Source organism: Myxine glutinosa, chromosome 2 (assembly GCF_964187855.1).
Source record: "Myxine glutinosa chromosome 2, kmMyxGlut1.1, whole genome shotgun sequence".
NCBI classification, from domain to species: domain Eukaryota; kingdom Metazoa; phylum Chordata; class Myxini; order Myxiniformes; family Myxinidae; genus Myxine; species Myxine glutinosa.
The window spans coordinates 19023281-19095369 of NC_136262.1; the positions used below are offsets into that span (position 1 = coordinate 19023281).

Here is a 72089-nt window from a genome sequence, read left to right on the forward strand (position 1 = left end):
CGACAATGCTGTTTGTCATTAGACTGCATGCTGACCCCGAAAATCTTTCACTTTTGTGACCACCGTGCTGCAACTACATAATATCCTAACATGATGTATATAAATATATTTCAGTAAGTTTGTGAAACTCGTCAAGAATACAACTTGCACAAAAGAGAGAAAATGAGAAAAAACGAACAAAAAATTAGCTTTTCCTATCCAAAATATTGACCAATCACAGCGCGTGTCTTACGCGAAACCGCAATCGCCATCTCCTCTTAACCAATTATGCGTCTTGTTACATTTGCGCGATACTAAACAACATGGCGACCTACATGCCGTATGTGTCTTCCATGTCGTCTGAGGCAGATTCCGAAGGAAAATCTTCTGCATTTTGCTACATGCACACAGTAGACACGCATGGCAAGGTTCTTTCTTTCAGTGAGAAAAGTTTTTAAAAATTCAAAGAATGTGCCGAGCTGTGGAAAGAGTTGGATGGGAGCCCGGAAAGTGCGATTGCTGTGAATGCAGAAAGTCTGGAATTCGACCGGGATGGTGCTCGCATTAAATCACGCCATGGGTCAGGATCAAGTGAAGTTGAAAGTGGACATTCCACACGGTAGGCCTTCGTAAACAGTGTTTTAGATTGTGTATTTTGGTAGAGTCAATTTCGTTGTATAATGTCATGGTTTATTAGGTCTAATTTGTATTTTAAAACAAATAAATTAGGGGTCTATAGTCGGTCGCCGACCGTCGGAGCTAGTCTCGACCCTCCTCTTGTCAAGTCCAGCCAGGCTCAACTTCGGTTCGAGTCAGGCCAGGATACTTTCTGTATGATCTGACTCGGCTTTGAGTACAAAGAGTGGCCAGCAGTGGCTGAGTAGAAAGAAGGCAGCAAGATTTGTTACCAACGTAACACTCATCAAGGTCTATCACGTATCACTATCAGTATCAGCGTTGTCAACCTGTGTTATCTTCTCTGCTCATGATCGATGATCATCAGATCAACACGAGAACAGTGCGAACACTAAATCCTGATTGAAAGTAAAAAATTCAATCAAATTCAGTTGACAATTACACCGCCCACGGTCCACAAGTCTATTCTATTCTATTCTTTTCTATTCTATTCTGTTACTCATCAAAGCCTGTTCACCGTCCTGATGAGGAGCGGAAATTGTGGATGAAATGTCCTGCCGGAAGGACATAACATGTGTCAAATACTCATCAAATGTGGAAGCAATATGAGAGCTGGATAAATAAAATGTATCCCAGTTGAACGAAGCTTTATATTTATGACTAATTTGGCACAACATCAGCAATTTGCACACAAGCACAAGTCACTGTACACAGGTACAACTCAGGTCATGATAACCTTGCTGGATTGTACAGAAACCTACACTACCGATACAGATAAGAATTAGATCTAATCATGGACCCCGCATGTTTCAATACGTAAAGAAAACTGTTTCTTCTAAGTTGGCTATGCTCAATAGAATTCGCGACTGTGTTCCCCAAAGCAGTCTGCACACTCTTTTTGTATGCCTACAGATAAAATAAACAGCTGCTTTCTTAGGCATACTAGCATTACATTCTTTGCTATCCTGGCAAATGCAAGACACGTTTCCAATAAGACAATTTCTGCGAGATCAAACAAATACGAATATACATATTTGTATATTCGGGAAAAGATTGGGGAAATAGGCAATCTGTAGATTGCCTACAGACATGCATGGTGATCCTTTGATGCTCTTTATCAATTGCTAGATGCGTACATTTTGCTAGATAATGTAAAGGCCAGTGTACTTGTCAGAGCGCAAGATATATCAGAAAGCATGAATTTATGAACAGTAGAATGACAAACACTTTGTGAATATATGATCTTCATTTGGTCATATTTGTGGAAGATGTTATGTGGGGATGAGTATCATATCTCCACTATATAATGTACATCCCTGTAGTGATTTCACTATAAATCTCAATCTAATTTTCAACAACTACTACATAAAGTTTAATCAAGTGTCTCATTTCATAAGAAGTTGTTTTAATTTGTTCCGACAATTGTTACAACTCACCAAAATGCTTGCTAGTGATTGGCCAAGGGCATATTTATATTTGTTATTGATAAGTAATTCTGAAACAGGACAAAGATGGTTAGGTATGTGTAACAGCATCCATAATCCATGAAATTATGAAATATTCAATGTTTATCTTGTCAACTAAACATATTAATGTGTACATGTCATATGGTGCACAATTACCATATACATGTAATTTAATGATTGAACTGTGTTTGGTTATGAAATTTTGTTGTCTTAATTTCTATTCTTCTTTGACACAAAATAACATTGTTTTATCTGGAGATACATTCTAGTATTGGATGTGGTTTATGGTATGATGGACATTGCCTCCGAAACGTTTCAGTTTTGTTTTGATACATATTGGCACTTAAAAAGCTTTTAAAGCTTTTTGTCTCGTCTTTGACAGTTCATCAATTTCAAATAAGAGAGTAAAACAACAACAGAAATAAATGAAGAGGCTTGGTTTGCATGTGTCATGTTCACAAATAAAACATTTATTAATGAAAAAGAATGTGCATTTAAATTAATTAGCTGTTATTTCACAACAAATTGAATGAGACAAAGGGAAATGGAAAGTTTGTTCATTGTTGTAATGGAGTATGTTGCGAGAGGAAAGGAAATTAGAAATTCAGTGATTTTACAAGATGTGAAGAGTAGATTTGATGAAGTGGAATAGATGAATGGAATTGTTGATGAACCCGATGTCAGAGAAGAGAGAAAATTCATTTCAAGCAGAACATATAAAATGTAGCAGATAATAGACAAGAGAGAGGGGGGGGGGGGGGGGGGGAGGGAGAAAAAAATGACCATGTCACAGAATATTCAAACTGGTTTTGACAAAAAATAAAGAAAGTAATTGAATATTAAATGAAATAATACATGGAGCATCTCTTGGATAGTTAGCAAGCTGTAATATACAAAATATGCTATGGATTGGTGTTGTATTTTGTTAGTGCCATTATTCTTTTTTTTTTAATCCGCTGGTGGTTCTAGACCAAAAAAAGCCACTAAATCATAGTTGTCAATGCATCCTTCAGATAGGATGTAAACCAAACAGGGTAAATTAATTTGCATAAAAAAACACCCACATGTAACATTTCTTTGACGAGTAATAGCACATATATGCCATGGATGGGAGCTCTATTTGCCATTATTCATTCAAAGAATCCACCAGTGATTATAGAAAAGAAAATACAGTAAATCATAGTTATCCAAGCATCCTTTGGGTAGGATGTAAACTCAAATGTGTTCCTGGATCATAGAAAATAAATTGAGTCTTCAAGATTTCATACCAAATTCGTATATCACGTACTCGCGGAGAGGATTCCGTTGGAAGTCAGTCAGTAATAATCCTTATTATACAATCCCCCAACAGGACTCAAGAGGGCGACAAACAGAAGTTGTGAAATTTTAAATTACTATTACTAAATAATGTGCAAGTTTTATCCTTGACGACTTTGTGTGTTTATTCAATGTATTTTTCCTCATCTTTCTACAAAATTTCAAGTAGTTGCCAGATGGTGGTTGCAAAAGTCAAGAAATAGAGCTCTTTCTGCTCATTGCATTGCGGTCTACATGGAGTGGTGGCTTTACGAAATTACGGCATGAAACAGCGTGCTATTGCTCGGCAGTATGGCATCACTCAAGGTCGGGTGTCAAAGATCCTGAAACTAAATGCTCAGAGGGGTGTCCCTACTCCAATACCGAGGCCAGGACGTCCCCACAGAACCACAAGGAGGGATGATCGCCAGCTGCACCGGTTAGTCCGCAATGGCCGTACCAAGTCAGCTAATCGGCTTAGGGCTGAGTGGCAGCAACTGGCAAATGTGCCTGTATCCAGAAGGCTAGTCAACCAACGACTGGTTCAAGCAGGCTATCGTGCCAGGCGTCCCCTGAGAAAGCCATGCCTGACCAGACAACACCGCCAGCGCCAATTTCAGTGGGCCAGAGAGCACCGTCAATGGCAGCCAGGACACTGGAATCACGTGATCTTCAGTGACGAGTCTAGATTTCTGGTCTATCGTCAAGGTGGCCGCGTCCGAGTGCGCAGACAAGTGCATGAAGCCTACAACAAAGATTGTATAGTGCCAAGAGTCCAAGCTGGAGGTGGTGGGGTGACCGTTTTGGCTGCTTTTCATGCAGGGGGCAAAACTGACCTGGTTGTTCTGAATGGAAACCTGAACCAGTTCAAGTACAGGGCCATTCTGGAAGAAACATTGCTTCCATTTGCTCGTGCAGCCTTTAGAGGAAACTTTGTCTTCCAAGATGACAATGCACGGCCTCATTGTGCTCGCATGATCCAACACTTTCTTGCTGACCGTGGTGTAGAGCATATGGAGTGGCCTGCCATGTCCCCGGATATGAATCCGATAGAGAACTTGTGGGCAGAATTAACGCGTCAAATCGACCACTTGGACCAGCAGCCGACCTCTATGTGTGAATTGCAGCAGGCTATTGTCACTGCATGGCAAGCGATTCCTGTCCAAACCTTGGCAAATCTCGTGAACAGCATGCCTCAAAGTGTACGTGCTCTCCTGAATGCTCGTGGGGGTTACACGAAGTACTGAACTGTAATTTTCCTGTCCGTAATCCCAGTCGTAATTTAACTTTTGTTTTTGTTAAAAAAAATTTTGGCTAATGTGCAAAATAAAGAGATACTTCTGGAAAACGTACAGAAGTTTAACAGTACTGTCCATTAATTGAGTTCGATATCAGTTTACATCACTTTCAAGGATCAATTTATTTGTTTCGAAATGTCAAATGTGGTTTTTGTTTCTTTTAAAGGTCACATTAACAAAATCTAGAATAATTTCAACGTAATTCCAATGAAGTTTTGGTTCTAAGACATCTTGAAAAGCAAGTTCACCCCCGCACAAAAATATTCCATATTAAATGCCAAGTCTGTTTATGTTTTTATGTCATTGTATATTTTTGTGTGTGAAAATTTGCATAATAGCGTGCATATTACATCTTGTTTGCTTGCTATTATTTTGCTTTGCAATGGTTCCCCTGAAGAGTTTCTTTACGTTGACATTTTATAGTTATGTTTCAGCATTGTATCGTGTACTGGTCCTTTACATTTGCACATTCACTATACAGACAGCTGCACCATCATGGGGAGAACTTGACAGCTGCATCAGTAGTTGGATCGGGATGTCTGAGACCACCAGCTGGTTGAAATGCTGCTGCCCCGCCGCACTGCCTGCACGACATCGGCTGCACCATATGCCATGCAAGGTACATTAATGGTACAGTGTCAATTTTTTGATTTGCGAGAGGAAGGATGGATTACTGACAACACATGCACCAAATCGCCTTAGTTTACCTTGAATGTAAATGGAACAGAAGCAAAAAGAAATATCAAAAACGTACTCTAGCCTTGAGGCACAATGAGTATTTCTCCAATGGTAGAAGGGGAGTAGAGGTGGGGGTCTGGGAGGGGGTCCCACGTTGCCTGTCAAATTGCAGAAATCTCTGAATTAAAATGAGTGTCAGACAGAAGGTCTATTTTTCAACATTACACTCTTTACTGTGGCCAAGGGGGATGTCCAGATCACTTTACTCCACTAACAACCCCCCCCACCCCCCTGCTCCAGCCCAAGTAAAAAACAAAGACAAACTGTCAATTCACAGAAAGAAGTAACAGTTTAGTTATCTTGTCTGAAAACTATATATTTTGAGTTTGACTGGTGGAGGTATGGTTTCTGTGTGCAAGCTCATTCTGGTCTGACGGACAACTTATGTTCCAACAAAATGAATCACACAATCTTTTGGAGAAGACATTAAGCTGGCTCTGCCAGCTCTTATTGTGGTATTCGAGGTCGTGCTCTATATTTGTGCAATGCAAGACCTTTAGGATGCGTACCTTTCAAAATCACCGATGCGAGCACTTGGGTATTGTCCATTGCCATGGACATGAGACATATGAGACATGCGAGACATGAAACATATTGGACATGAAACTTCTCCAGAATACTCTATATACTGTATATATACAGACTTGGCATTTAATATGAAATATTTTTTTTTCCTTGACTTGGGTTTACTTTAACTCAGTATATCAATCTGGTGAGTTTCTTTTACACTTTGGTGATTTATTTGTTAAAAGAACCATGTCACTGATTGTCTGTCGCAGCAAGAAGTCAACAACAGGATTATATCACAGGTGGCGTGGCAAAATGTACGGACAGGTGCATTTGATGATTGGATTCACAGTCGGGTATACAAGGGTTGTTGCGTTCTGTATTAGTGGAAAACAACTACTGCACGTCTCCAAAAGTTATTGCCGCTTCCTCTGGAGATGGTCCGTCAACTCGACAATGCTGTTTGTCATGGAGTGGTGGCTTTACGAAATTACGGCATGAAACAGAGTGCTATTGCTCGGCAGTGTGGCATCACTCAAGGTCAGGTGTCAAAGATCCTGAAACGAAATGCTCAGAGGGGTGTCCCTACTCCAATACCGAGGCCAGGACGTCCCCGCAGAACCACAAGGAGGGATGATCGCCAGCTGCACCGGTTAGTCCGCAATGGCCGTACCAAGTCAGCTAATCGGCTTAGGGCTGAGTGGCAGCAACTGACAAATGTGCCTGTATCCAGAAGGCTAGTCAACCAACGACTGGTTGAAGCAGGCTATCGTGCCAGGCGTCCCTTGAGAAAGCCACGCCTGACCAGACAACACCGCCAGCGCCGATTGCAGTGGGTCAGAGAGCACCGTCAATGGCAGCCAGGTCACTGGAATCATGTGATCTTCAGTGACGAGTCTAGATTTCTGGTCTATCGTCAAGATAGCCACGTCCGAGTGCACAGACAAGTGCATGAAGCCTACAACAAAGATTGTATCGGGCCAAGAGTCCAAATTGGAGGTGGTGGGGTGACCGTTTGGGCTGCTTTTCATGCAGGGGGCAAAACTGACCTGGTTTTTCTGAATGGAAACCTGAACCAGTTCAAGTACAGGGCCATTCTGGAAGAAACATTGCTTCCATTTGCTCGTGCAGCCTTTCGAGGAAACTTTGTCTTCCAAGATGACAATGCACGGCCTCATCGTGCTCGCATGATCCAACACTTTCTTGCTGACCGTGGTGGAGAGCATATGGAGTGGCCTGCCATGTCCCCGGATATGAATCCGATAGAGAACTTGTGGGCAGTATTAACACGTCAAATCGACCACCTGGACCAGCAGCCGACCTCTGTGCATGAATTGCAGCACGCTATTGTCACTGCATGACGAGCGATTCCTGTCCAAACCTTGGCAAATCTCGTGAACAGCATGCCTCAACGTGTGCGTGCTCTCCTGAATGCTCGTTGGGGTTACACGAAGTACTGAACTGTAATTTTACTGTCTGTAATCCCAGTCGTAATTTAACTTTGGTTTTTGTTAAAAACGTTTTTGGCTAATGTGCAAAATAAAGAGATACTTCTGGAAAACGTACAGAAGTTTAACACAGTAATGCCCATGAATTGAGTTCGATATCAGTTTACATCACTTTCAAGGATCAATTTATTTGTTTCGAAATGTCAAATGTGGTTTTTGTTTCTTTTAAAGGTCACTAACAAAATCTAGAAGAATTTTAACATAATTCCAATGAACTTTTAGTTCTAAGACATCTTGAAAAGTAAGTTCACCCCCACAAAAAAAATATTCCATATTAAATGCCAAGTCTGTATATATATACATATATATATATATATATATATATATATATATATATATATATATATATATATATATATGTATGTATGTATATATATTGTTACGGTCCGCGGATAAGGATGTTGGTTTGCCGAGCGGATGGCACCGCGGCCTAACAGTTACCCCGATTAACCCAATTACCGAACGTTGGCCGGATCGCGCCACAGCTATTCCATATGGAAAAGACAATAGCGACACAGATGTGAAGAAGAAGAAGAAGGCGAAAAGAGTGGAAATACTACTAAATTTATTCCTACTATATACAGGCTCAAAATAACCAAGGAAGAAGGAAAGATAATAAAATAATATACAGAAGAATTAGAGACACAGTGCAAATTCCTTATACAAGCTTAATTAAATCCCCAGGGACAAAACAAACAGAACAAACTCACGTACACAAAAGGATGGAAAGGCAGGAGGTGGACGGCTGGAGGGAGAGGAAGGTCCAAGGGGGTCCTGCAGCACGATCGGCGCGGTTAGCAGCCGCCGTTCCTTCGCGACCCTGCTCAAAACCGCCGTTCAGGCCCCAAGCTGCGGTTGCTGCCGCTTCTGCTGCGGCTGTGGACGTCGCGTGCTTTGCCAGGACTCGTCTGACTCGTCTGGTCCAAACCCTCAACTCAACAACACTCTTGCACGTCTCCCTGTCCAACCACTCTTTCTCTCTTGGTCTAACCACTCTTTCTCTTTCTTGGTCCAACCACTCTTTCTCTCTCTTGGTCCAATCACTCCTCACCACCGACAACTCCCTTGCTTCTTGCGCGCGCGCCTTTATAACGCCTCCGGCGATCAAGCCGCCAGCCTTCAGGACACGCCCATCGGTGTGCTCACCTCGGCCCTGGTTGGTTGCGTGACCCGCTGGCTCCGCCCTTGATGACGACGGGCGGGCACGCCCGTCTTCCCCGACCCGAGCACATGTTCAATGGTGGTTTTGGAGGGGATGTAATTGGCAATCGAGGCTTGGCAATGACGAAAGGGGAAATGGAGGTTTTGGGAATGGAAATGAAGAATGAAGGGAATCTATCTATTTCACTTGGTGCAATGGAGTGTCATCTTAATGGGAGACAAGGCCTTACCCTAATACACATAATAAAGATATAACTATCGAACAGGGGTATTCTATGATTGGCTGACGTGTATGCTTTATGGACTAATTATGGGACGCCCTTTGACCTTTACACTACGGAGGTATTTACAAGGAATCATTACATTTTACAGAGGGTGATATTTACAACAATTTACTATACAATACAACACAATAAAAAAACACAATCCTCGTATCCGCAACACTGCACCCTCCTCCTCTTAGGCACGGCCCGGGCCGATTACTTTAGCTTTTAGTGTGGCACGTAGGTGTAGTTCCCTCTACTTTTAACCTGACCCTGAGTGCGATAGTTTTAAAACATAAATAAATATGTCCCGCTGCTCCATTGCACCCTACCTAACAGACTCACGCCCACAGCTAACCGAATTGCGGAATGGTCTTCAAACTATACACTGACGGTGGGGAGCATTATTTACAATGACTCTGCTTTTATTTACAAAACTAACCCAGGACCTGTGATTGTTCTTTTGGGGGGGGGGGGGGGAGGGAGAGACAGTCTGCATCAATGCACCATGAAAGCACCCAAAATGCACCAACACACCCTCAAGCACCAATCGGTGCACAGTCATCACTGTCAATGAATAAAAATAAAAACAACAACCCCTAACCCTGCAGGTGGTCTCTTGCTCTTCGGCTCCCTCTGCTGGCTACTACTCTCTTCCTGATGTTATCTTTCTTTCATTTTCTTACTGGCGGCCTATTGGTGGAAATAAAATGAAATGCACCCAACGTGTCCATTTTTATTTATTTATGGCCCACAGGGGCCGACTAGTGTGGTTCACCTGTGGGGCATCGGTGCCCTGTGGCCAAGGTCCGCCAGCAAGATTTCTGGCCTTCATGGCCGGTTCCAGCAGAGGGGCCATGCCCCAACCCATGGGGTCCATAAGTGGTGCTCGGCCACAGACATGTGGTCCATAATGTGGTGCATCGATGCAGACAGCTGGTTCTGGGAGTTCCGGGCGCACAATGGCGGACTCACGCACGCTCCCCTCGGCGCCCAGTGGCGCACAGGTCCTCATGTGGGAGACAAAGGGGGGGGAGAGACAGATGAGCGAGGGGTAAGGTCACAAGGGTACACATCAAACAAGGCAATGCAAGGTGAAGTGCGTACGGAGAGCGAAGTGAGAGCTCGTCCCTACCGTACGTCACCCCCCCTGTCACCTACACTACCCTTGCCCTTACCCCATATGTACAAAATCTACACATTTACAAATCCGTCGCTACAGTCACATCTTCCCCCTATACCAAATTCGTCTCCACAATCCCTCTAGCCAAAATTTGCCATCACCCAATTCATCATCAATCCTCATAAGGAGGAAGAGATGGAACATCAAGCACAATGTCACACCCACGTCATGATGCATCTCACAATCCAAACATTTGCACAATAAAAAATAATCAAAACAACCTGGCATGGTGTGGAGTTACGTCACCTCAGGTGAGTGGATGTAGATGGTGCGAGGAGACTTCAATCCTAACTATCCTCTAAATGACATTAACACACTTTGCACTACCCGGGGTCTTTCCCTGCAAAACCATTGGCAATCTTACTCTATGTGGTTTTAAAAACCAATTCCCATTGACCAAACTGTGGTGCTTCTCAATTTGGGGTCTCACTCCCCCGATTCATCTCCCTGTGCCCTTGCACAATTTCAGGACTGGGGCGTGTAGCTCTCCCAGCAGGTCTACCCACCTGCACACCTCCACCACTGCAGTTGCCACCCGAGCTTACCTAGCTCCTCACCCTAACCTATCTAACTGGGGAAGGCCCCTCCTGGCTCTGTCACCCCTCGGTGCCCTCTGGCACTGGGCTACCCGGGTCCGTCCTCCGGATCCTCGGGCCCCATCCACAACAACTCTCCCGGCTCCCAGAGCCCACCTGCGGCCTCACCTGGCCGACATCCTCACAGTGGTGGAGTGCCCAAACCAACTACACACACTAACAGGCTACATGCCCAGCCATTTCCACAACACTAATGCACCCATCCAATCACCATTCTTCCACCCGCACCACAAATGCCAATATCCAACCACAATTTACCTATACCCTCTACCTAACACTTACACAACCCTCCCCGGGTATTCGTGATGGGGGTCCATCCTTCCCCCATTCACACCTTCGCACCATCCACTCCACTCCATAGTTTTCACCATACTCACCCCACGACCATCCATTCCAATACTCCATACCATTTATTCCCTACACCTGTTTTTCATACACCTGTCGTTGCACACCTGTGCAATCACACCTGGTGCCACCTGCACCCTCCTTCCTTCCTGGACCATTTGGTCAACACAACACACATCACCATCACTCCCTCACACACTGCTCCATCCACCTGTTCAGTTGCACACCTGTGCAATCACACCTGTTCCTTATACACTTTTCACAATACACTTCTATACACCTCCAGCACTCACACGGCATCATCTAATCTACCTGTTGCCCTGCTAACTTAGTGCTCCCCGTCTTCCCTTTAAACTAAGCACATACCACGTCATTATCATCCACTCTAATCTACCTGCGTCCCCACTACAGGTATCAGTCACTACCTAACCTTAACGTTACCTAAGGTCATCTTCTCTACATCCCTACACTTTATCCAAACCCTCCCGGGCTAGTTTTCACTGCCATAAACCCCATAAGACTAGTGCTCCTTTGCCCCCGCATGTGAGAGATGGCAGAGTTGCCATCCCATCACATCGGGTATCTCTCACTACCAATTTTGCTCGTCCAAATTCAACAAATCAAAAATTTGCCAATCTCCCAATCGTCTGCCAATCATTACTGCCAATCATCAAATTTTGTTTTTCTAATTTCGGGGCCAAAACACTGTCCTCATCATCATCATCACAGTCCGCTTTATCTGAGCCTCGGTGCGTCGTCACATCATTAAAACTCGGCTTCGCAAAGCCGAGCAATGAATTCGGGTGGTTTGGTCGCCTGCAGGTTGAATCCGTCCGGCTTTCGGTTCAAGGGAGGTGGTTTGGTCGGGCCGAGATTCCACGCACCATCTCGGCGCGGTACCTTGCGGTCCCGGGCCCGATGGCTCAATCTCCCCCGGTCGGAACCCCGTCCCCGCGAGGGGGCACCGGGCCGCTTCCTCCCACTCGCCCTTGAACCGGACCGGTCGCCTCGCCCGACAAGGCCCGGACTCGACCGTGCAGGGCGGGGCCAAGCCCGAATCGGCAACGACGCTTCGAAGGGAAGCGACGCAGCATCGATCCGCGCCGGGCCTGGCATCCAACAAAGTGCACCGCGCCCCGAGTGCTCGCATCGGCTATCCGTCGCCCTAAACGCTAACCCGTCCAATGTCGATGCTTTACTCGCATGCCCACACGCACACGCGACCCTTTTGACCCTCACAAAACCCGGCGTTCCAACGCCGTCCGTACATTCCACCAACGCACTCCCTGTTACACACCACACCTCTCGCGCACACTCTCGCACCCACTCGCCGTTCGCACACTTTGGTCCACACCTCTCCTCCGTTACGTCCTCTGTAACACTCACCATGGGCGTGCACTCTTGCATCCACCCACTACCGCGCTCCGATGTGCTCCCTCGCACTCGCGCTACTACCAACTCAGGTGTGCTTTCTCGCACACCCTCGCCATTCATCCCATACGTGCATCCTCGCACCCGCTCCACCACCAACTCACTCCTCGTGTCGCACTCCGTACACCCCGACGTGCATTCTCGCTCGCACTCGGTATCACACTCGCGCTTCATAACACGCTCACCCCTTGACGCACACTTTTTTTTCACACGCGTGCCATTTCCACTCACACGGGACCCTTCACCAACGCCCGGGTGCCATATTGACCCCAATCGCGCGACAATTCTTTTGTCGCCAAACATCCTTCTACAAAATCTACCCGCACAATATACAGCACGACTCACCTGGGGGAGCCTTTTCTCCTCACGCACCTGCAAACTTCCATTTGGATTAGCAAGTACATCATCATGATTTGAGCAGGGACTTTGTATATATTCCATCTTTTCCTCCCGCCGCGAGTGGTTTTCTAAGTCCCTGGTCTCTTCAATTTCAATGCCCACTTCCACTTTTTCTTTACTCACCTCGACGACCGTTGGCTTTAATAAAATTCCCTCTACCTCATCGGTCGCCGGCTTTTCCAAACCCCGTGTCGCGATTTCTACCCCCGTCATTGTACCCACGCTTTTCTCCGCTTCGCTCAACCAGCGCTTCTCGACCCGCGTTACCTCCTCGTGCACCCCTGGGACCCTTTCGCCCAACCTGCAGTCTCTGTCCCTCTCCGCTTCCCTTACCTTATATTCGACTCTGTCCCTCGCCAGTCCCTCATTATCGGCCCTCATTTCGTTCGTTATTGCTTCAATTTGGTTTCCCAATCGCTCACTATCAGCCCTCGCTTCGTCCCTCATTCTGCTTTCCATCCCTTTCATTTGGTTTCTCATCCCCCTGTTCTCTTCCCTCTCCTCATCTGCCTTGACCATGAAGGCCTGCATCTGCTGCATGAATAGGCCCCAGTTCATTGGTGCAGCGGCCGCTGCTACGGTCACGGGCGCGGCAAAATTTGGTACCGCTTCAACCACGTGCGCGATGGTGCCATTTTGTGCGCCTGAAACCTCCTCAACCACATTGCCATTTTTCTCCTCCTCCCTTTCCTCCACATACATTTCCCCGACGTCCTGGGTCGATTCTACCCTGTCTATCTCTCCCACCGGCATCCCGTCGCCTTGACCAGCCATGGCGCGATTTCAAAATTCGGGTTTTGTAAAACAAAACAAATTTCAGTTGCTCGTAATTTTGAGCGCGTTAAGCGCGCTTCGGGTCCGTTCCTGCTCCCGACACCAATTGTTACTGCCAATTGTACAATTGGTGTTCCAAAATTTGGGCTAAATTAATTTAGTCCCAGGTCCGAATCCCACTCCTGGCACCAATTGTTACGGTCCGCGGATAAGGATGTTGGTTTGCTGAGCGGATGGCACCGCGGCCTAACAGTTACCCCGATTAACCCAATTCCCGAACGTTGGCCGGATCGCGCCACAGCTATTCAATATGGAAAAGACAAAAGCGACACGGATGTGAAGAAGAAGAAGAAGGCAAAAAGGGTGGAAATACTACTAAATTTATTCCTACTATATACAGGCACAAAATAACCAAGGAAGAAGGAAAGTTAATAAAATAATATACAGAAGAATTAGAGACACAGTGCAAATTCCTTATACAAGCTTAATTAAATCCCCAGGGACAAAACAAACAGAACAAACTCATGTACACAAAAGGATGGAAAGGCAGGAGGTGGATGGCTGGAGGGAGAGGAAGGTCCAAGGGGGTCCTGCAGCACGATCGGCGCGGTTAGCAGCCGCCGTTCCTTCGCGGCCCTGCTCAAAACCGCCGTTCAGGCCCCAAGCTGCGGTTGCTGCCGCTTCTGCTGCGGCTGTGGACATCGCGTGCTTTGCCAGGACTCGTCTGACTCGTCTGGTCCAAACCCTCAACTCAACAACACTCTTGCACGTCTCCCTGTCCAACCACTCTTTCTCTCTTGGTCCAACCACTCTTTCTCTTTCTTGGTCCAACCACTCTTTCTCTCTCTTGGTCCAATCACTCCTCACCACCGACAACTCCCTTGCTTCTTGCGCGCGCGCCTTTATAACGCCTCCGGCGATCAAGCCGCCGGCCTTCAGGACACGCCCATCGGTGTGCTCACCTCGGCCCTGGTTGGTCGCGCGACCCTCTGGCTCCACCCTTGATGACGGGCGGGCACGCCGGTGTTCCCCGACCCGAGCACATGTTCAATGGTGGTTTTGGAGGGGATGTAATTGGCAATCGAGGCTTGGCAATGACGAAAGGGGAAATGGAGGTTTTGGGAATGGGAATGAAGAATGAAGGGAATCTATCTATTTCACTTGGTGCAATGGAGTGTCATCTTAATGGGAGACAAGGCCTTACCCTAATACACATAATAAAGATATAACTATCGAAAAGGGGTATTCTATGATTGGCTGACGTGTATGCTTTATGGACTAATTATGGGATGCCCTTTGACCTTTACACTACGGAGGTATTTACAAGGAATCATTACATTTTACAGAGGGTGATATTTACAACAATTTACTATACAATACAACACAATAAAAAAAACACAATACTCGTATCCGCAACTATATATATATATATATATATATATATATATATATATATATATATATATATATATATATATATATTGTTACATATTTATGTGAATGTATGTGAATTACTATTCAGGTCTTTGCTTATCAATGTGGACTCGATTAAAGGTGGTTGTGATTAAAGGGTCAGGAGCCCTTCTGGGAAAAAGGAGACCGGAAACGGAAGAAGAAAAGACACGAGGTCCTGGAGAAGTGACGATTCTTCTTCTTCCTCGCCGAGCTCGGACGCGAGCGGTATCGATTGAGCAACGTAACAGAATCGGCGTTTAAAAGCCTGTCTGGCGAGAGGAGTTACCGGGATGTGTAACTACCCTTTGACACGTCAAGTCGCCGTGGGTTCGTGCACGGAACCAAGCAGCTGGCACAGTTCGCCTCACCGTCTACAAGGCCGAGTACGGGTCGCACCTTGGGCCGCGCGCGCTGGGCAAGCCGCGTGTTGCTTTGCCTGCTTTGCTGTACCCGCTTTGCTTGGCCAGGAGGTGCGCGCTGCAGCCGTTGTTCCCGGTACGGGACGTGCCCGGTGAAAGCACGTCAGGAAGGGTCCGTTCAACCGTCCACGTGCGGAGATCGAACTACCGGAGTACGGAGACATTGAGAGAGACATTGACCATGGAGGGAGTCGGGAGTGGGGCTCACGTGAGGAATGTATAAGATGGCCATCTTAGAGTTATTATAGATGAGTTTACATCTTTGTACTATTGATTGCTGATCGTGGATGGTTGTTGATTGCTCGGGGAATATATCATTGAATATTCCGGATCCTTGGTGTGGGGTTTCTTATTGATTGGAATTCAGATTTATGCGTTACGAAAGAGCATAAATAATAGATCTTTCTGGCGGAGTTCCTCTCACGGTCCGGGGGTCACCGAGACCAGGTAGTCACCGGGAGGACCACGTAACAATATATATATATATATATATATATATATATATATATATATATACATATATATTGTTACGGACACGGTTTTTGGATGTTATTTTACCGAGCGGTGGTGTATTTAACCGCGTCCGAACAGTTACTCCCCGATTAGAACCCGATTCCACCCGAACGTTGACTAATCGCGCTACAGATATTCAATTGGGAAACCTCTAAAGCGACCGAAAGAGAAGAAGAGAGAAGAAAGACAGAGTTTGGAGGAAGAACAGATTTATTATACACACACAAGCAATATTTTAGAGCGACCAATATTATTTACAGCAATAGATGGAAAAGAGCAGTCACACAGTGCATTGTTAACTTATTCTATTTCATTTACTTAATCCCCAAGACAAACGAGTAGGACAGGACGTTCACACTCACACGGTGGATATTGCAGGCAGGTAATGGCTCGAGGTTGATTGCTTGAGAGGAAGGCAAGGTCGGAGGCAGCAGCTTTCAACCCCTCGCGGTTTTGGCGGGAAAACCTCCGTCGCGTATCCGCGGCCGTCACGCGCTGGCTCGGCACACCTGCTCCTCTTCCTGGGGTGGAGCCGTCTCCCTCCGTTCAGCGCGTCTCTCCAACGACAGGGGATATTGCAGGCAGGTAGGTAGGGCTTGCGGTGGATTGCGCTCCTCTTCCAGGTCATCCCCCAGCGTATCTCTCAAGGCCTCTCTGTAAAGCAGTTCCTTACATTCGCTTTTATCACCTCCGGCGGAATTAAGCCGCCGGCTCCGAGGGCACGCCTACCGGGTCACTCACCGCGGTGTTGATTGGCTGTTAGGGCCGGTTCACTCCTGCCCTCTTCTGACGAGGTGGAGACACGCCTTTCTTCTCCAACCTTACCTCGTGGCCAATGGTGGTTGAAGAGAAAAACCGACCAAAATGCGGAAGGCAAATGGAAGGGAGGTTTTGGGGAAATTGGAAGGGCCTACGCTTATTTTGTTTGATACAATGCAAAGTCAATCTAGTGGAAAACACATACTTAGCCTACATGGAATAAGGAAATACACTATTTAAAAGATATATCGTGACCTGCGTGTATGTTCTATGAAATTAATTAGGAGGACGGCTGCGACCATTATTTACATTACCAGGATGTTACCATACCAAAACCATACTCTTCACATCCGTTACCCTTCCTCCAAAATTGTTACACTCCTCAAAACCCGTTACACTTCTCAAAACCCGTTACACTTCTCAAAATCGTTACACTGCACCCTCCTTTCTTCAGGCACGTCCTCGGGCCTACTAGACTTAACTGAGTGTGACATGTAGGTGTAATTCCCTCTACAATTAACCTGACCCTGAGTGTGACAATTTTAAAACACAAATAAGTATGTCCCCCTATTGCATTGCATCCTGTCTAACAGACTCAAGCCCACAGCTAACCGAATTACGGAATTATTCTGAAACTATACATTTACGGTGGGGAGCATTATTTACAATGACGTGATTTCTTATTTACAACGCAACCCAGGACCTGTGTGTTTTTTTCTTTTCTTTTTAGGGAACAAGAGAAAGAAATTCCTGTTGGGAGGGAGGAGACAGCACGCATTGCATCGATGCACCAGTACCAATACCACCAAAGCACCCAAAAGCACCACAAGCACCACAAAGCACCACTCGGTGCGCAGTCACCATGGTTCATAATAAACACAACAAAACAACTGGTGGTGGTCTTCTCCTTGTCTGCTGGGCCGATGTTCTTCCTGACGTCTTCTGGCTTCATGCGGCCTATTTGGACATAATAAAAAGCACAACTTGTGTTCGTTTTTTATTATTATTTAGGGCCTCAGGGGCCAACTAAGGGTGGTCCACCTGTTTGGCATAGGTGCCACCTTACCGAGGTCCGCAAGCAAGATTCCCTGGCCACTATGGCCGGTCTCCAACAGAGGTGCTCTGCCCCAGAACCTGGGGTCCATCAAGTGGTACTTGGCCGCCGAACAGCGGTCCATAAAGTGGTACATCAACGCAATGCGTGCTGGTTCTGGGAATCTCGGGCGCACAATGGCCACCTCACGCACGCTCCCATCGGCACCCAATGGCGCACAGGTCATGTGGGAGACAAAAGAAAGACAATTGAGCGAGGGGTAAGGTCACAAGGGTACACGTCAATAAGGCAATGCAAGGTGAAATGCGTACGGAGGCCGAAGTGAGAAAGCTCGTCCCTACCGTACGTCACCCCCCTGTCACCTACCCTACCCTTGTTCCCACCCCATATGTACAAAAATCTACACATTTACAAATTCGTCACTACTGTCACGTCTTCCCCATATTTCCCCTATACCAAATTCGTCTCCACAATCCCTTTACTTCAAAATTTGCCATCACCAATTCATCATCAATCCTCCTAAGGAGGGAGAGATGGAATTACGCACAATGTCACACCCACGTCATGATGCGTCTCACAATCCAAACATTTGCATCATAAAAAATAATCAAAACATGGCATGGTGTGGAGTACCTGTCACCTCAGGTGAGTGGATGCAGATGGTGCGAGGAGATCCTTCATCCTACCTATCCTCTAAATGACTTTAACACACTTTACACTACCCGGGGTCTTTCCCTGCCAATCCATTGGCCAACTTACACTACGGGTTCTAATAACCAATTCCCATTGGCCAAACTGTGGTGCTCCTCAATTTTGGGGTCTCACTCCCCCGATTCATCTCCCGGTGCTCTAGCACAATTTCTGGGCTGCGACGTGTACCTCTCCCAACAGGTCTACCCACCTGCACACCTCCACCACTGTAGTTGCCACCCGAGCTTACCTAGCTCCTCACCCTAACCTAACTAACTGGGGACAGCCCCTCTCCTGGCTCTGTCACCCCTTGGTGCCCTCTGGCACTGGGCTACCCGGGTCCGTCCTCCGGATCCTCGGGCCCCATCCACACAACTACTACCGGCTCCCAGAGCCCACCTGCGGCCTCACCTGGCCGACATCCTTACAGTGGTGGAGTGCCCAAACCAACTACACACTAACAGGCTACACGCCCAGCCATTTCCACAACACCAACGCACCCATCCACATACCATTCTGTCACCCGCACCACAGATGCCAATATCCAACCACAATTTACCTGTACCCTCTACCTAACACTTACACTACCCGCCCCGGGTATCCGTGATGGGGGTCCACTCTTCCCCCATTCACACCTTCGCACCATCCACTCCACTCCACAATTTCCACCATACCCACTCCACGACCATCCATTGGCCAATACTCCATACCATTTATTCCATACACCTGTCTTTCATTCACCTGTCGTTGCACACCTGTGCAATCATACCTGGTGCCACCTGCACCCTCCTTTCTTCCTGGACCATTTGGTCAACACAACACGCAATCACCACTACTCCCTCATACACTGCTCCACACACCTGTTCAGTTGCACACCTGTGCAATCACACCTGTTCCATTCTCACCCGTTCAATCCTCACACACACGGCATCATCTCAGCTAACTACTCCCCTCTGAAACTTGCGCTTCCCAGTCGTCCCTTTAAACTATTGCGCTCCCACGTCATTATCATCCATACTAATCTACCTGCGTCCCCACTACAGGTATCAGTCACTAACTAACCTTAACGTTACCTAATGTCATCTTCTAGGGCCCTATCAATATAACCTAACCCACCCGGGCTAGTTTTCACTGCCATACACCCCATAAGCTATTGCTCCTTTGCCCCCCACCTGTGAGGGATGGTGGATTTGCCATCCCACCACATCGGGGGTCTCTCACTACCAATTTCGCTCGTCCAAATCCAACAATTCAAAAAATTTTCATTTACCGCCAATTCTATTCACTTTTCTAAATTTCGTTTTAAATCACTATCACTATCACCATCACCCGTCTACTTATTACATCCTCTCGGTGCGCCAATTCACATCTACAGCCCGGCTTCGTACAGCCGAGCACTGAACGCGGATTCTTTTGTGCTGGCGGCTGGATGCGTCCCGCATTCGGGGCCGGGGCGGGGGCTTACCCGGGCCGAGATCCCACGCATCACCTCGGCGTGGAGCCATCCAATGTCCCGATCTCGACCTGCCGGCACGTCTCAACAAAACGTGGTCGCCATAGCGACCCTTCCTATCCAGCCGCCCGCTCCGCCTAGTGGAGCCCGGCCGCGGCCGTTCAAAGCGAGGCCCAGCGTGGATCGCGCACGGCGGTTCTTTCGAAACCGCCGTGGTTCGGATCCCCGCTGGTTCTCGCGGCACGCGAAGCCCGGCACGCACCGAGGGCCCGAGTCGGCTATAAGTCGTTCTAACCTTTAACCCAGTTATCGTCGACGCTTCACCTGGATTCCTACAAGCATACGCTACCCCTTTCTTGCTCATACATGCAGCTGTTCCCATTCTCCTCGTACCTTTCCTGACACACCTCGGTACACCCATTCCACTCACAGCCTTGGTCACACACCTGACCACCGAACACTTTGGCACACATTCGTTGCTCGCACACCTCACCAATACACCGCTTCGCGCCCCCTCCTCGGTCACCTCCTCTGTGACAATCACAGGTGTGCCCTCATTCGCACACCCAACCACGTGCCTCACCACCAACTCCAGCGTGCATTCCCACTCACGCTCTACCATTCCAGGTGTGCATCCTTCCATCCCAGGTGTACATCCTCGCTCACCTGTCACAACCAACTCACTCTCCTTGTCACTCTCAATACTCTCACCTCCATTCTTGACAGCGCACTCACCCTTACTTTCGACGGCACACTCTTTCCTCATGCACCCGTCCGTTACACACCTTTCTCGCGCACACCCTCCCGTTACATCCTCTGTAACACTCACCACAGGCGTACACTTCCTCGTTACATCCTCTGTAACACTCACCACAGGTGTACACTCTCTCGTTACTTCCTCTGTAACACTCACCACAGGTGTACACTCTCTCGTTACTTCCTCCGTAACACTCACCACACCGCGCTTCCATGTACCCCCTCGCACACGCGCTCCGACCGGCTCACTCCTGACGGCACACTCACTCCTCGGCGTGCACTTTTTCCTCACACACCCCATGGTCGGACATTCTCGCACACCTCTTTTTTCGCACACCTGACCTGTCACACACTTCACCAACGGCCTTTCACGAACACCCGGATCCAAATCAATCCCCAAGCCGACTGAATCTCCCCTCACATCATATACATTGCCACTCACCTCCGTACTTTGTCTCCGCACCTCCTTTGCCACCTGCAAACTCTTTATTTGGTTAGTGAGCATCACATCATGATTTGAACACAGACCTTGTACACATTCCATCACTTCCTCCTGGATTTCTCTTTTAGTTTCTGTTCGTCCCTTCTTAATTTCACTCACCTCTTCTCCCACTTCCTCTAATTTTTGTTTAACCTCTTTTATTTCTCGGTGCGTCCCCTCAAGTTCGTCCTCTAAGGCTACCGTGACCGTCTCTATGTGCATCCTCACCTGCCGGTCCTTTGTCTCCATTATCTCTGTCACCTCCTCCACCCTCATTGTCAGTTCCTCCCGTACCATCTGACATTGCCTCTGCGTCGCTATTAATTCGTTTTTAATTTCCTTTTGTGTCGCCTTTAACCCTCCTAGTACCGCAGTGTTCTTTTGAACCTGCTCCACTAACTTAGTTTGTCCCTCTGTCAGCTGCTCCACCTCCTCCGTCAGATCTTCTATTCCCCCTTGTAACTTTGCCGTATTATTTCTCACCTCTTTCTCTATACGCTTTTCGCCTCGCTTTACCTCCTCGCGCAGCCCCGAAACCTCCTCACTTACCCCTCGTCGTATTTCCTCCATCTGGTTCCCCATCTGTTCGATTTCCCGGGCGGATTGTTCCCCTATTTCCCGCAATTTGTCCTCCATCCTATTTTCTAACCCCATTAACCCATTTTTCACCTCTTTTATCCCGTTGTCTAACCCCCCAAATTTCTTGTCTAACTCCTCAAAATTATTGTCTAACTTCCCAAATTTAGCTTCTAGCCGTTCCCCCATTTCCCCCATTTTTCCCCTCATTTCCCCCATTTGGCCCCCCATTTGGCCCTCTAATCGCTCACTCTGAGCATCCATTTTTGCTTCTAGCCCCATATTTGCCATTAGTATGGTTGCATTAATCTGCGCCATGAGGTCCCGCACATCAATTCCCGCTATTTGCGCAGCGGGCGCGGCTACCCCGCGCTCGTGCGAGCCTCCCCTTTGTGCGTCTGATACCACGTGCGCGAGAGCGCCATTTTGCGCGTCTGACACCCCCTCAACCGCCTCCTCATTGCTCTCCTCCTCCCTTTCTTCCACATACATTTCCCCTGGTTCCTGGGTTACCCCTAACCCGTCTATCTCCCCCACCGACATCCGATCGCCTTGATTGTCCATGGCGCGATCTCAAAATTCGGGTTTTATAAAACAACACAATTTCGGCAGCTCGTAATTTTGACCAAAATTTTTTTTTAAAATTTGGGCCTAACAAATTTAGTCCCGGGTCCGAATCCGACTCCTCGACACCAATTGTTACGGACACGGTTTTTGGATGTTATTTTACCGAGCGGTGGTGTATTTAACCGCGTCCGAACAGTTACTCCCCGATTAGAACCCGATTCCACCCGAACGTTGACTAATCGCGCTACAGATATTCAATTGGGAAACCTCTAAAGCGACCGAAAGAGAAGAAGAGAGAAGAAAGACAGAGTTTGGAGGAAGAACAGATTTATTATACACACACAAGCAATATTTTAGAGCGACCAATATTATTTACAGCAATAGATGGAAAAGAGCAGTCACACAGTGCATTGTTAACTTATTCTATTTCATTTACTTAATCCCCAAGACAAACGAGTAGGACAGGACGTTCACACTCACACGGTGGATATTGCAGGCAGGTAATGGCTCGAGGTTGATTGCTTGAGAGGAAGGCAAGGTCGGAGGCAGCAGCTTTCAACCCCTCGCGGTTTTGGCGGGAAAACCTCCGTCGCGTATCCGCGGCCGTCACGCGCTGGCTCGGCACACCTGCTCCTCTTCCTGGGGTGGAGCCGTCTCCCTCCGTTCAGCGCGTCTCTCCAACGACAGGGGATATTGCAGGCAGGTAGGTAGGGCTTGCGGTGGATTGCGCTCCTCTTCCAGGTCATCCCCCAGCGTATCTCTCAAGGCCTCTCTGTAAAGCAGTTCCTTACATTCGCTTTTATCACCTCCGGCGGAATTAAGCCGCCGGCTCCGAGGGCACGCCTACCGGGTCACTCACCGCGGTGTTGATTGGCTGTTAGGGCCGGTTCACTCCTGCCCTCTTCTGACGAGGTGGAGACACGCCTTTCTTCTCCAACCTTACCTCGTGGCCAATGGTGGTTGAAGAGAAAAACCGACCAAAATGCGGAAGGCAAATGGAAGGGAGGTTTTGGGGAAATTGGAAGGGCCTACGCTTATTTTGTTTGATACAATGCAAAGTCAATCTAGTGGAAAACACATACTTAGCCTACATGGAATAAGGAAATACACTATTTAAAAGATATATCGTGACCTGCGTGTATGTTCTATGAAATTAATTAGGAGGACGGCTGCGACCATTATTTACATTACCAGGATGTTACCATACCAAAACCATACTCTTCACATCCGTTACCCTTCCTCCAAAATTGTTACACTCCTCAAAACCCGTTACACTTCTCAAAACCCGTTACACTTCTCAAAATCGTTACAATATATATATACATATATATATATATATATATATATATATATATATATATATATATATATATATATATATATATATATATATACATATATATATAGAGATATATATATATATATATATATATATATATATACAGTCACGTGAAAAAGTAAGTACACCCCATGTAAAGTTTTGACTTTTTCAACATACAGCTATTTGATCTTCATTTCAACAATATTGATAGATAAAGGTGATATAATATAACAAATATCATGAAACATTTACATTTTGTAGTCCATTGTATAATTTAAATAAACATAAATGCAAATTTTGCATGTGGAAAAAGTAGGTACACCCCTACATTTATCACAACTTCACATACCTAAAATTAGAATCAGGTGCACCAGCTCAGGTGCAAATGATTAGAACATCGTTAGAGAGGATCTTGGAGGAACCTGTCTTATTTAAACCTCAGACATTTATTTGGTTTGCTCTTTGTTGTTGACGTGTGCGGCGTCACCATGCCTAGATCAAAAAAGCTCTCTGATGCCTTCAGAAAGAAGGTTATAGATGCCTACGAGTCTGGGAAGGGATTTAAAAAGATCTACAAACAATTTGAAATCAATCATTCGACTGTCCGGAAGATCATCTACAAGTGGAGAAGATTCCAAACAACTGCCAACTTATTCAGGCCAGGCCGCCCCAGCAAGTTCAGCCTGAGAGCAGACCGCAAGATGCTGAAAGAGGTCTCTAAGAACCCCAGAATGTCATCACGGGACGTACAGGTAGCGCTTGCCACTGTTGATGTCAAAGTGCACCAGTCAACCATAAGAAAGAGGTTGCACAAATTTGATCTACATGGGAGGTGTGCCAGGAGGAAACCTTTGCTGTCCAGAAAGAACATCAGGGCAAGACGAAAGTTTGCCAATGAGCACCGAGGCAAAGACAAGCACTTCTGCAACAATGTGCTCTGGACAGATGAGTCAAAGGTAGAACTATTTGGCCACAGTACCAGAAGACATGTTTGGTGAAAACCAAAGACAGCATTTGACCACAAGAACCTGATACCAACTGTAAAGCATGGTGGTGGAAATATTATGGTTTGGGGCAGCTTGCTCCATCAGGCCTGGGCAGCTCACCATCATAGAATCCACTATGAATTCTTCATTGTACCAGAGGGTGCTTGAGGATAATGTGAGGCCATTTGTTGGAGAGTTGAAGCTCAACCGAAGGTGGACATTGCAACATGACAATGACCCTAAACATACCAGGAAATCCACCAAGGAATGGCTGAAAAGAAAGAAATGGAGGGTTCTGGAATCGCCAAGTCAAAGCCCGGATCTAAATCCCATCGAGATGTTGTGGGGGGATTTGAAACGAGCTGTGCATGCAAGAAACCCCTCAAACATCGCACAGCTGAAAGAATTCTGCATGGAGGAGTGGGCAAAAATTTCTCCCAGTCGATGTCAGAGACTGGTAGACAGTTATAAGAAACGTCTACTTGAGGTTGTTTCTGCCAAAGGGGGCAATACCACCTACTAGAGCCAAGGGTGTCCTTACTTTTTCCACATGTGAAATTTGCATTTATGTTTATTTAAATTATACAATGGACTACAAAATGTAAATGTTTCATGATATTTGTTCTATTATATCACCTTTATCGATCAATATTGTTGTAATGAAGTTCAAATAGCTGTATGTTGAAATATGTTGAAAAAGTCAAAACTTTATATTGGGTGTACTTACTTTTTCACATGACTGTGTATATATATATATATATATATATATATATATACATATACATATACATATATATATAATATATATATATATGTATATATATATATATATATATATATATATACATATATATATATATATATATATATATATCTATGTATATATATATATATATATATATATATATATATATATATATATATATATATATATATATATATATATATATATATATATATATATATATATATATATATATATATCTATATATATATATATATCTATATATATATATATATATATATATATATATATATATAAATATACTAGCTTGGCTCGGCTCGCGCACGCGTCGTTACTAAGGAACGGGCTTATTTTAGCTGAGGATAATGACTGTACCTGAGTTGCTGTGTTGTCATGATTTTCACCAATCCTAATACAAACAATTATTTTGCACAAATGTATTTGTTGTGTTTGTGATATTACATTTTTATAGGCAATTATTTGAATTTTCCCCTATGAATCAGGAGCCGCCAGGAACCTATAACTAATCTATCCCCCTTTACCCCCATTGAAACAATTCCTCGGCATTTGCGGTGTTGCCATTCACAGCCTTTGTCATGAATCAGGACGCGCCGGGAGTCTATTACCTATCCCCCTTTCCATTACCTATCCCCCTTTTCCACATTGAAACAATTCCTCGACATTTGTGGTGTCTGTATTTGTGGCCTTTTTCATGAATCAGTAACTGCCTTTTTATAACCAATTCCCCTTTTCCCCATTGAAACAATGACATGACATTCGCGAATTTTCCTCGACATCCGTGAATTTTCCTCGACATCCGTGGATTTTCCTCGACATTCACGGATTTTCCTCGACATCCGTGGATTTTCCTCGACATTCACAGATTTTCCTCGACATTTGTGGATTTTCCTCGACATTCGCGTATTTTCTTTGACATTCACGGGATTTATCGCTAATTACAAAACCCCTTGGGGATGGGGGATATTGTTGTGTAATAACATTACTATTATGTTATTATCACCAGCATTGTTATTACTTTTGTTATTACAAGCGGCTTTGGAAAATGCCATGAGAAGGCTGTCTTAACACGGATATATACACCTCAACACGCAACCCCCTTGGTGGGGAAAACCCCCTTGGGGAGAAGGTAGTTAAGTCCCTTCAGGCTCCATAGTGTGACTCTTAGTCTCCCTGTAAAGTTTGATTGCGATTGGACAAGTAACGACGGAATGTATCAAGGTCAAAAATCGTAAGATAGACATCAAATTGGGCATTTCCGTATGATAAGATCGTTAAAAGATAGCACACTGAGCAGTTATAGAATAGGTTCCTCATTAAAACCTGATGTTTCGAGGACAAGGTAGTTCTCTTGCTCGTTGGCATTAAGAATGGTGGTGACATTAAGTTCCGTTGGGGACGGTTTGTCGTGGATTGGTCCAAGATCTCGCCAATCACAGGGCTCCTTGCATTCAAATTATTCTGCCGCTTTTATTGGAGTGGCAATTGATCAATTTTTCACCATGAATAATAATACTTCAACCTTGGCAACTGTTTATGGGTCGGTTTCATGCGTCGTTATATTGAATTACGTATAATGGAAGAGACTTTCTTCTGCAGTTAAATTCTTGCACTGTTTGGACACTGTATTTAAGGGCGTATCTTCACCATACATGGCCAGCATTCATTTGGTGATTTCATTCGAGCGGGCACATTATTTACATAAAAATGTAGTGTGATATACTTTGATGCTCAATGCTAGTAGATCTGTCATTCTATGACATATAAAAGTTATTGATTATACTCTGAAATATCAGTGTCATATTGATTTTAAAAAGTCATTATTGATGAAAACAATGTCATACAAGAAGCATATGTGTGAGTTTATATGGAGAAAAATACGATGTGTTCTCTGCTGCCAACAAACTCCCCATTTCTGCAACTTGTTGATCATCCTTCATGTTGATTTAATCTTCATAAATATCAAATAATATTCATTTATTTGGTAGAAAGCAGACTGTGTTCATCAAATATATTTTTCTTTCTTATTTTAACCCCAGATATTATCCGCTTCTCCTTTTGATATATTCATAATACATATACTCTCATCCTTATAGCTTAATATTTCCATTTTCCTCATTATTTACATCAGTAATGCTATCCTGTAAATTATTGGCAAAATCACTACGCAGGTCTACAAGAGCTTCGCGTTGCTGTTGTTGCTACTGGGGTTCTTGTTGTTGATTTTTGAAATGTGCACCCATTCGACGGACATCTGCTGGACCACACCCACACCTGTCACTTGACTCCACCCACCATAGTGCCGAGATGAAATTATATGGCTGCCATCTTGTTTACTGGTGACGTTAGGTCTGTGTAGGCCTTTGCTGATTATCTGATTATACACTGTCTATGGCTATGTTGTGGTAGATTTTCATTGTCTTTGTTTGGGTCGAATATTAAATTATTAGTAAGATTTAATCAAGCCAATATGCGCCTCCCTAAAAAAGTAGCGTAATGTAATTTTTGAATGGAGCCATATGCCCTTTTCCCAATTCGCCCGTCACTGGACTTTTGAAGTGGCGTTTAATGGGAAAGACTCGTTCCTCGAATGACTACGTACAGATTTTTTATGACCACAAGGTTTATTACCAGAGTGGGATGGAGAAACTTGCAGACTGAATAAACACAGAGAAACTTGCTGACTGAACTGAACACACCTCTGATGTTCTTGAGGCCCAAGACTAGATTTACTGTAATCTATATACCCCAGAGAGGATACAAACATGACCCTTCCTGGTGCTCCTGTCTGGAGTGGGTGCACTGTAGTTGCCTTAAACCAGACCCAGCTGTCCGCCACATTCGTAATTGGTATTGAACCAAACCGTGAAGACCCTCAGAGATGATTTGTATAATACCTTAAACAGTGAGGATCAGGGAGTTGAGTGGACATAGGAGGAAATATATATATACAGTCACGTGAAAAAATAAGTACACCCCATGTAAAGTTTCGACTTTTTCAACATATTTCAACATACAGCTATTTGATCTTCATTTCAACAATATTGATAGATAAAGGTGATATAATATAACAAATATCATGAAACATTTACATTTTGTAGTCCATTGTATAATTTAAATAAACATAAATGCAAATTTCGCATGTGGAAAAAGTAAGTCGACCCTTGGCTCGAATAGGTGGTATTGCCCCCTTTGGCAGAAACAACCTCAAGCAGGCGTTTCTTATAACTGTCTACCAGTCTCTGACATCGACTGGGAGAAATTTTTGCCCACTCCTCCATGCAGAATTCTTTCAGCTGTGCGATGTTTGAGGGGTTTCTTGCATGCACAGCTCGTTTCAAATCCCCCCACAACATCTCGATGGGATTTAGATCCGAGCTTTGACTTGGCCATTTCAGAACCCTCCATTTCTTTCTTTTCAGCCATTCCTTGGTGGATTTACTGGTATGTTTAGGGTCATTGTCATGTTGAAAGGTCCACCTTCGGTTGAGCTTCAACTTTCCGTCAGATGGCCTCACATTATCCTCATGCACCCTCTGGTACAATGAAGAATTCATAGTGGATTCTATGATGGTGAGCTGCCCAGGCCCTGATGCAGCAAAGCTGCCCCAAACCATAATATTTCCACCACCATGCTTTACAGTTGATATCAGGTTCTTGTGGTCAAATGCTGTATTTCGTTTTCGCCAAACATGTCTTCTGGTACTGTGGCCAAATAGCTCTACCTTTGACTCATCTGTCCAGAGCACATTGTTCCAAAATGCTGGTCTTTGCCTTGGTGTTCATTGGCAAACTTTAGTCTTGCCTTAATGTTCTTTCTGGACAGCAAAGGTTTCCTCCTGGCACACCTCCCACGTAGATCACATTTGTGCAGCCTCTTTCTAAAGGTAGACTCGTGCACTTTGACATCAATAGTGGCAAGAGCTACCTGTAGGTCCCGTGATGACATTCTGGGGTTCTTAGAGACTTCTTTCAGAATCTTGCGGTCTGCTCTTGGGCTGAACTTGCTGGGGCGGCCTGGCCTGAACAAGTTGGCAGTTGTTTGGAATCTTCTCCACTTGTAGATGATTTTCCAGACAGTCGATTGATTGATTTCAAATTGTTTGGAGATATTTTTAAATCCCTTCCCAGACTCGTAGGCATCTATAACCTTCTTTCTGAAGGCCCCAGAGAGCTCTTTTCATCTTGGCATGGTGACGCCACACACTTCAAAAACAAAGAGCAAACCAAACTAAATGTCTGAGGTTTAAATAAGACAGGTTCCTCCAAGATCCTCTCTAACGATGTTCTAATAATTTGCACCTGAGCTGGTGCACCTGATTCTAATTTTAGGTATTTGAAGAAGTGATAAATGTCGGGGTGTACTTACTTTTTCCACATGCGAAATTTGCATTTATGTTTATTTAAATTATACAATGGACTACAAAATGTAAATGTTTCATGATATTTGTTATATTATATCACCTTTATCTATCGATGTTGTTGAAATGAAGATCAACTAGCTGTATGTTGAAACATGTTGAAAAAGTCCAACTTTACATGGGGTGTACTTACTTTTTCACGTGACTGTACATACATACATACCGTGGGACCCCGCTATTCACAGGGGATATGTTCCTGGAAAATCCCGTGAATTGCAAAACCGCGAATAGCATGGCATTGTTTCAATGCAAACATGGGGGATAGGTTCCCAAGTCACGAAAATCCACGAATAGCGAGGCAAATCCTGCAAATGTCGATGATAATCCACGAAGGTCGATGAAAATCCTATGAATGTATGCCGCGGCATTGTTTCAATGGGGATAAGGGGGATATGTTCCTGATTCCCGGCGGTTCCTGATTCATAGAGGAAAATTTTTGAAGTTTAAAATGTTTTCGACCAGAAATGCACATGATTAGTTTCATTAAAAATGCTTACAAATAAAAAACAACAACAACACCAGGTACAATTTCCAGTTTATTGAAGGAATGCACTTACAGTTTATTAAAAGTGCTGAACCATGCCACACCGTGGAACAAAGAATAAACACAACACCATCATGTACCGTTTGAAATTTTTATTTTACAAACACGCACAACTTTCAAATGATGATGGTGATGATGATGATGGTGATGAATTAAAATCCCATGAATTCCTCGAACTCTGAGGATGACCCAAATTATAGTCCAGCAACATTGTGCATTGCAGGAGAGACAAGAGTTGAGGGTGTTGATGAGAACACTGGTGAGGATATAGAGACGGTGGCAGGAGAGGAGGGTGCTGATGGTGTTGAGGTGGAGGGAGCAGGGTGAAAGAAATGGGTAATGGAGAGCTCCCTGGCAGATTGCCGCAGGTTTCGATGCAGCTCTTTGTAGGGGAGAAGCAAATCATCCAAGCAACCCCTCTTGAACTTGAGGTACCTCTCCATGACTGTGTCAGCATCTTCCAACCTGCAACCCAACATCAGTGCCCTACCTCACGAATGCTCTTGTGGCTGAATGGAAGCAAACCGCCACCGCAATGTTCCGGCATCCAGTGGAAAGCCAGAAGAGTGGAGGCTGTTATAGCAGCAAAGGGGGGGGGGGGGGGACCAACTCCATATTAATGCCCATGATTTTGGAATGAGATGTTTGATGTTCGGGTGTCCACATACTTTTGGTCATGTAGTGTGTATATATATATTGTATATATATATATTAGGGTGTGTCACTACATAAGGGAAAAAACCTGAAGGTGGTCCATTTCTTTTGCTCGCTTTCTCAATTAAGCCACTGAAGGAGAAAACAACACGGACAAATTTTCATTTGAGTAGCCGTTTATTTAGGGATCGCACATCTACTATGTCAAAGTTTGTACACTACATACTACAAATATTCTGGGATTGGTTTCCCCATACTGATTATTTTCAGGGGAAGTAACTGAAAACTATGTCTGGTTTAACACTCTTAATATTTAAAACATTACAGCATATGAAGACATAATTCGTGTTTTAAATCTGTAAAAATATATTTTGCTAATAAACTTGTTAAGGATGTATTGAATTTTTGCATTTTTCAGCGAAGAAGGTCCTTCTTGTTTGCTGTCTTCGGGTGCACTCGCCGAAGATCCTTTGCCACCTGGATTATGTATTGGAGCTGATCCTCGTGCTTGGTACGCCCCTTTGCCATGAACTCGTGGATGAGGGCCACTCCTCTTTCAGCAGTATGGTTAGTCACGAGGAGCTTCCCGACCCGTTCCTTCCCCCAGATTGTACCCGTTTGATGTTATCCAGGCCGCAGGGGGCATTGACAACAACGCAGTATCGATTTTAAGTTGGTGGAAGATCCTCTTAGTTGTGGAGGTGAAGAAGTCTGGAAGATCTTTTGCAACGACATCTCTTGCGACGGCCAACACACAAGGGCTCGGCTCGAGGGATCCTTCCACAGAGTTCATGTTAGAGACCATCTTGAGTTTGTCAGCATCTGCAACATCCTCGCCGAAGAGAGTGAGACCGACTGTAACTTCAGACAAGTACCATAGATACCGACTCATCGCCTTCGTGCCAGTTTCCTTGCGGTATAAATAGGGTTATTAATTCAGTGCGCGACCCCTAAACATTGATATATTGGACTGATTTTTACACTGCCAGGTTTTCTCATTAAGTGGATCAAAATTGCAAGCCAGTGAACGCACGTGACAACTTCATACTTTTTGACGCACCCTAATATATACGAGGACCAGTCAATAAGTAACCTTAAAATGGCGATATAAATTTTGAGAATGTAATGTGTGTAGTTGTAGACAACATGTAATATCTATGGGTAAGAGTCATGTTTTGCCTGTTTTAGATCTGGCAACATTGAGCATATGACGTCAGTAGAGCAGTTCCAAGATGGCGGCTCCCTTAGAAGCATGCACCAGGGAGGAGCAACGTTCATCATCCGTTTCTTGGGAAGTGAGGGTGTGAATCCCAGAATGAAGATGCAATATGGTGACGCATGTTTATCGCTGCAGCAGTTGTACGACTGGGACAGGAAGTTTAAAAATGGAGTGTCTAGTTTGGCAGACTCTGCACGCTTGGGCCGGCCTCACACAGCCGACACACCAGAAATGGTTCCAGGAGTTGAGCGTGTGCTAAGGGAAAACTGTCACATTACGCTGGATGAAGTGGTCTCCGAATTGAACATTGGCCATGGTTCAGCACACCATATCATTCACAACGTGCTGGGGTTCCGCAAAGTGCCTTCCGCACACAGCCATTCACTGGAAAAGTGATGCTGACGCTCTTCTGGGATAGCCGAGGACCACTTGTAGAGCATTACATACCCAGAGGGACCACAGTCACCAGTGCATCATACTGCGACCTCCTTAAAAATAATCTGAAACCAGCAATCAGATCCAAACGTCGTGAACTACTCAATACCGGTGTTTTGCTGCAGCATGAGAATGCTCAGTCCTATACTGCTCGCGCCACAGCTGCAACAATCGAGGACCTGCATTTTGATTGTCTTCCTCATCCACCCTACTCGCTAGACCTTTCCCCATTGGATTACTACATCTTTGGGCCACTTAAAGAGGCGCTTGGTGAAACCATTTACCGATCAGACGAAGAGGTCCAAGAGGTGGTGCACGAATAGCTACACAAGCAGCCAAAATATTATTTTTTTTTCCCTGAGGAATACAGGCCTTAGTAAAGCGCTGCCCAAATGGTTAACACCGCTGGGTGACGGTTGACCGATCGTTCTTACTCCCGAGGCGTGTAGCCGAAATTATAGCGGTTGGTCCGTCACGCACGGGTGAAGGAACCAGGGCGCTTACGTGGATGGCCGCCATATGGGTTTATCCTCGGACCCATGAACAGAGAAACATGACACAACAAAGAGAATGCAACACAAGGATTTAATGAAATAAAGCAAAGAATAAAATGTCGAAATAAATGTTGAGGTGAAATAAATACTCACTACTTTGAGGGACCCTCCTTGCAGACTCAAAAACAGACAGGCGAATGATAAAAGAAAACAAATTGTTTAAAGTCGGCCGGCACTCAGCTTTGCTCCAACGAGATCGCTGAATGAAGTCGGCAGCATAAGGCAGCCCGAAGCCGCTCGTGCGGGGTCGCGCCCATAGCAGCAACCGGCGTGATTAAAGCAGACAGGAAAGCCTCCTTTGCCTTTGCTACCTCCTCTGTATCCGAAGAGCACCACCGTCAACATCATCGCCTCCTCCGACTATTCAAAAGTCCCACAACAGCTCCAAAAGCTCTCCTCAAAAGTTCCACATGAGCCAGCCACAGCCGAGAGCCAGAGACAAATGACAAAGGGCAAAAACGACCCGCTCGAGCAAAAAGCCTGCACTCGAGAGAGTGCGCGACTCTTCTTCCTTCTAGATCTCGAACCTCTCACTCTGACATCACCCCCTGCCCAATCATGAACCTCAGGCGTGGCCTCACGGCCCTCCTCTTTCTAGAGGCGGGGCTTAGTTGCTGATTACGATTGATTGGATGTGGTGTTTAGTCTGCTCGGGAATATTTGTGTCTTGTCGGCGGTTACGCCGGTTATTGTTGTTGGAGGTGGTTACATGGCGGGCCTTGTAGATGTAAAAAAAATAGGGGAAAACCCACAGGAGGCAATCACATACTGGGGAAACTAATCTTAACCCCTATCTAGATAACACAAGCTCCACCCCCGTGTGAAGACACATAAACGATCTTAAGCTCACAGTTTTCCGACTTAAATTACATCGAGATTGGCTTCCTACTCACACGCGGTCCATGCTACCCGACACAGTTCTATCTCCACGATGGTATCCCATCACCCATCCCCACAAATGTAACAATATGGATATATTTTGTGTTGCAAGTTGCAACCACAGTGCGGTCATTCTTCTTCCCCTTACCAGAGGAGAGGATATTGCATTTCGGTCCATTTATTCATTTGTCTATCTGTCTGTTTGAACGCATATAATTTGTGTATGCTTTTCTCTGCAAGTGTTAGTACAGCAGATAAGCTCTCATATTTTAACAAATTGTGCATTTTTGGAGAAAAGCATGAAATTTCTAGCATAGTTAGTATATACCATAAGGTTTATTTTCAGATGTGGAGGGAAGTCAGATTTGACCTCTGAGGACCGTGAGGTCAAATCCAAAATGGCCGCCAGTCCACCGGGTCTAATGTTCTAACGCGCTTAATTTTGGAACCAAACAGTGTAGAAAAACATTATAGGTGTCATTTCCAACTAAATTGGGGGTGCCCATTCATTTGGTGATACTTTTGAGATCGCCAGAACTCAAGGACATGCATTTAGGTCAAGGTCAAATTACGTTAAATATCTATTTTTATGATACTGCAGTTGGAACTGCTATTGGAAAAAGTTCATTTGAACTTTTAAAACTTTATTTTTTTCAGGTACAGGGAGGGATAGGTACAGAACACCCAAAGACCAGAAATGATGAAAAAAAAGTGTTTACACTGCAAGGAATGATGCAATAACCTCTGAAAAAATAACTGTAGTTAACCAAGTATGTCCACAAAAGCTTACATTAAATCAAGTGCAATGATGAAAATTGGTAATTATCAAAATCTAACAGTCTCCAGAACAGAAGCACAGTGCAGTGCACTTGAGTGCAGCTTTGGCACTTGCAGCGTCCAGTGCACCCTTTCTTGCAGCCACAGTGGATCGATTTTGGCACGATTTTGATGCTTCACGGAGAGTGCTCCAAAGAGGCTGCCACCCAGTTGTCTCCTTTGTCCAGCCACAGTCAGATGGGTCTGGAATCTCTGGATCCATGACCAATGCCTGGTTCCAACAGTTGGCCTGGTAGCAAGTGCGCTTGATGTGCTGCTTGAGTGCTGCCTGGGTTGGAGGAATGTTCTCTAGAGTTCTACACTTCTGTGTGAAGAGCTGTTTCCTGGCATCATTCACTTCCGTGCTCTCACTGGTTCGGTCGTACATCAGCACCACAAATCGCTCCAGCAGTAACATTGAGCCTTCACTGACCTCACTTGGCATGCCTCGGAGTTCATTGAAAGCATAATTCACCTCTAAGAAAGACTTCCAAGTTTCCCAGGCAGTCTTCTTTCCTCTGCCAGCGAATGCAGATACAGTATCACACCCGGTGAAAGCGTGAAAGATTGGGAGAGTCAGACACTGTGTTGGATTCAATGTGGCAACCATTTCGTGAACAGCTATGTACCGAAAGCTTGACCCGACACCAAAAGCAACCCACAGCTCATCAGGAGCATCCCCAATTTAGTTGGAAATGATACCTATAATGTTTTTCTACACTATTTGGTTCCAAAATTAAGCGCGTTTGAACATTAGACTCGGTGGACTTGCGGCCATTTTGGATTTGACCTCTCACGGTCCTCAGAGGTCAAATCTGACTTCCCTCCACATCTGAAAATAAACCTTATGGTATGCACTAACTATGTTAGAAATTTCATGCTTTTTTCATAAAATGCACAATTGTTGTTGTTATCCACTGTACTATGTTGGTCTGATAGCTAATACATTTTCACTATAGGAGCGCCGATAATTTTTTTTAATGATAATTATGACATCATTCGTCACGTGGTGCAAGTGCCATCTTGGAAAAACCGAAAAACTTGGCACCTCTATATCTCCAAAACCGCTCCATGGAAAAAATTGAGACATGACTCATTGTCAAGTACTCTCCATGAGGAATAACATATGTTCATGTTGATGTCATCTGTGCCTTCATTATGACATCATAATTAGATGAGTAGAACGCTTGATCCGATCAGTTTGAAATTTCTTGAGCATGATCGAGCCAAAAATTGTATGGGAGAATTAAATTGATCATGTCATCAGTTACTTGGTTCAGCAGCCATATTGGATTGAACATAACCTACTTTGTCAATAAACCAAATAAACACAGCAGCTAATAAACACCACACAAAATACACTACAGAAACACCTCCTGGTGAGGGTCTGCAATTTCTGATTGCCCCTTCTTGTTTTAACTGTGAAAGTTGATAATTTGAGCAACTTCTTTCAAGAATGTTTTTGTAACTACAGTCACGTGAAAAAGTAAGTACACCCCATGTAAAGTTTTGACTTTTTCAATATATTCAACATACAGCTATTTGATCTTAATTTCAACAATATTGATAGATAAAGGTGATATAATATAACAAATATCATGAAGCATTTACATTTTGTAGTCCATTGTATAATTTAAATAAACATAAATGCAAATTTCGCATGTGGAAAAAGTAAGTACACCCTTGGCTCTAATAGGTGGTATTATAGGCCTAATAGGCCCCCTTTGGCAGAAACAATGTCAAGTAGGCGTTTCTTATAACTGTTTACCAGTCTCTGACATCGACTGGGAGAAATTTTTGCCCACTCCTCCATGCAGAATTCTTTCAGCTGTGCGATGTTTGAGGGGTTTCTTGCATGCACAGCTCGTTTCAAATCCCCCCACAACATCTCGATGGGATTTAGATCTGGGCTTTGACTTGGCCATTCCAGAACCCTCCATTTCTTTCTTTTCAGCCATTCCTTGGTGGATTTACTGGTATGTTTAGGGTTATTGTCATGTTGCAAGGTCCACCTTTGGATGGGCTTCAACTTTCCGACAGATGGCCTCACATTACTCTCAAGCACCCTCTGGTACAATGAAGAATTCATAGTGGATTATATGATGGTGAGCTGTTCAGGCCCTGATGCAGCAAAGCTGCCCCAAACCATAATATTTCCACCACCATGCTTTACAGTTGGCATCAGGTTCTTGTGGTCAAATGCTGTCTTTGGTTTTCACCAAACATGTCTTCTGGTGGTACTGTGGCCAAATAGCTCTACCTTTGACTCATCTGTGCAGAGCACATTGTTCCAGAAGTGCTGGTCTTTGCCTAGTTGTTCATTGGCAAACTTTAGTTTTGCCCTGATGTTCTTTCTGGACAGCAAAGGTTTCCTCCTGGCACACCTCCCTTGTAGATCAAATTTGTGCAGTCTCTTTCTAATGGTAGACTCGTGCACTTTGACATCAACAGTGGCAAGAGCTACCTGTGGGTCCCGTGATGATATTCTAGGGTTCTTGGAGACTTCTTTCAGCATCTTGCAGTCTGCTCTCGGGCTGAACTTGCCAGGGCGGCCTGGCCTGAACAAGTTGGTAGTTGTTTGGAATCTTCTCCACTTGTAGATGATCTTCCGGACAGTCGACTGATTGATTTCAAATTGTTTGGAGATCTTTTTAAATCCCTTCCCAGAGTCGTAGGCATCTATAACCTTCTTTCTGAAGGCGGCAGAGAGGTCTTTTGATCTAGGCATGGTGACGCCGCACACTTCAACAACAAAGAGCAAACCAAACTAAATGTCTGAGGTTTAAATAAGACAGGTTCCTCCAAGATCCTCTCCAACGATGTTCTAATCATTTTCACCTGAGCTGGTGCACCTGATTGTAATTTTAGGTATTTGAAGTAGTGATAAATGTAGGGGTGTACCTACTTTTTCCACATGCGAAATTTGCATTTATGTTTATTTAAATTATACAATGGACTACAAAATGTAAATGTTTCATGATATTTGTTGTATTATATCACCTTTATCTATCAATATTGTTGAAATGAAGATCATATAGCTGTATGTTGAAATATGTTGAAAAAGTCAAAACTTTACTACATGGGGTGTACTTACTTTTTCACGTGACTGTAAGTGGGTTAGCTTTTTATAAGATTAATTGTTGCTGGCTACTGAAGAAGGTGGAAATAGGGACAGATAAACAATAAAATGGAAACCTGTTTTATGCTTGGTGCATGTGCGCAGGGTAAGGGGTGTCAGTTGAGAGGTGTGCACATTAGGCGAGCCATCATTGGAATGCTGAACAGATTACAAATTCCTGCCCTAACCACAGCATGCACAGCCACTGGTAATAAGATTTGCAGCCATGTGCTGCATATGAAAAAAGAAGTAGCATGCAGGGTCGACTCATTGAATACCTGCAAATTATTAGGGATGTGTAAGCAGTGTTTGGGAAGGGAATTGCAAAAGAAATGGCTGAAAGAATTCTGACAAACGACCAATTTTTTGCTCCGAGAAAGCAGCTTAACCTCCCGGAGAGAATTGATAATTAAAGCTGGAGCTATAGACTTCGTAGCAGGAAGCAGTGGCGTGTGTCTCACACTAATGCCAAAAAATCCTTTTTTATATAAAAGGTGCAATTATTGAACATCACTATCCTCTAAAAGTGTCGAGTACTGATTGTCTGCGTAATCGTATTGCATGCATTGAATTGAAAGGCATTCTGAAAAATATATGCATTGGCAAATTATTGCAAACCTTGAGTGAAAGATTTTTTTTTTTTTTTTTTTTCATTTGAGACTATTTTTCATAGCCAATGACTGTTCTCTTATTATCGTTTAATTTTGCAGCACAGCTGTTGGCCCTGCTTTTGAATCTCAAAAAAAGATTGTCAATGTATGTTTGTCATCCCAAGCTTTGAGTGTCACTCCGTGTTCATAAATTATCATGTTTTGGTTCACACAAAATAGGGGCTTGACTGTGTAATGTTTCAGGCCGTAAACAATCGAGTGTGGAACATTTGGCATGAAACAATCTTTAATTGTGAATTGTATTTTCGGAAGTGTTAAAGCAGATCTCTAAGATCACTGCATATAATATTTTTTCAGAATTGTTAAGGATGTTTTCTAGATGTGATTTTAAAAAACATTTTATGTAACAATTTTTCCAATTTTTGTGCAGTTGTACAAACAAGTCTTTTCATTAAAAAGACAAACAAACAAAAATATTTGACATTCTTGAAGTTACGTCAACACGTTGTATGATCTTGGAATATTTATACATTCGATGCGAACTTTCTTTCTGGCTGATTCGCATCAATCACTGAAATTAAAGTCCCGAGAAGGAGAGTATAGCAAGAGGGATGTGTTTAAAGAAGTGGGAGTTTGAAATGTTTGAAAGTGTCACACCTCCAAGCTTGCCCTTTCAGACAAGAAAAGCTCTGCACAGTGACTTGCGACATTTTCCACGAAGAGACTCACTTATGCAATCCAAAGAAAAAGCAATAATGCATCACCCTTGCGAAATGGCTTCAAGCATTGCCGCAAACAAAATGTCACACTTTTACATGGCACTTAATTGGCGATCAATTTGACACTTATTTAAACGCCGTGTGCTCAGGGGATTTCATTTTCAACAAAGCTGGGAAATAACCGGCCACTATATTTGCTTTGTCTTGCACATGTTCGTTTTGGAACGTCAAAAATGGTTGTGTGATGTCACAAAGGCTCAGAATGTGCAACATTGATTCGATGAGGTGTTTTTTGAGGATGTTATTGCTTGTGAATTACATCTGATCTGAAGTATTAAGGCTGACCATGCATGGGCACTCTTGGTCCCAATGTAGCCTTGTTAGACCAAGATGGATGCAATTTAGGTGAAGCAAGATAACCCTTTAATATCTATACTATAAGAGAACCATTTGTCTGTCTGTGAGTCTGTGTCTGTGTAGCCATTTTTCTCAGATCGATGAATGGATCTTTGTCTAGCTTTCAGAGGCTCATCAGTGAGTGCTGGGGAGTGTTTTCGGCCAAAAATATATTTATATATATTTAATTTAAAAGTTCGTTTTTTTGGATTTAAAAAAAATCGTATTATAATGCCTGAGTATTTTATAAAAATCTCAGGTGTATGAAACGTAATATTAAATTATCCCAAATTAGTGTTTGTGTGTTATATTATATTAAATATATATTTTCTTTGTTGGGTTTATGTGGAGTATTTTAGGCACCTACAACAAAAAACAATTTTTTAAAACATCGATTTCTTCAAAATGCCAACAGGATTAGAATGTCACCGGGCAATGCTGGATACTCCTGCTAGTCTCTTATAATTTCTAAATCACAGGTAAAACACATAGGCCATGGATACAGCCTATGTATGGATACATAGGCTGTATCCATGGTATCCATGGAAATCTCCATGCATGGCTTGCGGACTTCCTCTCTGGTCGTAGTCAACGTGTGGCCCTGAATGGATTTCTCTCATCTCCCCTTCCTGTTCAGGCTGGAGTTCCCCAAGGAAGTGTGCTGGGCCCTGTGCTTTTTCTGGTCTTTATCAATGATCTCTCCGACTCTCTGGAAAATCCTCTCTATCTCTTTGCTGATGACTCCACTCTCTGCCGCTCCAATCCTATTCCCTCAGATCGGCAGTCTGCAGCCTCCTCACTCTCTGAAGACCTGGACAAAATCACAGACTGGTCAAACAAGTGGAATATGTCTTTCAATCCTGACAAATCTCACTCTCTTACTATGTCTCTCCGAAAAGATCGACTGGACAACCCTCCCATCTACTTTCTCAACAATCCTCTCCAAGAAGTTCTGTCGCTCAAGCTTTTGGGTCTCACTATCTGCCATGATCTTTCTTGGGAAAACCACATTTCCAAGCTGGCCTCCAAAGCCAGTCGCCGACTGGGCATCCTCCGTCGTGCGAAGTCCTTCCTTGGCACACCTGAGCTCCTCACCACATACAAGGCTTTCATCCGCAGCTCAATGGAATACTGTTCTCCCCTATAGGCCGGTGCTCCTGCCTCACACCTGGCTCGGCTTCACGCTGTTGAATCCAAAGCTTTCAAAATCATTGGAATCTCCCGCGATGAAGCTATCTCCGAGGGCCTTTCACTCACTCACCGCAAGCAGGTAGGTGGTCTTTCTGTCTTCTACCGACTCCTCTCCGGCCTTGCTCCCCCAGCTCTCTCTGTGCTCTGTCCCCCAAATATTCCTACAGGTCGCACAAGATCTGCCAGCAACCCTCTGATGGTTAAACTGCCGAAATCTCGGCTCTCTGCTCACCTTCACTCTTTCATTCCTCTTTTCTCCCGCCTGTGGAACAAACTCCCACACTCCCTTCAATCCCTCTCCTCCCTCCAGGTCTTTAAAACAGCTGTTCACCACCATCTCTTATCTTCCCACATCCATAACCTTGATCTTTTCTACCCCCACTAATTCACTCCAGATCCACCTTGTTTGAAATTCCAACTTCTTTCCTGGAAATCCTGGCAGTGTCCATATGTTTATACCTCTCCCACCCCCCCCCCCCCCTTCACATGCCTCCCCCCCAAAGCCCTCTCCCTCCCACAGATCTCTCGATGTCTCCATGTCTCTCGGTCCCTGCTCTCAAATGTTGTGTTTGTGTCCTTCCCCCTCTCTCCCCATCTTGTCTACCGCTCCCGATGTTATTTGTTTTATGTGTCTGTTTGTCTTTCTGTGTGATTAATGCTCGCTCTTTCACGAGCCTCGATCTTGTATACAAAAAAAAAAAAAAAAAAAAAAAAAAAAAATTCCCATTTATTGTTTTATTCAATGGTTTATGATTATCTCGTTTTTCTTTGGTCAGAATTCCTCCAAAAGGATCTGCGATTGAGACCATTAATGGCTTCCTTCCCCAATCTGCAGTAATGTGAAGCAAAACTCTCAAAGCCTTAACGTCCCCATGGCTGTCAGTTTCCGTGTTTTACAACTAACAATGTACAATCACCACACAACAAGCTTGGCTCTCTTTACACCAGGGAGCCATTATTCCACAGCTTCCTTGCACCAGAGCAGCAGGTCCAAGACCTCGGACATCAATGCCGTATCAAAAGGATGCTGAGATCTGAGAATCACCGGTTTCCTGGCACATTTAGCTTGATCATGTTTCCCAAGACTTTGGCTGTTGTTTGATCTCCAACTGTCTCAAATTTTCTACTGTGTTTCTGATCTGCACCCAATATGTCCCATTGTCCCATCCCTCTATCACATTAGTGGAACTTAATTTGGAACCCTGGAATTTGTTCCTTTTTAAGCAACCAAGGCATGGATATCCACCAGACTGTCTTTAAAATATTGTTACATTTGTAGGGGGTAGACAATGACTACCTTAGTCCAGGTAGAATTGCATAGGTAGTGTGCTCCGACTGTCATGAAGAAGAAGAATATAATGTAATAAGCAGGAAATTTGTGTAGACCGTATGCCATGGAAGAGCGTATCTTTGTCCCCATGAGAGGGGTGGCGTTTGTTAATTAACAAGGGATTATGGGTAAATAATCTCCTGTATCTAATGGCCTCTGTTATTTTTCCTCTGTTCCGTATGACACACGCAGCACACACAAATAGACAGAAATCGCCCATTAACCACACTAAATAATAATCAACCGTAAACAGGACTTTGAGCACTACCACGGAAAACATTGCCTGGTGAGCAGACAGACACAAAAGGTCCGTGAGAGCAGTGATTGGTCCGGGATTTGATTGGCGCAAGGACTGGTAAGATGGGACTCGCTGATAGGAGCGGACAAGGAGACGCCGTGGGATGACTTCAGAACCTCGCGTACAAAACAATTAGAATGGTGGACATTTTGTCTTTCGGGTTCTGGATCTGGTGGTGAACGGTCATGTCCCAACATCGCTTTTCTTCTTTCATTCTCGAGTCCTGGTTTTTGACAACGAACGGTTGAGGCTCTGGACTTCCTTGCATAGGCTGGCTGTGGTGTCGGTGTTTGTGAACAAGATCGTGAGGATACGCGTGGCTGGAAGAGCGAGCTGCGCACTGAGGCCTAGTGTGCGCCAACGAGCGCGTTTTTGCGTGCAAGGACGTAGAGGCCTCAGACGGTCTTTGACGATTCCTGACGGGGTTCAAGAGAAACTTGGAGCTAAGTCCCCACAACAAATAGCACACCTTTATTTTTCATTCTTTTATATTTCCCTTTGTCCGTATTCAAGTCTGTGTGTGTGTGGGACGTCCTGGTTAAAAATCATAGTTTATATCGTGCATTATTTTGTGACCGGCATTTTCTTTAATAAAGCTGGTATTTTTGTACAGTTTAATTCCGTGTCATTTTAGTTAATTTATCCAGGTGCGAAGACGTCAGGTGGACTTGTGCAGGTAAGCGCTCACGGTCTCTCCCCCACTTGCTCCCTGCGCGTATAACGAAGGTCTGCCATTGAATTGAACGCCCAGGAGTTAAAGCTCGTTTGCTCATCTGTGTCGCCCTGCAGTGTTCACCAGAGGGCAGGCACATGACAATATTCAATGAATGTCCCATGACACATTGCAATACAACATACTAAAACAATTGTTGTAACGTTTTATTTTCATTAACAATGTCCAGGGATGACAGGACAGCTCAGAAGAAAGATATTTTCCTTTGAGCTCTCTCCTCTGGGTTAAATTTCTGACCAAACTTTTGACTCTCGCCCTCGTCCTTCATAGGTCGGGTGTGGCATCGCTCAGTGCACTTTTCTTCTGAGTGACATTATGCTGGGTGACCTGTGCTGGGATATTATGCCAGAATTTTTTGTTATATTTTAAAGATGTAATGTTGTCCTGTGCAACACCTTGTCATTGTGTTATGGCACCCTGGTCAAATTGTATAGAATGTTCAAGGGCATGGCCTCATTGACACAACCATACACCAGTTTACTATTTGGTTTACCTAAAAGCCAGAGATGCTGTTTCCAAGGAAATATTTAAGTCTGGTTCTGTGCTGCGTCAGAGTTGCGTTGGGATCAGGAGACCGTCAGGATTGATCAGACGGTCGAGAGATCGTTTCCGACTGTGGCCAGAGGCTCGCTCTGGATTGCTTTAATTATGAGGAATAGTGAGAAGGGAATGGACCCAGGCCAAGGCGATTTGCAAGTGGATTGTGGTTGATATGATGATTAAGGTTGTGTGGGGAACCAAATTCATGGATTTTATTATCGTGTCCTTTGCCAGAGCCGGCAAAGCCTTTTTAAAAGGATGCAATTAAAGCTGGTCGACTATTGTACAGCCCACGTGGGCTAAAGATCCATTGAGCGTTTCGTCTCCTTAAGGAACAACATGGAAGGTGTGTTGGCCTGCTAATTTACCAGCTGGATGGTTGGGCAAATCCTCGGGGAGTCGTAACGTGGGCTAGAATAGGATTTTTGGCTCGTCAAGGTTTTACTATATATCCTCAGCCTCATATAGTTCAGGGATTTGCTTGCTGTGGTCTACTTTTCATCAGATGTCGCAGTGTTTGTCTGTGGGTATTGAAAGAAAGAAGAATCCAAAACTAAACTCAACATTTATTTTTTTTAAACGAAAAAAACCACTGTATTAAATTGAAAAGAATACAAACAAAAATGCTTTGTTCCAATTTGCAAATGTTTGCTTTTGTTATTGATTGGGCAATTTACTTTGATCACAATCGCCATGTTATATATATATATATATATATATATATATATATACAGACTTGGCATTTAATATGGAATATTTTTTTTGTGGGGGTGAACTTACTTTTCAAGATGTCTTAGAACCAAAAGTTCATTGGAATTATGTTGAAATTATTCTAGATTTTGTTAATGTGACCTTTAAAAGAAACAAAAAACACATTTGACATTTCGAAGCAAATAAATTGATCCTTGAAAGTGATGTAAACTGATATCGAACTCAATTCATGGACAGTACTGTGTTAAACTTCTGTACGTTTTCCAGAAGTATCTCCTTATTTTGCACATCAGCCAAAAAATTTTAAACAAAAACAAAAGTTAAATTACGAATGTGATTACGGACAGTAAAATTGCAGTTCAGTACTTCGTGCAACCCCCACGAGCATTCAGGAGAGCACGTACACATTGAGGCATGCTGTTCACGAGATTTGCCAAGGTTTGGACAGGAATCGCTTGCCATTCAGTGACAATAGCCTGCTGCAATTCACGCACAGAGGCAGGCTGGTGGTCCAAGTTGTCGATTTGACGCGTTAATTCTGCCCACAACTTCTTTATCGGATTCATATCCGGGGACATGGCAAGCCACTCCATATGCACTACACCAGGGTCAGCAAGAAAGTGTTGGATCATGCGAGCACGATGAGGCCGTGCATTGTCATCTTGGAAGACAAAGTTTCCTCGAAAGGCTGCACGAGCAAATGGAAGCAATGTTTCTTCCAGAATGGCCCTGTGCTTGAACTGGTTCAGATTTCCATTAAGAACAACCAGGTCAGTTTTGCCCCCTGCATGAAAAGCAGCCCAAACGGTCGCCCCACCACCTCCAGCTTGGACTCTTGGCACTAAACAATCTTTGTTGTAGGCTTCATGCACTTGTCTGCGCACTCGGACGCGGCCATCTTGACGATAGACTAGAAATCTAGACTCGTCACTGAAGATCACGTGATTCCAGTGTCCTGGCTGCCATTGACGGTGCTCTCTGGCCCACTGCAATCGGCGCTGGTGGTGTTGTCTGGTCAGGTGTGGCTTTCTCAGGGGACGCCTGGCATGATAACCTGCTTGAACCAGTCGTTGGTTGACTAGCCTTCTGGATACAGGCACATTTGTCAGTTGCTGCCACTCAGCCCTAAGCCAATTAGCTGACTTGGTATGGCCATTGCGGACTAACCGGTGCAGCTGACGATCATCCCTCCTTGTGGTTCTGCGGGGACATCCTGGCCTCGGTATTGGAGTAGGGACACCCCTCTGAGCATTTCGTTTCAGGATCTTTGACACCTGACCTTGAGTGATGTCATACTGCCGAGCAATAGCACGCTGTTTCATGCCGTAATTTCGTAAAGCAACCACTCCATGACAAACAGCATTCTCGAGTTGCGGACCATCTCCATAGGAAGCGGCAATAACTTTTGGAGACGTGCAGCAGTTGTTTTCCACTAATACAGAACGCAACAACCCTTGTATACCCGACTGTGAAGCCAATCATCAAATGCACCTGTCCATACATTTTGCCATGCCAGCTGTGATATAATCCTGTTGTTGACTTCTTGCTGCTACAGACAATCAGTGACATGGTTCTTTCAACAAATAAATCACCAAAGTGTAAAAGAAACTCACCAGATTGATATACTGAGTTAAGAAAGTAAACCCAAGTCAAGAAAAAAATTAATATTCTATATTAAATGCCAAGTCTGGATATATATATATATCTATATATATCTATATATATATATATATACAAATATATATACATATATATATATATATATATATATATATATATATATATATATATATATATATACAAATATATATACATATATATATATATATATATATATATATATATATATATATATATACAAATATATATACATATATATGTATATATATATATATATATATATATATATGTACATATATATATGTATATATATATATATATATGTATATATATATATATATATATATATATATATATATATATATATATATATATATATATATATATATATATATATATATATATATATATATATATATACATATATATATATATACATATATACATATATATATATATATATATATATATATATATATATATACATATATATATATATACATATATACATATATATATATATATATATATATATATATATATACATATATATATATATACATATATATATATATACATATATACATATATATATATATATATATATATATATATATATATATACATATATATATATATATATACATATATATATGTACATATATATATATATATATATATATATATATACATATATATATATATATATATATATATATATATATATATATATATATATATATATATTGTTGAGGTTTTGAGAATTGCACATATAACATCATTAAAGGTTTGCCCCCCATAGTTAGTCCACAAGCAACACGTAGGCCCCTTAGAACATTAGTTACGTCATAGTATGTGTGAGGATAAGGCCATTTCCACTAGTGATACCGCAGCAATACCGCAATACAATACAATACAATACAATACAATACAGCAATACCGATACCGCAGTAATTGTTACGGACACGACTTATTAAGATGTTATGCTGGGCCGAGCGGAATGGCCGCCGTGTTCGCACAAGTTACCCGATTACACTCGAACGTTGGCCGAATCGCGCTATGCTAAATCAATGAAGGAAAGGACACAACGGCTGGGTTAAATGACACGACACCAGGGGTACAGTTCTCAAGACCTCCGGAGGAGGATATAATATTTATTATGCAGAACGTTTAGATTACACGGCACAAGAGGTACAGCACAGAAAGGTGGGCACTTAAACACGGTCTTATCTTAGCCCCGACAGACCACAGACAAACGGGACAAGACTGACTCACACAGGGATTGATGGCAGGGGAGGGCAGGCAGTCGATGGCTCAAGGTGCACCTTGGCTCAGGGGCAGAATCGACCCGGTCCGGTCCAAAGATGCGGGTAGGTATCGTCGCGCTGGAGGTGGCGTCCGTTCTTCTTCGTAGCTGAGGCGCATCTGACGTCGCCTCCGTCTTCCTGCGCATGTCCCGCGGGGAGTGACACGCCCTCGGCTCGTTAGCTCCGCCCCAGATGGAATCGGTCCGCCGCTTCTTATTGGGTGCGGGGGGTTACCGGGCTCCGCCCTTGACGAGGAGCTGACAGTCAGCCCCTGAGTGGTAACCCCGTCGGAGCACATGGTCAATGGCGGCTAACCAAGCCGGAGTGAGGACGCGCACTCCCCGCGCCGCTGTTGTTGTTGTTGGTGTTGTTGTTTCATGAGGAAGAGATGCGGGGAGGTATTGGGAGGTCCTAAACTTACTACTGGTGCCATACAATCACATTCTGGTGCAACGAAGAGTCAGAATTAATGGAAACGAGTCCTTAACTGACATAGACTAAGAATAACTAGCAAGATGTCCTATAGTTGTCTACGTGAGATGCGGTGAACCTGGGCACGACATTTAATGGGGGAAAAAGGGGAAGGTCGGGGCTACAGAGTGTTGTTTACAGACAATGGGACTAGGGAATGGGGGATTGGGGATAGTTGGGGAGTATTGGGGAAATAGGGGAATATTTACAAGCGGATATGGATGGAGGCCAAATCCCATATCCGCAACAATATATATATATATATATATATATATATATATATATTGTTGAGGTTTTGAGAATTGCATATATAACATCATTAAAGATTTGCCCCCCATAGTTAGTCCACAAGCAACACGTAGGCCCCTTAGAACATTAGTTACGTCATAGTATGTGTGAGGATAAGGCCATTTCCACTAGTGATACCTGCGTTGTGTAAAGAAATAATAAGCTCAGGTCCTTTCATTTTGCGGCCACCCTCCAAATGTACCTCGTTGGGCAGCATCCATCCCGCGCCCCGATTCGGCTAATCCACCTCGTTTGCCAGCAGCGTTCGCTGCCCTTGGTTTCGCTCGAAACCAGTCAAATGCCACGAGGTCGGCCTGGAAAGAGGGAGGAGCGTGAGGAAGAGGTGTGCTCGCATCAAGCAGCACGTCAGAAGGCGGTGACGGTAAGGGCAACAATCAACCAGGGCTCGGTGGGCATGACTTAAGAGGGCGTGGTAAAGGAGCATCTAGCAAGTGCTGGAATGATCGCTGAAAAGGCTATATAAGCGCACGCACAAAGCCCTCGAAAAGGACTGACGCAACAGCGCTCGGATGAGGAGGACTGGCACGACTCGCGCATGTGAAAGGACTGGCACAATTCGCGCATGTAAAAGGACTGGCACGATTTGCACATGGTAAAGGATTCGTTGAAGGAGAACTTGCAGAGGATATGCGCTTTGTATGAGGACGGTGCTAAAAGGACTTCTGTGGGAGAGGCGCTTTGCCATTGAACTGTATTGGGAGCGCATATGTTGCCGGTTCTTCTATTACGTACGCGGCTGTGACCGCAAGTATAACCGCCAAGCCCGGTTCATCTATTACGTACGCGACCGTGGTCGCAAGTAACCGCCCAGCCAGCCTTACCTTTCGCCCCGCATTTAACTCCGTAATTGTCCGATCCGCGTCAACGACACGCGGAGAGCTTCTGCCGCCCTGACCATCCTCTTCGCGGTACGAGTCGGGGACCGGAGCGAACTGCCTGGACGCCATCATCCCTGGACCATTACCCTGAGCATCTGCAATCCCTGTGTGTGTCTGAGTGTGAAACGGGCCCATGTCCTGGGATAAGTTAAGACTGTAATAAGGCTGCACTGTGTGTTCTTCTTCTCCTTCCTGTACAAATTGTGAATAAACCAATCTGTTCTTCCTGTCTTTCCTGATTCGACCGTATCAGTGTTTTCCGCCATTGGGTAAGCATGGCACGATTCGGAACCACTCAGATCGGGTTTAGGCCTTGTTAACGGCACGGGTCACGGTTCGCTATCGCTTGGCGTTTCCACCTATAACCGTGATTCGGGCGGGGTTTATTTCCTTGCTTCCTGGGCGGCGTTGGTAGTTAGGTAATAGGAATTCGGCCTACCACCCTATTCAACGCCGTCCGGAAGGAACGTCATCGCCCCGGATCCCGTCGGCGAGTAAAAGATAAGGGGACTAATCCCCCCTTGGTAAGGAGAAAGGCCGACCAGGAGATCCGCAACAATATATATATATATATATATATAAATATATATATATTCTGTATATATATATATATATATATATATATTGTTACGGTTCTCCGCCGCCCTTCTTACCCATACCAAGGATTAAGCCCCTTGTTCTTTCTGGGCTTGGCGGAACCGAGAGACTTGAAACGCCTCTTCCGGGCAAACGCAAGGTAAGGTTTCGGGACCAAGTCTCGCTCGTACCTAAATCCCTGCACCACCACAGAAGCGGGGAAGCAGGCCTCACACGAGCCACGTGTGATTTGGGTACACCGAGCGGATTGAGTACCACGTGGTCCGTGCAGTTTTCTAGTAGTGGAACCCGATTCGAGCGACTCGACTCATACCACACTTAGCCAATGAGGAAAACACGAGAATGATCGAATGGAAGGAAGAACACAGGTTTAATTATTATTCCCACAAGTATGTACAATGATCGGTAGAAGCAGAGACACAGAGCAGCACTTAAGCAGCCTTATTCTTAACTCCCAGACTCGGACCCGTCACACTCACACAGGGAATTTGCAGGCAGGATGCTGTTCAGGCCAAACGCGCCGACTTGGTCATCCAGGAACGGCCCCATCCGGCTCTCCTCGGTCACAGCACGTCCCGCGCAGAAGGCAAGCAGGCGGTGGAAGGATCCTCGTAGCGCGTCTCCCGAACAAAAGGCAGCCAATGAGGTAGGAAGGAAAAGTACGCGTCTCTCAGCATGGCTGGCGGTTACACAGCGTGTTATCACTCGCGTAACTCGATGCACTATATGCGGCTCAGCTTCAAGCTCAACCGAGCGTCACTTTCATATGAGCGCGTATCCTGGTTCATGCGCGTCTTTCCCCACTCAATGCCAACTCAGTCCTCATACCACAATTGCTGCTCAAACTCCACTGCTCACCGCACGCACACTGGTGGCTTTGTGCAACGGCTTATATCTACACGACCCGAACCTTCTCGAACCTTCTCGAACCTTCCAACCACGCCCTGTGACGCAGTGCTGCCGCCACACCCTATGAGCCCTGATTGGCAGCTTGCACTTACCGTCAGCTTCTCTGCCGCCCTCATTCGGTCCCGCCCGACCCTCCTAGCTGGCCTCGTGTTAATTCGCACCAAAAAGCCAAAGGCAGCACTAAGAGACGTAAGGCGATGGAGGCGGCATAGGACAATGGAAGCGATGAAAGGACCTATTCTCCTTACTCGACTCAACACAAAACTAACACAGGAAAAGGACTAAGCTCACAAATACTAAGAAATAACTGAACTATCGCGAAGCTACATGTTGTTTGTGTGACTAACTATGAGAGGGAAATTTAACCTTTATTTTACAAAACTCAAAACCGCAACACTATATATATTGTTGCGGATATGAGGATTGAGTTTTTTTGATTGTGTTGTATTGTATAGCAAATGGTTGTGAATTATTGGTTTAGTCTGAGCCCTCCTTGCTCCAGTGTGTATAAAGGTCAAAGGGCATTCCGGTAGTTAATTCCATAAAGCATACATTGAAGGACACTATAATACCCTTGTTCAGTAGTTTATTTCCTTATTCTGTGTATTAGGTTAAGGCTTTGTCTTCCATTAAAATGACACTCCATTGCACCAAGTGAAATAAGATAGATTCCCTTCATTCTTCATTCCCATTCCCAAAACCTCCATTTCCCCTTTCGTCATGGCCAAGCCTCGATTGCCAATATTACATCCCCTCCAAAACCACCATTGAACATGTGCTCGGGTCGGGGAAGAAAGGCGTGCCCGCCCGTCGTCATCAAGGGCGGAGCCAGAGGGTCGCGCGACCAACCAGGGCCGAGGTGAGCACCCCGATGGGCGTGTCCTGAAGGCCGGCGGCTTGATCGCCGGAGGCGTTATAAAAGCGCGCACGCAAGGTCCTGCGAGGGAGGGAGAAGGTTCAAGGTCAATTACAAGCAGTTGCGCCAGAGACGGCAGACGCGTCCTGAGGTGAGCCAGAGAAGCAGCTTTGGCTCCACAAGCAGCGTTGACTCCACCAGGCAGCTTCAACCCGTACCCCGTGGGAACCAGATAGCGGTGGCATCGGTGGCCGTCGATGTCCAGCCGACGTCCCGTGCGGGATCAAGCCCGAACCATCTGCCCCAGCTGAACCTTCCCAATCCTCCTTCCAGCATTCATTCCTGTCATTCCATCCTTCTTGTGTACGTGAGTTTGTTCTGTTTGTTCTGTCCTGGGTATTTAATTAAGTTTGTATAAGCTAGTATTTTCACTGTGTCACCTGCTTTTTCCATGTTCCCTGTATATAACTTTGACTGCTCCTTTTGCTTGTGTGTGTAAATAATAAATCCCGTTACTCTTCTGTACGTCTTCTTCTTCCTCTTTACATTCGGTCGCTTTAGAGGTTTCCAAATTGAATATCTGTGGCGCGATCCAGCCAACGTTCGGGAATCGGGTTTAGTCGGGGAAAACTGTTCGGCCGCGGTGCCACCGCTCGGCAAACAACATCCTTATCCGCGGACCGTAACAACATATATATATATATATATATATATATATATATATAATATATATATATATATATATATATTATTAGGGATTCGTCACTTCCGTTGTTGTGGTTCTCATCCACTGTAAACATTTTTTGGTTGCATGTACTATTATTGTTATCGTTTAAGTGAAATAGAGATTATTGTTTTCAAAAGGTAAAAAAGTTAGTGTTTTAAAAGAAACCGGAAACCGGATCGGGAACCGGACGAAGAAAAGAAGGAAGAAGAGGCGGAGCAAGTGAGGTGGACAAGGAGCCGAGCTGTTTTGAGGTCTTGAGAAAACGCTGGCGAACGAGGGTCACTAGCGAACTTTGGGGTTTCCTGGGAAAGGGATTCCTGCGACAGAGTTGTTATCGCTGTGACAGATAAACCTGCGTGTCAGGTTTTGCGGTTGATTCTGAAGAGAATCATTTGAGTGCCGTTACATCTCGAGTATGGGCCGTTGGCCATTTTGCCTCACGCAGATTTCAGATCGCTCCAGGCTCTTCACCTCGCTTCAACCATTTTCACAACCATCGAGACATTAATCTGGTGTGCGTGTGTAACGTGGATTTCGAGTGGGAATTTGCGGTTCGCTGTCTGTGAGCCGTTGAACGTCCATACCCGAAGGTTAATTTGCGGTTCGCCGTTTGTGAGCCGTTGAACGTCCATACCCGAAGGTGTGTTTTCCCAGTCGCCTCTTGAGGACACTTTTGCCTATCTTTGGCAGTGTGACTGTCAACCGAGCGGGATTCTGGTCTCGATACAACATCGTTCTGACGATCGCTTCAACATCGACTTTGGCTTGATGCCAGGATAGAGACATTGGGAATGTTCTTTTCGCTCACTTGGAGCACAGTGACTTACATTGTACGAAACTGATGGTACCTTCATCGGAATGATATATTGGTTGTACAATTGATTAATATTGTTATTGCACTGTTATTCTTGTGTGACCTTAATACAATACTTGTTTGTTGGTAACAATTGGTGTGGTTTCACCATTGATCTTTGACATACAGAATAACACATCTTTCTGCCGTGACTCCTCTCGGGGCTCGGAGGTACACCGTGACCGGGGTTTAGGGAGGAGCACGTAATAGAAATTGGGGGCCTCGTCCGGGATAGAATTCCCTAACATTCCCAAAATTCCCAAATTTGGAATTTTCTAACATTCCCAAATTTTTCAAAAGATTGGATTTTTTTTGTGTGAAGGTTAACAGGTGCTAACTGATAGTCACCATGGTGTTTGACGCAGAAAGGTTTGCGGCGTCCCCTAATGAGGCACAGTTCCAGGCGTTAAAAAGATCGGAACTCATGATATTGGCCAAATATTTTAACTTGGAGGTCCGAGTTAGTATGAACAAAGCAGAGATTCAGACATTGGTGGTGGAGTCTCTCGTGGGACAAGGAACATGGGAAGAAGTAGCCTTTGATTGGTTACCCGAGTAGAAAGGAAATGTGGAGCTCAGTAAAATGGAGATGCAACTGCAGAGCCAGGAAAGGTTAAAAGAGTTGGAATGGAAAGCCGAGGAAAGAAGGGCAAAGGAAAGAGCAGAACAGGGACTATAACTCGAGGAGAGAAGAGCAGAGGAAAGGAGAGCTGAAGAAGAAAGAAGAGCAGAGGAAAGAGCAGAGGAAAGGAGAGCTGAAAAGGAACTCGAGGAGAGAAGAGCAGAGGAAAGGAGAGCTGAAGAAGAAAGAAGAGCAGAGTAAAGAGCAGAGGAAAGGAGAGCCGAAAGGGAGTTAAAGGAACGGGACATGGAGTATCAGAAGGAACTTAAACTCAAGGAGCTGGAATTACTGGGAGAACGGAGAGAAGTAGTATCCATGCCGGCTAGTTCGACAACTAGTGAGAAACCTTGGGATGTTGGGAGGCATGTGAGGCTGGTTCCACCCTTCAATGAAAAGGATGTAGCCAAGTTCTTTTTACATTTTGAGAAAGTGGCTCAAATGATAAAATGGCCTGTGGGGTCCTGGACTATGTTAGTGCAAAGTGTTCTGGTGGGTAAAGCTCAAGATATATTTTCGGCTTTACCGATTGACCAATGTGCAGATTATGAGATAGTGAAGAAAGCCATTCTCAAAGCCTATGAATTGGTCCCTGAAGCTTACCGGCATAAATTCAGGAATGCCAGGAAGAGGGAGAGTGAGACGCATGTGGAGTTTGCCAGAATGAAGGAAACCATGTTTGAGAGGTGGTGTGACTTGAAGGAGATTGGGAAAGACTTCAACCTGTTACGATAATTGATCTTGGTGGAGGAATTCAAACAGTGTGTCCACGTGGACATTAAAGTACATCTGGATGAAAAGAAAGTACCAGAGTTGTATGAGGCAGCAACAGTGGCAGATGACTATGCCTTGACACACAGGATGGGGTTCCACAAACCTAACATCCCGCCTAGAGTTAGCCAGGGGAATTATGGTAAATCAGGTTCGGAGAACAGATTTTCATGGAGGCGGCCTCGAGAGGACTATGGGGACAAATCTGATACCGCGACTTTTATGGGTCAGAAGACTACAGTTCCAAGACAGACTTATCTTCCAGGGGGCCCGAGGCAGACCACGAGTTTTTCCTCTGGGCCTACTTGCGCTTTTTGCAAGAAACCTGGGCATTTGATGTCCCAATGTTACGCCCTGAAAAGGAAAAATCAGGAGCGGAGTCAAACTAGTGCAACTCCGAATGCATTGGCCAATGCGAGAAATCGTCCTTGGAGGACAGTGCCTTGTGAAGGTTCCCATGCCAAAGTTACGGCATCACAGAACGACCTTGTTCAAGAGGGTTACAAACCTTTTATTTCAGAGGGGTTTGTGTCACTGGATGGAGACTTAACTATCCAGAGACCTGTTAGGGTATTGAGGGACACAGGAGCACATCAATCTTTGATGCTTGAAGGCATTTTGCCATTGTCAGAGAAGACGGCAACTGTTGTTAGTGTTCTTTTACAGGGGGTTGGTGGCTATGTTAAAGCTCCTCTTCATGTCATCCATTTGAAGTCTGATTTGGTGTCAGGATCGGTCACCGTAGGTTTACAAGCCACTCTTCCTGTAGAGGGAATATCTTTTATTATCGGGAATGATTTGGCCGGTGGTCAAGTTTCTGGTAATCCAATGTTGGTTGAAAAGCCCAGTATGGAAAATAACACCGCACAGTTAGAGCAGGAGATTCCGGGTATCTTTCCATCCTGTGCAGTGACTCGTGCTATGGGTAGGAAGCGCTCTGAAGAGAAGGAGAAGGAAGGTGGTGTGGATTTGGGTTCCTTAGCCATATTGGAGGAAAAGTCTGGAAGAGGTAATAGGAAAGGGAGTGACATCAAGGAACTTAAGGAAAAGGTGGCATCTGGAACAAAAGAGGAAATTGAGTGTCCGTCGGAGACATCTGTGAACGAGGTTGAACAAACGGTGCTGGTCCGAAAGAGACTTGTTGAAGAACAACACGGAGATTTGGAGATCCGGAGTTTGATTGATAAAGCCGTTACAGAGGAAGAGGCTATGAAGATATCTGTTGGTTACTTCATGAAAGGGGAAATAATAATGAGAAAATGGAGACCACCGGAGGTGCCAGCAAATGACGAGTGGAAAGTTCATGACCAAATTGTGGTGCCACCGCCGTACTGGAAGGAGATATTGAGTTTGGCGCATGAGACACCTTTGGCAGGACACCTTGGAGTGAACAAGACCTGTGACAGAATATTGGTACATTTCTTCTGGCCAGGATTGCGACGTGATGTGGCGGAGTTCTGTAAATCTTGCCACTCTTGCCAGCTGGTGGAAAAACCTAATCAGAAAGTCCCATCCACACCTTTAAAACCAATTCCAGCTTTTGAAGAGCAATTCAGCCGTGTCATTATTGACTGTGTAGGCCCTTTACCTAAAACTAAGGCTGGACATCAGTATTTGCTGACCATCATGTGCACTTCCACAAGGTTCCCAGAGGCAGTGCCTCTTAGAAAAATTACTGCGGCAGTTATTGCGAAGGTCTTGATTAAATTTTTCACTTTGGTTGGCCGACCTAAGGTCATCCAGTCTGATCAGGGTTCCAATTTCATGTCAACACTTTTTCAGCAAGTGGTACACCTGTTGGGAGTGGAGCAAGTAAGATCAAGTACTTACCATCCCGAGAGCCAAGGGGCCTTGGAAAGGTTTCACCAGACATTGAAGAATATGATCAGAACGTATTGTTTTGAATGTAACAAGGATTGGGATGAAGGAATACCCTTATTGTTGTTTGCTACGAGGGAATCTGTTCAGGAGTCATTGGGATTCAGTCCTTTTGAACTTGTGTTTGGACACGCAGTGCGAGGACCGTTGAAATTGGTGAAAGAACAGTGGCTACAGGAGGAGTCACAGTCAACAGTGGTAGAGTATGTGTCAACGGTTCGGCACAGATTGGCAAATGCTTGTGAAGTTGCGAGAAGAAACTTGAAAGTGTCACAGGATAAAATGAAAGTGAGGCATGACAAGAAATCTCAGATAAGAAATTTCAGTCCTGAGGACCGAGTGTTAGTGTTGCTTCCTGTTCCAGTTCAGCCACTACAGGCTAGATATTTTGGTCCCTATGCAATCGAAAGGAGGGTTAATGAAACAGATTACGTGGTGACAACTCCCGACCGACGGAAAAAGCGGCAGCTGTGTCATGTCAACCGACTGAAGAAATATTATGAGAGGAAGCCTGTGGAGAAAATGGTTCCTGTCTCACCTCTCTCACCTGTAGTCGGGGTGCAAGAGAATCTAGAGGTTGAGGCTGGTGTGAAGTTTGATAACTTTGATGACCAGGCTTGTCCCAGATTGACGAACACGGAAGTGTTGAGTCATTCAGATGAGAAATTAGGTCATTTGACGAGGGAACAACAAGGACAACCATCCAGCCTAATTTTTGAGTTTGCACATTTGTTCACAGATGTACCTGGTCGTACTGACTTGGTATATCATGATATTGAGGTGGGGGAAGCCACTCCTGTGAAGCAACACCCCTATCGGATGAACCCTGTGAAGATGGAGTATCTTCGGAAGGAGGTTCAGTATATGTTGGAGAATGACATCATCGAACCAAGCAGCAGTGAATGGAGTTGTTTCCATGTGTGTTGGTTCCAAAACCCGATGGCAGTTTTCGCTGTTGTACGGATTTTAAACGGGTTAATGCAGTGACCAAGACCGACTCATATCCCATCCCGAGGATTGATGACTGTATTGATAGAATAGGCCCAGCTAAATTTGTAACTAAATTTGACTTGCTGAAAGGGTATTGGCAGATTCCTCTTACGGATAGAGCCAAGGAAATCTCGGCTTTAGTCACACCAAATGGGTTGTATCAGTACAAGGTTCTTCCCTTTGGATTGAAAAACGCGCCTGCTACATTTCAACGGCTGATTCATAAGCTTATTGCAGAACTTGAGGGGGTGGAGGCTTATCTGGATGATGTCATCAAACACACTATGACCATGGAAGATCATATTAAACAAATTCATGCATTTTTCAAGAAACTGACCGAGGCAGGGTTGACCATCAACTTATCTAAGAGTGAGTTTGTAAAAGCACAGGTGGTGTTCCTATGCCATGTAGTAGGTCAGGGTCAGGTGCAACCGGTGACAGCCAAGATAGAAGCCATTGATCACTTCCAAGTTCCAAAAGGGAAGAAGGAGCTTATGAGATTCTTGGGTATGGCTGGTTGGTACCGGCGGTTCTGCAGGAATTTTTCTGATGTGCTAGCTCCTTTAACGAATTTGCTGAGGAAAGAGACAGAGTTTGTTTGGGATGACAAATGTCAGGCTGCCTTTGCCCACGTCAAAGCAATATTAATGAGCTCGCCTGTCCTAGCAGCCCCGGATTTTCAAGCACCTTTCAAGTTGGCCATTGATGCAAGTGATGTGGGGGCTGGGGCAGTTCTATTACAGGAAGATGAGGATGGAGTGGATCACCCGGTGTTCTACTATTCCAAAAAGTTTAACAAACACCAGGCAAATTATGCCACCATGGAAAAAGAGCCCCTTGCTCTCCTGCTAGCGCTTCAGCATTATGAGGTGTATCTAGGAACTACTACCTTTCCTATAAAAGTCTTCACTGATCACAACCCCTTAACCTTCATTCAAAAAATGAAAAATAAAAATCAGAGGTTGATGAGATGGAGTTTGGCTTTGCAGGAGTTCAACTTGGAAATTGAGCATGTAAAGGGCAGGGACAATGTCGTTGCGGATGTTTTATCCAGAGTGAACTAACTTTGGAAATTCCTGTAGGTTGTTTGGAAGTTTTGTTGCTTTATTTTGGGGAATATTAATTATTGTTGCTCACGTGAATTGATCATTTGGGGGTGAGTTTTACTTTTGTTTGTTAAAAGAGTTTTTGCATGCAAAAAAGTTTTCACTATGTTCAAACTTTCTTTCTTGAGGGGGGAAAGTGTTATGGATTCGTCACTTCTGTTGTTGTGGTTCTCATCCACTGTAAACATTTTTTGGTTGCATGTACTATTATTGTTATCGTTTAAGTGAAATAGAGATTACTGTTTTCAAAATGTAAAAAAGTTAGTGTTTTAAAAGTAACCGGAAACCGGATCGGGAACTGGACGAAGAAAAGTAGGAAGAAGAGGTGGAGCAAGTGAGGTGGAAAAGGAGCCGAGCTGTTTTGAGGTCTTGAGCAAACGCTGGTGAACGAGGGTCACTAGCGAACTTTGGGGTTTCCTGGGAAAGGGATTCCTGCGACAGAGTTGTTATCGCTGTGACAGATAAACCTGCGTGTCAGGTTTTGCGGTTGATTCCGAAGAGAATCATTTGAGTGCCGTTACGTCTTGAGTACGGGCCGTTGGCCATTTTGCCTCGCGCCGATTTTGGATCACTCCAGGCTCTTCACCTCGCTTCAACCATTTCACAACTATCCAGACGTTAATCTGGTGTGTATGTGTAACGTGGATTTCGAGTGGGAATTTGCGGTTCGCCGTCTGTGAGCCGTTGAACATCCATACCCGAAGGTTAATTTGCGGTTGGCCGTTTGTGAGCCGTTGAACGTCCATACCCGAAGGTGTGTTTTCCCAGTCGCCTCTTGAGGACACTTTTGCCTATCTTTGGCAGTGTGACTGTCAACCGAGCGGGATTCTGGTCTCGATACAACATCGTTCTGACGGTCGCTTCAACATCGACTTTGGCTTGATGCCGGGATAGAGACATTGGGAATGTTCTTTTCGCTCACTTGGAGCACAGTGAGTTACATTGTACGAAACTGATGGTACCTTCATCGGAATGATATATTGGTTGTACAATTGATTAATATTGTTATTGTACTGTTATGCTTGTGTGACCTTAATACAATACTTGTTTGTTGGTAACAATTGGTGTGGTTTCACCATTGATCTTTGACACACAGAATAACACATCTTTCTGCCGTGACTCCTCTCGGGGCTCGGAGGTACACCGTGACCAGGGTTTGGGGAGGAGCACGTAACAATATATATATATATATATATATATATATGTATATATATATATATATATATATATATATATATTGTTACAACCTGGCCCTTGTGTGAAGGGCTCGGGGTACTGCCTATTGCTCAGGAGATCCTAATCGGTGTGCTCGGGAGACCAATACGTTCCCCGTGGGCGGGTCGCGCCGTATGAGCAATTAGAAGTGACCGAGCGAAGCTACCATCCAAATGCTGACGCAATTTTACACCCCCCAATCTTCAACACAGTATGCCAATCCAGAAATGCAATGCAAATTCAAAACAGGGGAATAAATGCAAATACTTTACTCAAAATCAAGAAAAAACACAGCTTGCAACTCCAAGGAAAAGATAAATCATAAGGAAAAGTAATCCCACTGATTATGCAGTGGCAAATATCAAGTAATTAAAGGATAGACAGGTGCCAAGGCAAAACAGGCAAGACAATTAAATGACCCACCCGGTATCCCGAGCTAATCCCAAAGGGGAGGGAGAGAGTAGCAAAATAACAAAGAAATATTCGCCAGGATATAAAGAAAATAAAAGGTAAAATACAACTGGGAGGGGAGGAGGGGAGGGGAGGGGAATTCAGGCCTGTTTCAGATGGCGTCCTAGCTGCCTCACCCCAGCACGTGTCCCAAGGGTGGCGCCTCCCCTCCACTCTTCGCTTTCTCAGTGGGTGTCTTCAAACTCCACGAACGACTTGCCCAGAGCAGTTCCTGCAGGACCATGAAGCCGCACGTTGCCTCCGGCCGGCTCAGACGAAACTTGATGAGCAAAAGCTTCTGCTCCCTCTCCCACTTTTCCTCACGATCCCACGTGCACCGTGAAAACCCTCCTCCACCCAAATCTCTCCTGCACCGACTGTCCCTCCAACAGGCAGCCCTCAGAGAGATTAATCAAATCCTCTAAAAGCTCACACAGGCCGAGTTTCTCATCAAAACCTGGCCTGTACGTGCTGCGTTTGTTTTCGCCTTTCTCCACCAACCCGACGCACTCTTCTTCCTCCTCTTCTTCTCTTCTTTCTTTTTTTTTCTTCCCAGAGGTTCTTTCTCTGTTCAATTATGTAGAGCTCCGGTGGGAGGGAGAAGGTCGACAACGAAGATCTTTGTTTGTTTTTTAACAAAAGAATAAAAATAAAGTCGAAAGGGAATAGTGGGGCAACTTAGCATAACAATTGTGCATTTTGTGAGGAAAGCACCACATTTGGTACACGAGTAGACTATCATATTATGAAAAGATCTGGATATTGGGCCATCTCAGATTCAGAGATTTGATTTTTGCAAGATTTTGATTCGATTGGGATCGAAGAGAACACCTTCTTCGTCTTCTGTACAGTGAAGTTGCCAGCCCTGAATTCTCTGGCTACATCTGGGTGCTTCATTGGGAGTGCAACCATGTCCCTCAGGTGAACAGGGACCCACCTGGCATAGTGTGTGGTCTAAGGCATGGAACCATGGTACCAGTTCCGTCAGGGCATCAAGGTACATCGTGAATGAAGCCTGCCGCAGAGAACGCATGTAGACCAGTACCAACATCTCTAGTTCCAGCACAGTTGCCCAGTACTGAAAGTTGGGAATGTCTTCTCCTCTCTGGTGACACCAGTCTTCAAACTCAGGCAGGTCTTCTGCATCATCAGCATATGTCATACAGTGGCGTTCATACGCACGGTGTTGAAGGATGTGCAGTGCCGCTGCAGTGATTTGATGAGCTCTTCTTGTGCGGGTGACGTGGGCAGCTCGCAGGAAGGAGTTGGCCGTCCTTGGCGTTGCAATCTCAGCCTGCAAATCTGCAAAATCGGCAAATCTTGCAAAAATCAAATCTCTGAATCTGAGATGGCCCAAAATCCAGATCTTTTCCAAATATGATAGTCTACTAGTGTGCCAAATTTGGTGCTTTCCTCACAAAATGCACAATTGTTATGCTATATTTAGCTTAGCTGCCGGACTAGAAGGAAGAAAGAAAAGAGCATATCTGGTTTCACAGCCGGCCCGGAATTTCACATAAGATACACCCCAAACGTTCACAGCTTCTCGTCATTGCAAGTCCAGCCCCACGAGTGTACAATCATTAAACAATCCACCCCACAAGTGTAACAATATACATATACATAAGTTCAAAACACACGTGGTCACAAGTGTGCCGCACTGACCGGGTCCTCAGTCGAGGTCCTCAGCATCATCCCGTTTCGGCCCTTCAACCTCGATACGGTCAGCTAAGGTGGGTCAGCAGGGGGCACATACACATCTACATGCAGCAACTACACCTGGATGCATACATACCCCCACCCCCAGCCAGTGTGAACGCAGACTACAACAACAACACCTCCACATCCAGAATCCACAGCACCAAACAAACATGGTGGAACACTCAAACACCCACCTTCATACCCTTCACCACTCACCAACAAAACACACCAGATCATTCATACACACACATCCACACACAACACCAACCAACCACCTACCCTTACAACATACACCACTCAACATACAAAAACACACACTCATGCAAAAATTAATTCCTGCAAAAACACACACCCTCACCCACTCACTCACTCACATACACAAAATAAGAAATAATAATAGTAGCAAAGAAAAAAGAAAAAAAACACACAACCAACCTACACTGTTCAACGTGCCTCCATAAACTTCCTCCATATCCAAAATGAGCCTTTCAAGGCAACCTGGGCCACCTTGTCACACATCCTCCTTCTTTCTGTCCCACACACTCCAAGCCGAGCAACAAATGCAGAAAATGAATTGCCAACATACCCTCTACACCCCACCTCAAATGGCTGACAAGAAACTCGCCAACCCTTCTCCCGGCACTCTGCCTCCAGCTCACTGTACTTTCCTCTCTTCCTCTCGTGCACCTCCTCCATGTTCTCTTCCCAAGGTACCGACAACTCCCCTAAGATGACCTGTCTTGATGCACCTGACCAAATGACAATGTCAGGCCACAACCTTGTCACACAAATCTCCTCTGGGAATACCAATTGTGGCTTTAGGTCTGCCACCACCTGCCAATCACAAGCATCTGACAGCCCTCTTGCTTTCCACCTCCTCCTCTTTCCACCTCTTACCACTTGGCCCTCTTTGACAAACTACACCTCTCCCTCATTAGTCTCCTTCTCCACTCTTCTCTCTCTCGACCTCAGCACCTCTTGTTGCACCATCTGCACCACCACCACCAGCACCTGATAATTTCGCCTCCTGTATTGTCCTGCTGCCAATGCTACTGAACATGCACTCAGTGCATGCTGCACCGTTCCCACACCTCCACACAAATAACATCTCTTCTCCTGCAACAACACCCACAATATCAAGTTTACTGGTGACAGAAGCACATCATACGTTGCCCGTACGAGGAAATTCAACAATATTGGCTCCATCCTCCAAATCTCTTGCCACTTCAACATCCTCACCCACACACCGTCCCACCTCGTCCAAGCACCTTGCTGTGCCTGACCAACTGCTTTCACATATCTCCCCTCCTCTTCCTTTCTTGTCACCTCCCTCTCAACCATCTTCCTCCTCTCTTTCACACATGACTTTCCCCATCGCTCATGCTTCATCCACCCCAAGCCATGCTTCCGGTGCTGTACCATCCCCATGACCTCCTCCTGTTGCAACCGCTCCTCCATCTCGTCCACCTCTGCTCTTGCATTCCACTTCCGACTTCCCTTCTTCTCTGGGAGAGCATTCTTTACCACTGCATCACTTGAATCCCACAACATCATGAACTCCCGCACCCTCACCACCTTAAACTCCTCGGTTAATGATGTCAAGGGAAACTGGAGTTTTCCACCCTGACCATAAAAGGCAATGTTCATCAAACAGCGTGGCACTCCCAACCACGTCACAAACCCGCTCACCACAACCTCCATCCTCTCTACATGTCCAATCGCAATATCATACATCATCAATGGCGACAATACTCGTGGCATCAATCCAAACTTCAAACACCATACCTTCAACTTACCTGGCAAACCACATCCATCAATCCTCTTCAAACCTCTTAAAAGCTTGTTTCTGACCTCCTCCACTCTTCCCACATCATTCAACTCCACTGTATACCATCTTCCCAAACTATTCACAGGGGCCTCCACCAATGATGGAACCACTTCCCCTCCCAGCTCAAACCTGTGCATGTTAGCCACCACTCCTCGTCTCACTACCACACTCCTCGACTTTCTTGCTTTAAATCCCATTCTTGCCCACAGCATCAACCTTTCCAGTCGTCCCAGTACCTCTACTGCTGCTTCAGCGGACTGTTGGACAACTGTCCGGTCATCCATGAAAGCAAACATTGCTGGCAACCTCTGACCAGGGACTAGCTCCACTTCTTTCCCATGTCCACTCACCGCACGTATCAACAACTCCATAACCAGCACAAACAAAATAGAGGAGATGGTACATCCCATCGGGATCCCCACTTCCAACTTCTGCCACTCTGTTACATAGGACTGTGTCGCAAACCGCATCCAAAACTGATCATAATATGCCATCAGAAAATCCCTAAATCTCCGTGGCACCCAAAATAAATCCATGGCATACCTGATCAAGGCATGTGGCACTGACCCATATGCATTCTCCAAATCCAGCCATACCACCGCCACATCCTTCCTTTGCCTCTTCGCCTCCTGTAACACTTGCCAGACCATTGCCGAGTGTTCAATGCATCCTGGTGATCCTGGTATTCCTGCCTTCTGCACAGAACCATCCACAAAAACATTCCCTCTGATGAAGCCTGAGAGCCGTGCCGCAAAGACACTCATCAATATCTTCCCATTTACATCGAGCAATGATATTGGTCTAAGCTGCTCCACTGCTCCAGTGTCACAGCCTCCTCCTGCTTTGGAATTTAAACTCCGTCCGCCCTAGTCCATCGACTAGGCACCACTCCTTGCCTCCATACCACCTTCAGAGCCTTCCACAGATACTGCCTCCACAGAGATATATATATATATATATAAATATATATATATATATATATATATATATATATATATATATATATATATATATATATATATATATATATATATATATATATATAGATATATACAGACTTGGCATTTAATATGGAATATTTTTTTTTTCTTGACGGGTTCACTTTCTTAACTCAGTATATCAATCTGGTGAGTTTCTTTTACACTTTGGTGATTTATTTGTTAAAAGAACCATGTCACTGATTGTCTGTCGCAGCAAGAAGTCAACAACAGGATTATATCACAGGTGGCGTGGCAAAATGTACGGACAGGTGCATTTGATGATTGTCTTCACAGTCGGGTATACAAGGGTTTTTGCGTTCTGTATTAGTGGAAAACAACTGCTGCACGTCTCCAAAAGTTATTGCCGCTTCCTCTGGAGATGGTCCGTCAACTCGACAATGCTGTTTGTCATAGAGTGGTGGCTTTACGAAATTACGGCATGAAACAGCATGCTATTGCTCGGCAGTATGGCATCACTCAAGGTCAGGTGTCAAAGATCCTGAAACGAAATGCTCAGAGGGGTGTCCCTACTCCAATACCGAGGCCAGGACGTCCCCACAGAACCACAAGGAGGGATGATCGCCAGCTGCACCGGTTAGTCCGCAATGGCCGTACCAAGTCAGCTAATCGGCTTAGGGCTGAGTGGCAGCAACTGACAAATGTGCCTGTATCCAGAAGGCTAGTCAACCAATGACTGGTTCAAGCAGGCTATCGTGCCAGGCGTCCCCTGAGAAAGCCACGCCTGACCAGACAACACCGCCAGCGCCGATTGCAGTGGGCCAGAGAGCACCGTCAATGGCAGCCAGGACACTGGAATCATGTGATCTTCAGTGACGAGTCTAGATTTCTGGTCTATCGTCAAGATGGCCGCGTCCGAGCACGCAGACAAGTGCATGAAGCCTACAACAAAGATTGTATAGTGCCAAGAGTCCAAGCTGGAGGTGGTGGGGTGACCGTTTGGGCTGCTTTTCATGCAGGGGGCAAAACTGACCTGGTTGTTCTGAATGGAAACCTGAACCAGTTCAAGTACAGGGCCATTCTGGAAGAAACATTGCTTCCATTTGCTCGTGCAGCCTTTCGAGGAAACTTTGTCTTCCAAGATGACAATGCACGGCCTCATCGTGCTCGCATTATCCAACACTTTCTTGCTGACTGTGGTGTAGTGCATATGGAGTGGCCTGCCATGTCCCCGGATATGAATCCGATAGAGAACTTGTGGGCAGAATTAACGCGTCAAATCGACAACTTGGACCAGCAGCCCACCTCTGTGCGTGAATTGCAGCCGGCTATTGTCACTGCATGGCAAGCGATTCCTGTCCAAACCTTGGTAAATCGCGTGAACAGCATGCCTCGACATGTACGTGCTCTCCTGAATGCTCGTGGGGGTTACACGAAGTACTGAACTGTAATTTTACTGTCCGTAATCCCAGTCGTAATTTAACTTTTGTTTTTGTTAAAAAAAATTTTGGCTAATGTGCAAAATAAAGAGATACTTCTGGAAAACGTACAGAAGTTTAACACAGTACTGTCCATGAATTGAGTTCGATATCAGTTTACATCACTTTCAAGGATCAATTTATTTGTTTCGAAATGTCAAATGTGGTTTTTGTTTCTTTTAAAGGTCACATTAACAAAATCTGGAATAATTTCAACATAATTCCAATGAACTTTTGGTTCTAAGACATCTTGAAAAGTAAGTTCACCCCCACAAAAAAAATATTCCATATTAAATGCCAAGTCTGTATATATATATATATATATATATATATATATATATATATATATATATATATATATATATATATATTTTTTTTTTTCTGTTCAATTATGTAGAGCTCTCGTCTATTGTGCTGTAAAGGCTAGCTAGTACGGAGGATTATATATATATATATATATATATATATATATATATATATATATATATATATATATATATATATATATATATATATATATATGTATATATATATATATGTATATATATATATATATATGTATATATATATATATATATATATGTATGTATATATATATATATATATATATATATATATATATATATATATATATATATATATATAGATATAGTAGGCTCAGGAATCCTACGGTAAAGGCTAGCCAGTACGGAGGATAATAGAGAACAGTGGATCCAGGAAAGGGGCCGTGATCAAACGGTTCGGACAGGACGAGACACTAAATTCCCTTTCGGCACAACATTTAATAAAACAAGGCAAAGATGGCGGCAATCAACTCGCTCACACGAGCCATCAGCAAGAAGCCGGAAGTCTCCTCCCTTTCCGGTGCAAATTATAAGAGAAAAAGGTAAGAATTACAGGCTCGCACTACACCAACATGGCATCAACATATTGCAAGAAAACATTCATAAGCAAAGCAGGAAACATTCACGTATATCGTACGCATAACATCAGAGACTTTCTAACAGCCACCCCCAAATTTGTGGAATAAATTTGTAAAAAGCGAAAGTCTTCCAGTCCATTCACCCCTCACCCATCATCTTCAAGCTTCGACAGCCGGATCAATTTAGCAAGTGGTAGAACACAGTTCCTGCCACGAACTTGAACGCTGGCAGTTCGAGCACGGCCATCTGAGCCCAGAAAGGTCTCCATGACCTTACCAACTGGCCACTGGACACGAGGCAGCTGGGAATCGACGATCAGCACCACATCGTCCATGGTCAACTCCGTACTCTAATTTTGCCACTTCTGTCGAGGCTGGAGACTGGAGAGGTAATACTTAATAAAGTTGGACCAAAATTGATTGGCAAGGATCTGGCTGTGACGTCAGCGACGGCGTCCGAGGAGCTCCGTAACAGGATACACCACTTGAGGTAGCGATGCGTCACGACGTTCCATCAGTAGCACAGAGGGAGTAACAAGATCAATATCGGATATGTCTGACGATACATAACCCAAAGGCTTGGAGTTGAGGATGCCCTCAACTTCAATGAGGACCGTGCACAGCATAGGCTCCGTCACAGTACGGGTTCCAACTACGACCCGTAGGCTGTTCTTCACCGACCTGATTTCACGCTCCCATATTCTGCCAAAATGTGGTGCATTGGGTGGGTTGAAGCAAAAGTTCACTTGCTGGTTGGCGAGACGCTGGGCGAGAACAGGTTCGAGGACAGAGAAAGTTTGACGAAGTTCGGCATCTCCCCCTCGGAAGTTGGTGCCTCTGTCCGATAAGATCTCGTGAGGTTTCCCTCCATGGGTGATGAGGCGACGGATGGACATTAGGAAGGCATCAGCATCAAGGCCCTCCAGGAGGTCCAGATGTATGCTGCGGGTAGTGAGGCGCTTGAAGATTATACCCCAGCGCTTCTCCGCTCGTCTTCCAATTTTTTGGGTGAAAGGACCGAAGCAGACCACTCCAGTGGAGTAGAAGGCAGGCTTGTATAGTCGTAACCGAGCAGGGGGTAGATCAGCCATCCTTGGCACCTCTGGATTGGCACGCCATCTTCGGCACTCGTGGCATTGATGTTGATGCTGACGAATAGCCACTCAACCACGCAGAATCCCGTACTTGTGACGTACTTCAGCGAGAATTCTCTCCGGACCACACTATAGCAGTTGGTCATCACATTCTTGAATGAGGAGCTTGGTTACTGGGTGATGAGGATCTAAAACAATAGGATGCACAGCATCTTGTGTAAGGACATCTGCAGGGCGTAGTCTTCCTCCTACTCTGATGAGACCAAGGGTACGGTCATATTCAGGTGAGAGAGATGCCAGTCGACCTCTGATGGGTAAATCCCTACCCGTGGCAAGTATCTGGACTTCGTCCGGAAAACTATTGTGCTGTGGGCGTTGAAGCAGAAGATTCTCTATCTCCCCACGCTGGTGAGCGCTTAAGGTAGGATAGTCTTGATCGTAGGCCACCCCGTTGGGACACTGCTGTGCAGCCACAACCAGAGCGTTCCAAGTCTTGTACTGTGAAGGGTCAGGTAAGGCCTGTATGTCCACCGACATTGTTCCACAGAAGGTCGACTTCCGGAGCTCAGTCACATCACTTTGCTCTCGTACGCTGACAGGTCCTTGTAGTGACCAGCCCAGGTTGGTACAAACTGCTACTGGAGCACCCTTGGGGCCAAATCGCACAGGTTACTTTGGTAAGATGAGGTGTGGATACTAGATAGTCTGACCCAATCAATATTGTTGGTTGAGCCTTGTTATACAAAGGGTGTGGTATCCCAGCTCGGTGGGGGTGCCGTTTCTGAAAATCGGCCACTGGGTACGAATACTCAGATAATCGCAGCATTGTGGCAGTGAATGCTGCATCGATCCCATACCTTTAGTTCGGGTTCTCGACCGATGATATCTGAAGCTTGACAGAAGCCCCAGTACACTGCAACGTATCTTCTCGCACTGTCTTGAGCAGTAATGCTTCAGGTTTACCCACCAGGTTCAGCCGCTCCGTTATTGAATTCAAAAGCATCGTCCTTTCTGAACCATTGTCTAGAATGGCATAGGTCTCTATGGATCCTTGTGGGCCATGAAGAAGCACCTTTACAACCTTTAACAGGACATCATGTGGCGGGAAGGTTTGTCAAGGTACACTGCAGATGGTGCGGAGCCTGTCATTAGGACGGTATCGCTGGATCACTGCGCTGCATCATAGACGATGGTTAGGGGCAACTCGTTGCAAGTAACGCATAGCTTCCTTAAGTGTACAGCGATCAGCTGGGTGTGACCGACCGCACCTCCAGCAACGGTCATGTTCCCTTATCCACTTAAAAATATGGTCTGTGGAAAGCTTCTTGAATTCCGCACAGGAACCGAGGTAATGATCGCTGGTGTCACAATGAGGACAATAAGGCTTGGTCGGGGTTGTTGAAGAAACATTACGCAATGGCTGTGGCCTTGTGCCAGCTATTGGTGACTCAGAGTTGTGAAACACCGAAGCCCGTGATTCTTTCTTCTTGAAAGATGAAGAATGCTGTTCCTTTCTCTCTAATCCCTGGCCCTCGCATTTGTAGAGAACAGCAGCTTGGTTCGCTATACGTTTAGCTTGGGCCTTCACCTGCAGCCAAGCTGCCAGATGGTGCAACGTGTAGGTCTGATTAGAATCTGCGTTTAAAAGTCCTTGGTTAATGCAGTGCTCAATGAATCCATCACGATAGCTCGGTGGCAGTTTGCTAATTAGCCTGTCTACATGCGAGCCACATCGTAGTTCAAATCCATGCTCACCCTCGAGGGATTGTAACATATCCCCAAGGGAGTGCACTGCGAGAGCAAAGTCTTCAAAGGCCTCTGCATCTCCAGTCCTCACTGGTGCCATGCTCATGATGGCACCAATTTCGCTCTGTATGAGTTGCCTTGGCTGTCCATACTTGTCCTGCAGGGCCTGTAAGGCCACCGTGTATGGCTTCGGATCATGCATGTAGACCTGAGCAAGCTTGTATGCACTTGGTAGCTTAAGGTGGGTTAAGAGTACTTGATATTTGTACTCCTCTGACAAGTAGGTGTGATTACTTATCAGGCTATCCAATGCCAGCTTGAGAAGGGCAAAGTCACTTTCTCTGCCACTCTGGAAATAAGGAAGACTCGGTTTCGGTATGCCATAGGATGAAGCTATTAATATGTCCATGAGGTTGGGTGTTGCAGGTTTCTCAGATGGGTGAACTGGATGCCCATGTGGTGAAATCGAGGGTGGTAGATAGGGTGCATGATGACATGGTAACATGTTAGGATGAAAATTTGAAACTTGGAATGGAGCTGTGATAGTGGATGAATATGCAGTTGGATGAGTTTGCTTCACCTCCTCATTCGGTGATGTATTGTCATTAATGATTAATCGAGGAGTGGATGTGAATTGTAGGTCGGCAGTGATGGCAATCGCCGGCTCTGGCCGCAGTAGCGGCAACTGCGTTGGCAATAGTTTGTTTGGTTGAACTGAGGGAGTACATGACGCTCCACCACCATGCAGAATCGTATGTTGGGCAGTAACGGTTGGACGCCTGGTTGGAGAGGCAGGCGCTTCATCTCCTGCATCCAAGAATGACACTATCAACCGTGCTTCCTCCAGTTCCTGTTCAGCCTTCCTCAGACGTCTCTGTCTTGTTAGCTGGACGGACAAGGCCTCGCGTTCCCTCAGAGCCTGGCGCTCCATCTCCTGAGCCTGAAGGACTTCATCCTGCAGCTGCTGTCCACGTTTCTCAGCTCTCTCATCCTCCCCAACTTGACTTGTCAGTTCCTCCAGTTCATACTGTTTTCGTTTTTCCATTAGAATAGCCGATTGTATACCACTGAGTTGGGATGTAATGGATGTACGGCTGTAGCTGGAACAATGGCTGCGTTGTGAGGTATGTGCACTGCATAGTGAGGCAGTCTTTGGGCGGTGGCTTCCTGACGAATCTCGTCGGTAAGAAGAACTCGGCCCACACTCCGGATTAAGGGAAGAACCACTCGTGTTTGAAGGTACGTAGATAAGAACATAGTCTTTCAAATGTTCAGGGATACGTATATTCCTTTCGGGTCGGGAAGACGCCGTTAATTCATTGCCAATGCTGATGATGGCCGGACCCGGTAATTCGGTGGCTGATAGTGATACAGGCGCATCAGGGGTGGGGCTGATGGCAGCCACCGAAACAGAGACAAATGGATTCGTGCCATGAGTCATAAAAGGACTAACCGGGTCGCTGGTATTGTCTGCTGTTTGAGTACAATCGGCAGTCAGGGTAGCGGCGATATTCTCGTCCATGATTTCCTTGTCCAGCTGTTCATTATCCGGTTCGAAGGACCTTGAAAAGTAGGCTCGGGAATCCTACGGTAAAAGCCAGCTAGTACGGAGAATAATAGAGAACAGTGGATCCAGGAAAGGGGCCGTGATCAAACGGTTCGGACAGGATGAGACACTAAACTCCCTTTCAGCACAACATTTAATAAAACAAGGCAAAGATGGCGGCAATCAACTCGCTCACACGAGCAATCAGCAAGAAGCCGGAAGTCTCTTCCCTTTCCGGTGCAATTTATAAGAGAAAAATGGAAGAATTACAGGCTCGCACTACACCAACATGGCATCAACATAATGCAAGAAAACATTCATAAGCAAAGCAGGAAACATTCACGTATATCGTACGCAAAACATCAGAGACTTTCTAACAATATATATATATATTTATATATATATATATATATATATATATATATATATGTATATATATATTATAATAGCCGTAGATGATTCTATCTGTCTGTCTGTTGGGTGTCTGTCAGGGGTGTGGCTTACTCGGTTTGCAGAGTAGCTCCACCCATAGCTCCACCCATTCTGGGAGTGGCTTCATATAATTATAAACAAATATGCACCATTTTATTAACTCGCATAGCTTTGAGGCCTGTTTTGTAGGCCCGTGGTGTCTTGCGCTCTCTCCCAGTTTTATTTCAAATCAAATTCGATATATCATTTCATTTTTCACAGTCGCTAACATAGTTTTAGACTCGGTTGAAAAAAACGGGAAGAAAA

At 44.8% G+C, this 72089-nt stretch overlaps 1 long non-coding RNA gene across 1 annotated transcript; it reads left to right on the forward strand.

Moving 5' to 3' along the window:
• The first annotated feature begins 443 nt into the window (after window positions 1-443).
• On the forward strand, window positions 444-30743 carry LOC144890871 (uncharacterized). The gene is made up of 3 exons (XR_013622545.1): window positions 444-598; window positions 5157-5294; window positions 30562-30743. It is a non-coding gene; the product is annotated as an uncharacterized LOC144890871 (long non-coding RNA).
• The last annotated feature ends 41346 nt before the right edge of the window (window positions 30744-72089 follow it).